This window comes from Salvia splendens, chromosome 13 (assembly GCF_004379255.2).
Source record: "Salvia splendens isolate huo1 chromosome 13, SspV2, whole genome shotgun sequence".
Lineage (NCBI taxonomy): Eukaryota > Viridiplantae > Streptophyta > Magnoliopsida > Lamiales > Lamiaceae > Salvia > Salvia splendens.
The window spans coordinates 5140734-5209274 of NC_056044.1; the positions used below are offsets into that span (position 1 = coordinate 5140734).

A 68541-nucleotide genomic window follows, 5' to 3' on the forward strand; every position below is an offset into this window, starting at 1 on the left:
TAAAATATTTGTTAATTTGGTCTTTTTTCTAATCATAAATAAATAGGATCACTAGTTAAGAAATACGACTAAGTTAAAATAACAATCAACTTTCATTAGTGAGCTGTGTAAAATATTCTAAGGGCTAGAAAAGTTCAAGTGGTACTTTTTTAAAGAACTATCAAATAATTGAAAGGTTGAAAATCAAATTTATATATTCAATTGTAAGAAAGATTGAAAATCAAAATTATCAACTATTCGTTTTAATTAAAATAATTTATTAATATTTAAAAATCTAAATTTTAAATTTAATTTTATAAAATTAAATCTAATATTGAAATAAAGAAACAAATTGAATGATTAAAAAATGGAAGAAAAAGATAGTTTTGAAATAATATCAAATTTAGAACATCATTAAAATAATATCAGATTGAAAATGTTAAAAATGTGAAAAGACAAAATTGCCCAGCAGCCCAAAAGGACATTTTCGGGTGGAAAATAGCTAAAAGGACCAATTTCGAAATAAACCCTTAGTTCATGGATGTCTGGTGATATTTTTAAAGTCCAGGGACTATGAGCAAAATAAAACCATAGTTCAAGGACCATTTTTGTAGTTCACTCTTTTATTATAAGTAGGGTAATGAAAGGTTTTGTAATAAGATCTTAATTCAATTTTTTGGACTATACATCTATTCGCTCACTAAGGTATGTTCTTCACTCGGGTGAAACTTTAATCTAGAATATCATATTCAGCTACTGTTATAATAGGTTTTATTGTGAGTATATTTCCGAGTTATATATGAGAGTATTCTTGTTGGTGCGTGTTTGCAATTTGTGTACATCTAAAAGGTTTTAATCAACATTTTATGGGCTATTTTGAATAAAGAGTTTTTTATTTTTTATTTATCATGTACTTATTTGAGATTATATACATTAAAATAAATACAATTAGCTAGTCGTGCAACGCAATATTGAAATACTATTCATTTAGGGTTCGATTGGTTGCCTTGAAACTATAGGTTAGTGGAATGTTTTCCTGCATTTTCCTCTGTTTGGTTCACTTTTGGGAAAAAGGTTGTTGACCCGGAAAATTATCCTGACCCGTCTCATTTTTGGGGATAGTTAACCAATTTTTTGAGCTATCTTTACCTCCCCTCCACCCCTGCGAGTAGTTGTATCTATGGTTGCACCCTCAGATCGGTGTTAGGAAGATGTTGACGCTTTATATTCTCAATCCGAGTAAGATAACCAGCCCTGAAACCGTTATCCGATTTCCATCCAGTAGCCACGAGATCCTTCATCGCCATAATAAGAGTGGCCTCCTTATCTGTCCAAACTCTTCTTGACCTATCACTTATAGTCGAATTGCTTCGACCAAATTCACACATTCCTGTTGAATATGAACAAGACATGATCAAAAATAATTTGAATGTCCACACAATGATATGGATCGAGTTGTTTACGGAGAACTAACCCTCTGTCTCCTGGCTTGACGCAACAGAGCTTGCACGTCTATGGAAGTTGGCCATTTGGGGAAAATGAATCTGCTTGTACGACAGTATGAACACATTGAACAATACAAGATGTTAAATTATACTTTATGCTTGTGTTCTACAATACTGTATAGCAACATAGAGGTGCTTATAATACCCAATTAAATATCTAGTGAACATAATCCAAACAATTTTAGAACAAAAGGCACCAAGCAATTTCTAATTCAACAAATACAAAATAAACTTAAAAAATATAAACACAATCCACACATTAGCATAAGGTTAGGGTTCAAGGGTAACATGGGGTTTACAAAATAATTCAAGGGATATAATAGTCTTTTTGGTTGCATATTCTATTATTTTGTTATTTAAACAAAATCTACAAAAATGTGGCAAAAGAATTCATAACCTGCAATCAAACAATGAAAAGGGTTACATATCTCTATCATGAAAAGTTGTAAAGTATTGGAGTATAAACTAGTGATAGTATTTGTTTTCCTACATTTTCCAACATAGGCAACCAATCGAACCCTTAAAAATCACGTAACCAACCATGCACAAGCAATTGAACATGAATTTAAAATCAATTAAATCATTACTCCAACAACAGTTACGAATTACTAAAAGTAATGAATTTTTATTTAATCATAAATCAATGTACAGATATTTTCAACTTCCAATGAAAGCGGGAAGAGTCAAAAGAGAGAGCTACGAGCCAAAAGAATTTAACAAGCCCTGCAGTGCACGTGGCATATTTCTATTGGCCAAGATTCAAAGCTGCGGATAGCAAAATGAACTTGAAGCATCCACCGTCGATCCAATTCCGCAGTCAACAATCCCCAAAAATTCAAACGTCCCCCAAAATCTTCCTCTCTCCCGCCCACTCTCCTCCCTACTTATATCCCCAACACCGCCCCTTCCAATCCATCACTCAAATCCATACATACAATCTCTGTCTCTACACCGCATTCCTTCATTTTCATCAATGGCTCGCACCAAGCAGACCGCTCGCAAGTCCACCGGCGGCAAGGCGCCGAGGAAGCAGCTCGCCACCAAGGCAGCCAGGAAGTCCGCTCCCGCCACCGGCGGCGTCAAGAAGCCCCACCGCTTCCGCCCCGGAACCGTCGCGCTTCGTGAGATCAGGAAGTACCAGAAGTCCACTGAGCTCCTCATCCGCAAGCTGCCGTTCCAGCGCCTGGTTCGTGAGATCGCACAGGACTTCAAGACGGATCTCAGGTTCCAGAGCTCCGCCGTGGCGGCGCTGCAGGAGGCGGCGGAGGCCTACCTGGTTGGGCTGTTCGAGGACACCAACCTCTGTGCCATTCATGCTAAGAGGGTGACCATTATGCCCAAGGACATTCAGCTCGCTAGGAGGATCAGAGGCGAGCGCGCTTAGGCTTAATTCACTCGGATTGGAATCATCTTCTGTTAGGGTTAGGGTTTGGGTTGTGTTGGATTTCGTTTTGGGGAATTAGTGTAAAAAAGTTGTTTCAGCGTTAGGGTTCCTAGTTTCTTATCAATTTCAATGAAATTCAATTTCAATTAATCTCGGCATTGGGTGATTTAGATATTTTCTGTGCTTTAAAGATCTAATTCTAAGTTTTGTTACAATTATTAGCAAATGCAACAATGAATAATCAAGCCGAATAGAACAGTATAAAATTTGCAAGTTTAAGTTTTTCATGACCATTACTCAGAAACACAGCCATTTTCCCCCAATTTTGGGATTTTTAATTATGTGAGTACTAAATATCCAATTTTTATATATATAAAATTAAGTTGATGTTCATGATTTTCGTAAAAATCATGAATGAAGTGTGATGGAGTTAGGAGAGAAGCACCAGAAGGCATCATCCTCTCCTGCAGGCTGCACTATATATATGCCAAGAGAGATGATCCCAAAGACAAAGGCAGCCACAATGAACACGAATATGAAGCTAGCTTGCTTGATGTTGGTGGTGGTGGTGATGGCGCAGGAAAGCACAGCCCATCCCTGTGGTAGCACTTTCTTCTCGGCTCTCGTTCAGCTCATCCCGTGCAGGTCAGCAGTTGCTCCCTTCAGCCCCATCCCCCCAACCGAGGCCTGCTGTGCTTCCATCAAAGCGCTAGGCCAACCTTGTCTCTGCGTGCTCGTTAACGGGCCTCCCATTTCTGGGGTTGATCGCACCATGGCTACTCAGCTCCCGGAGAAGTGCACTGCCAACTTTGAGCCATGTATACATATGCTGCCATCAATTGATCACTCTGCATTTTCTGTCTTGGGGTTGATTTTAAAGTGTTTTTTTTTCTTGTGCAGGTGAAACGTCCAAGTGAGAAGCTTTCTGTGGAGTGCTGCTATGAGATTGGATCAATGTCTGCATCTACTGTGTGAGGTCTAATAAGTGTGTGTGGCCAAATTGTAATAGGTTGTTAGTTACCTTGTTTTGAATTTTCTAGTAACTGTTGTCTTCTTGTTAATCTTGCTGCACAAATAGTTTCTCTATATTGTGGATTGAGCTCATAGTAGCAGATCCATTATTTCCTAGTTCATACACATAAATTCTAAGTTGCTTACCACTACTAGACATGATCAAATGATTCAACACTCAAGAGCAATCTCTATATAACTAAAGGCACAAGATAATCATAATCACAATAATTTATGTGGTGGGATCTAAATGGAACCTTCCATATTCAAAGAATTAGGTGGGTCCTGTCTGTGACTTTTCACTCATCTAGCATTACAAGAACGGATAGACAACACCAAAAAATGCATAAAATGCAGGAGCTTTCTTAACAAAAATTATTCATAAAAACATTTACCAGTTTAAATAATACTACAACATGGAGTTTAGTCTTTCCTCCTTTTTCTCCCCCCTCCTCTTCCTGGAGGGTTGGAACTTGCAACACGCATACATAGAACAATAGGGAAAAGGCCACATTAACGGGATTCGACACGTGGGTGGTGAGGTCGCAGGTGAATCAAGACTGAAGGATATACTCATCTACTGCACTTGGTTTTCGTCTTGCCAGAAGCATCTACTTGGAAGGACTTGTTTGGTGAGGTTTACCTAAACAAACGCATCTTGCTCTCGCATCGTTGAGCACCTATAAAGAAAGGAGGGAAAATAATTAGGGAAGATGAGGTTGGTGAGCATGTTCAATGTGAAAGAGATGATGTATCTGTTTCATTACCCTCATTTCTTTCTGCAGCTCTTTGATGTAATCAACTGCCAAGTCCAACATATCAGCTGTGTTCGTTTGCTGCATATATAAACGGAATCAGCAAATACACCAAACAAGATGAACACCATTCCAAATGTAAATACCCTTACAAAATCTACCTTATCCATATTGGGGAAAAGATCTTGCAACTTCTTCATGTTCTTACTAATCCGAGTTCGTCTATTCTGCAAATCATTGCAAGAGATGCTGTTATTCTCAATAACTCCTCTGTTTGAATGGGAGAAACTACGATTCCAAATCCTAGAAAATTTACCCTTTCAGCAATGCTTCTAGGATGAGTGGCGAAACCCCTTTTTGCTCGAACTTGACAAGGAGTGGTCGTTTCTTGTTGGAACTGCAGAAAGTTCTCAACTGCAGCCATCTCCGTGGAAGTCTTTGGCAAGCTAAAATGCGATACTAAACCAGAGGACTTTTTCCTGGCTTCTCCATTCTGAAGTAACAATGGATTTCAACAACAGAAGTAACTGACAATATGCAGCAACGTATAAAGAAATGTGGTTACCTCATTCTCCAATCCATTGAAATCGGAAAACATCTTCGCATCACCGTCTCTGTTTCTTTTCAAACTGTTGAAAGATGTTTCATTCCAAGAATCATGATGGAAGGCAGCCCCGTTTCTCAGACGACCATTTTCAGGGCTGAATGCGTTCTCATTTCCAGTTTCGGGTATGCTGGGCATGAATCTCGAGCTAGAAGATGCAGCCGATGACAAATTCATGGAACTACTCAAACCACAAGCTGATGAACTGTCTTCTGCAGGATTGTGAACTCTGTAGTTTCCTGCCTCTCCCATTAAACCAAAACCTGAGGCCCAAAACAAGTCTTAACCACTCCATATTTAATACTACTACTTGAACTCACAATCAACCATGCCAAGATTTATGCACAAACACTTAACAGCTAAAACAGGAAAATTTAGAATCCATCATTCAGTGAGGCACTTCAAAACCTAAAGTTTGCATTGAATTTTGTTTCTCCAATATCATTTTAATTTAATTCAATTGATACAGATAAAAAATATTGCAAGTAGGAAATATTTATGTAAGCCAGCTCAAAAGTCAACTCCACCCTTCATTGAAAAGCAACAAACTTTTCCAGCTAAATTAGAAAAGAAGAAGAAGAAGTAATTTACCATTGAAGAATCCAGCAGGAGAGCTGCTTTGGCGGAGCAGATTAGACCCATTCCCATTTTGATCTCTCAACCTGTGATGCTCCATCCCCACAGAGTAAGATCCATCATACCCGCCCGGGTACCCGTTTTGCGCGGATCGGGGCTCCGGATCCGCCTCATCTTCCTGCTTCATACTACTCTTGGGATTGAGATCGCGCGGCGGCGCTTCCATGAGCGCGGAGAAGAAAGCATCCGATTCATCGCCGCTGCTGCTGTTATTATCGGTGTTGGAATCGAGAAGCGCCGCGAGGAAGGAGCTCGGCGCCGACCGGTATCGAGCTAATCCGGAGCTCTGCTGCTGCTGGTGTTGATGTTGATCATGATTGGTGAAGAAATCGGTGTCATGCTTGAAATTGGCGGTGTGAGAGGGATTGGAGTGGAGGAAGTCTCTGGAAATGGCGTCTGAGCTGAACATAGTTGGAGAGAAGAGGTTTTAATTGGAAAACATTAATGGAAACTCGTATAGAATTTTAAATGGAAGAGGTAATGGGATTGAATGGTGGTGGAAAGCAGTGGGTGGATAGATTCGATCAATCGAATCCTTTTTTGGTGCAAAACAGATGTAGGTAGAGAGAGAGAGAGAGAGGAGGAGGTTGTGCGTTAAATTGAGGGAATTGCAAAGTCGAGGAAAGGAAGTGCGTGCGTGCGTGTGTGTGGAGCAGAAGAGTATATATAGAGCGGAAATAATTGGTGCGGATTTATCGGATTTACGAAATTGAACACGTGAAGTTGTCGAAATGGTGAGTTGCATCCGGACTAATCATGAACCCCCATTCTAGGCGTATATATCCATTGCCATGTCACTGCCTCCACGTCATCATTTCATTAATTTTTCAACCTAAAATTTATTGGTGAGTCGCTCTAGTTTAGCTCCTTCTACATTTTATTGGTTTAATTATTAAGATAATATTTTTTTTGTGAATTAATTTGGTGCAGACAATGTCTAGAAAGAATGGGTTTGCTATACTCATATTGAAAATATGTGTGTTTATAATAATCATACCCAAGTTCAGTATAGTATTGGATGCTAGAGAAACATTTACCGTCAAAGAAAATTAAAAAATCTCAAGAATTCGGGAGAAAATCAGAAAATATCAAAACTTTCCTATATTTACAAGCAATTTACCTTCTCATATTAAAAACAATATTGTTATTGCCACACCAACATTTTCGGCATAGCCATGGATTTTCAGTTTGAAGAAAATTAGTTTTGGGAGTAAAAGAAGAAAAATAATAAAAGTTTGTGTGTATAGCTTTAACAAATGTTCAGAAAAAACAGAAAATATTTAAATTTTTGTATTTACATATAAACAATTCATAAATTTACGATGCTTATTTTGTGTATGAAATGCATGTTAGTGTATTGAGCTGATCAAGATCAAAGCTTATGCGCACGGTAAAGTTGCAGACTACGGTGGGGCTGCAGCTTGATCAAGGAACAAAAGGAAGGCAGCTTGATCAAGGAGAAAAAAAGGGAAAACAATTTGATCAATGAGAAAGGAAGATGACCGTTGGATTGGCGATTGTAACAGAATTTGCGAAAAAGCTAGCGGTTGAGCTGAATTTATTGAGTTTAACTTCCTTTAAGTAGCGACGATGCTTCCTCTCATTCCACAACAACAGAATTCAAGAGAGATCGAAGAAAAGAAGAGAGTTTTCAACTGTGCATTTGTGCTCTCGAAGCAGGTCGACTTTGAGCCAGTTGAGAGCGTGCTTTACTTGTAATTCTCCGAGAGAATTGAGTGTTCTTGTAAAACCTTTCTTTGAGTGATCAATAAACACATACACTAGTTTTCTGCCTGTGGATGTAGGCCTAGAGCCGAACCACGTAATCGCTGCGTTTTCCTTTTCTCGTTGCGGTTCATTCAATCGATCAATCGGTCCTCACAACTTCTCGATCAAAATCTTCACAATGCATGCTCGTAAAATGCCCTACCCCCACTTATAATTTCACTATTTAAATATACATTATATTTTAAATATATTATCCACACACTTTTAAAATTTCCTTTATGAAAAACCTGTGCTTGCCCACACTTAAAGTGCACTTCACCCTACGCACCACTCCACTTATTGCGAGGCCCTTATCCACACAAAAAATATGTTTACCAATCATTTTATGAAACTACTTAGTTTCATAAACATTCACTAATTAAACAATTATATTTATATCAAATTGATTGTACTTAAGTTTTGATTTCACATAAATATCCATTCAAAATAAGATAAACAAAGAACACCTAATATGTAATTACCTTTTCTCCTTAAATATTTTATTGTCTTCTCTCCTTAATCTGAGGAGCAACTTTACAGCCCCATACAAATACATATACACACAACATACCTCTTCTAGAAATAATATTCACTCAAACAACAATAAATATATCCTGGTAAATTAAATAATTTATTTATTTTTCACAAACATAAGGATATGATAGAATTTAATTAAATTGAAACAAAGATAATTTTTTAATAAAAAAAAACTTTTGATGAGTCCATGGTTTTGAAAGGGTTTGGTGGTTTTGTAAACCATTTTTGAAATGTATCAAAACCATGAAAGTGATTGTAGAATGCTATCTTGTTCTTTCCTTCTTGTGAGGGATGGTATCTTTGACTAGTGAGAAGGGGCAATTAGGAGCTTATGCTAATTGTGATTAGCCGAGATCAGATTTAAGTAACATTGAATATATAAACTAGATTAATCTTTAGTCATTATCATAATCATATGCTTAGTCCTTTTTTATGGTCAAGGGGTGAGAGAAAGTAGGTGGGCGATACACTTGAAAAGTAGTAACAGAGACTCTAAACAAGGTTATTTGATTTACATATGAGATGCATGAATCCAGATATTAATTTCATTATTAATTATCCTTATCCCCACCACTCGAGAATGGTCCCGGGCTATTTAATTGTATTATATGCTAAAAGCATTTCATTATTTTAATGGATATATGGGATTGTAATTTTCGATAGAAATGATTAAACATGTGGTCCATGGACTAATAATTAGTTGAAAGGTCAAGAATAAATTTGTCTACGGCTTGTCGACTATATTACCATATGTAACTAGCTAATAATAAGGTGCTAGTTAATTAACGAACATGTAATATGGAGCATAGAAGAATTACCCTGCAGGTTTCGTGATTTTTGCACTATTTTCAAAAGCTCAATCTTTTCTATGTTGAAGATATACCTTATGCGATTCAATTCCTATTATATCTCAAATTTTTTTCAAGCATATAAACACACATTCCATTCATCAATTCATTCATCTTAGAGTCTCCAAAACATCTTTCGTACTCCATAAATTCATCCATCCTATATTTCACTCTCATCGTCCCATCATATTTCATCCTCCATAAATTCATCCATCTTTCAAAGGAGTTCTTAAGATCCGAGCAAGAAAAGACTTAAGACTTCAAGATTCAACCGATAAAACCACTAGTTATTTATTTCAAGTTCCGTATAATTATTGTTTTTATTATTTTGTCTATGAGTAGCTAAACAATATGAATTCTATGATTTTAAAAGCAACACTTATGTTTATTTAATTACAGAGTTTTGCTCACTTTCATCCCTCTCGTTCCATTTCTCCTTTGACATTTATATTATTATTTGCGAGTGATAATAATATGACCATTTCAACACGGCTCCTACAAGAAAGGAACCACACCGTGACGCGATTACTTTATGCAACTTATTTCCTAATTAATATACATTTGGTAGGAGACATTATCTACCTTAAATAAATTATTTGCCAACCTAAATAGCTCGAAAAGTTGAGAACATTTTAGTTTGTATAGCATATACTAACAAAGTCAACTATCTCATCTACGTTTCACAACTTTTTATGCCTTTTTGAAGCCATGTTTGATAATTATTTATTCGTTTGAACCTTGGACACCATGTGATAAGAATGATAACAATCAATACCACCTTATAATGTTTCAAAGACTCGTGACACAGACTACTATTTATAGTTACAATTGTAAATAGAAATACTTGACTTATAGCATGTAATATTGTAATCTTAGGTCGAGTACACACTATCAATTGTAATTCATCTTTTTATCTAACGGATTCACTTTATATTGAAAGAAATTGTGTGTTTGATTAAAAAGTAAAAAATATACAGCTGACTTTTATTTTGCTACGATTTTAATAACTACGAATGTCATCAACTCGGCTGACGCAACATAAAAAAATTATTTCGATCCAAAATTTTAGGGAAAAGATGAAATATGACATTTGGAGTTGATCAATGACAAAAGAATCAATGAGAAACTGAAAAAAGTATGACTTGAAGGTAGAGAATATAAGCATGATACCATTGTATAATTAAGAAATAACAAGGCTAATAACGCACCGGATACAAGTAGAAGACGACGAGAAACCAAGATTTTGTTCATCGGAAGGGATACGGATTCGATCTGGTGAGATTCTTTATTTGAAGATTAGGCTGTGTTGCAAACTTCTATCCATATAAAGTGGGACGTCCAATTCAAGAAATGCCCACAACATTGTGGTCACACACACACAGAATGATTGGTTCACAAAACACCAACTAGACATCATTCACCATGGGGCAAAATAATGGAAAATAAAGTGCGTACAGACCAGGAAAAATAAAATAATTAGGTACAGTACAAACAAATATAACACCAACTTGTAATGAATTTTGTAATGGTTCCAGAATACACAAAAACAAGCAGCTTCAAATATATGGAGAACTCTGGTTATTCTCAAGTGGGGATACTTACTGAAATGTTGTCAGTAATATGCTTTCCGTGGATTGTTCTGCAAATATTTTGAAATAGTGCAGCTTTAGATGATTAAACAATCACCTTGCTTGTGTATGAAAGGGTGTAATGAGAATAGGTGAAAACCATACCAAAGGATTTGGTCGGTGACGATAGCCTAGCATCATCCTCTTCTTATACTGCTCGTAGATGTCATCATCGGGATTGACTTCGCCTGGAGCTTGAGCACCGACACCCAAGTTATCCTTTTTAACATCCCCAGCCATAATAGGAGCTGCCATTCCACTTTTTGAGCTCCCCAGACCCTCACCTGCAATTATCTCCATTATGTTAGAACTATACAGACTGCAATCACTGCCGAGACAAACTAACGCTCACACTAAACCCATCTGTAGGAGTAAATACCAGTAAATTTTGCTGGTAGACTACACCATAGAATATCAGTAGCAGCTAACACGTCTCATATGCAACTACACCATAGAATATCATTTCCCGTAATTCTTTAATTTTCAAACAAAGCAAATAGCAATAATTAGAACATATACACATGGTTTCACATCAAGTGAAGATACTATTCTCAATTATGTATTTTGTCAATCACTGCAGAAAACTATCCAAGGAATAGAGTAACAAACACCTGAATTCATGCAGAAGTAAGTCGTAGGTATTCACATCAATAAAATAATATTATCCCAGAACACAGGATATTGCAGAAAGGACATAACTGAAACAAAAATCCAAGAATGAAAAGGAAGAATTCACATATAAGTAGGCTAGTATGACCAACTTTCATTACCTTCTTTCCAACCCATTTTAGATAGGAGCCTGTGACCAACATTATCAGCCTGAATTTTTGTCTTCTCTGCAGCCTCCTCTGCAACTTTCTGAGCAGATACATCATTGCAGGCAGCCATGAACTTCTCAAGCTCTTCGAGAGGAATATAATCACCCATGTGATGCCCTTTTTTACTAGAACCTGTTTATTGAATAATATGGACATTATCCATTACTACTGGTACTGGTGCTTTTCCAATTTGGCAAACTAGGGACTCCTAAAGAATGGATACAGAAACTTAACCTTGGAGGGAAGCAGGTGGAGGCATCTCGTCTTTTGACACTTTCAAAGGCCTCAGCTTCTCTTCTTGTTCAGCCTTCTTCATGTAGTATTCCATCATGGCAATAGGATCTGAACCAGGTGGCCCACTTGATTCACCTAAAAGTATTTGGCACAAGCAAACGCCAGATGTCAAATGCATGGCAAAAATCGTTAGGGACCAAAGCTATCAGAAGCTATCAGTTATTAGGTTCAGCAAGTTCCTATCAGGGAGATGTATTTTAAGAGGTCTCCCTGAAATATCATGTACGAGTGCAGAAGAAAGGAATACTGGACTGTGGAACCTCAATCCACATGTCATCTGCAGATCGGCAACACACACACAGACACACATAGAAATATATTTTTATATATATGTATATATTGTGTGTGTAATAAGCCTTACTTATGTCGCTCTACTCCTACATTTTTAAATCAAAACATAGCTACAATTTGTGAGCCTGGAAACCAATACTCAGTGTGCGTGTATAAAAACCTTGCTTATGTTGCTCCTATCATTTAATTCCAAAACCAGCTAGAATTTGTGAGCCTGGAAACCATGACTCGGTCAAAATGGCTGGATGAAATGCTTCTTCAGACCCTGAAGGGCGCAAAATTTAGTATCATGATAGCAAGGATAGCAACATTTGCACAAAAAATCCTTAGTTCCTACTTCCTTGTCTAAACAAAGAAGGAAAAACAGTTAGTTAGGTTTATGCTTAAGAGTTAATACAATAGTATAGTTTTTGGTGGGAAGATCTGATCAATTTTTATTGACTTGAGGTTATTATACCATGAATGTATCTTTTGCTAGTGTTTCTTTTTTAGTTGAGTTTCATTGAAAGATTGCAGGGCAGGGAATTATCACTGATGAATTTGATTACTAATTTCGATTCCTGGAAATAAACATCCTCCCTTTCCAATTTCAGTATCATAATTTTTTTTCTCTTTAGTCGTCTTGCTTAGGCATCTTACTGTCAGTTTCCAACAAATTTATTCAAACTGGGGAGAACCCTAAAATATTTCTTATACAGGAGCGTGTCAAATCAGTAAATATTGTAGGATCCTAAACAGAAGAAGAATTCAATTGCTGTAAACACTCCCCATTGATGCAAATGGAATCAGATGATTAAATAGAGAATGGGAGGCATAATTTGATCAAGGAAATTGAAGGAACATAGGTTGAATACAAGAAAGTACCATTCTTTCGGTTTGTTGTCTGATATGATGCATGGGAAGATCTTAGGTTCTCTGTGGCTTCATATAAAGCTGAAGCAGGCGTTTGATATTTAACTAGCTGCTGTGACCTCAGAGAATTGCCCACTGAATTAGGAACTGTACTGCCTAAACCACCAATAAAAATAATAGGCCACATTAACAAAGCAACCGATCAGACGATAATGGGTTACACATGCAAAATTTTGTTCATAGAAGCTTAATTGTGTGAGACATGCACTCATGCAGTAACAATGTAAACAAGAATGAAATTAGTTAGGACAAGAAAAGACGCACAATATATACAGATATGTTTATTCACATAAAACTTTTAGAATGAGTTAGGAGGCTATTCTAAAGCAAGTACGGGAATTGGTCTCTGGAAACTGTAAATAAAAAATTCATAGCATGTACTTATTGCAGTTTATCTATAATTCTGATTAAAAGAACTTCAGCTTATAATTGGAAGCAGAATGGCTGAAATCAATAGACGTTACTTTGTAATGTCTGGGAATCTTTTGATTGGGGCAAAGCCTTCTCCTCTTCACTAAGTCGATATTTATAGTACTTGTATTCTGAACAGTTCTCATCATATAAAAACCTGCAAATGAAACCAATTGAACTCGTTATAGTAATAACAAGCAATGCACAAACTTATGATTTTAGGAAAACATAGAGCACACTCCATCCTTGCATTTAAGGGTACTAAACAGAAATACAAGTAAAAGCAATAAAATCATCAGAGAACAGGACCAATGTATTTGTGATCCATAGATATCACAAACTAGTTATAGAACTATTGACAAGAGGTGATATATGTAAAGCTGCTTTGCTAATGAAACTACTTGCTCACCACAGTATACAACACAAGGGATTGTAAATCATAAATTGTATTTGAAGCAAATCATAAATATTCGGATGGAGGCTACTACTGTTCATAGGTCAAATCAAAGAAAACACTTTGCAAGATCAATTACTTCAAGAACGAGAAAGTAAGAAAAGGAAACATATTAACCGTATCATTATTTTCTAAACCAAACCATACATAATAGAAGAAGAGCAAAGAGAGAAAGGTATAACATTAAAAAATGAGAGAGAAAATGGTCCCTTTCTTTCAGAGAAATTGTTCACTGATAACAATATACATACAATTCTATCTGGATAACATGATGATCTAATAATACATAATGAAGCTAAGAGTAAGAAATAGACTTATCCGTAAAGAGCAGCCAGAAATTAAATCCAACGTACTTAAAAGGAGTATCTCCGGGATTCTTTTGTCTTGTCACGTGCTCAAACGGTCTCCCATTCTTAGCCACAAAACTTGCTAATTTATCAGCAACGTTCTTCACTATAGGATCACTAGGGAAAGGTGGTGGTGCTGCATTTTACTCAAAGAACTGATTAATACTTACACCCTGAAGAAGAGAATTTAAATTACTCTTCTAGCAGGCGAGTCACATATTCCAAATCGTTCACTGAACACCTCTTTCCACCAACGTCGATATGAATTTAAAATAAGCTGCATTCACCAAATAAAAGTAATTCACGAATATTTTGCTCTAATTATCTGATTGACTGTTACTCAGGCAATGAAAACCCAACACATGGTCTAAAATAGATGGACAAAATATCAGCCACATGCATTTGGAAATAGGTTTTAGGAGAATACTCAATACTCTAGCAAATAACTGTTCAGCTCATGAGCTCAGATAGGTCTTGGAGCATGTGAATCATTAATCAGCACAATCAATACTTAGACCAGCAGATACAGAAAAGTATAATGAAGAAAGAAAAGAACAGTCAGGTGTTGATGCAAAGCGAGCATGAGAACTAGTTATAAAACAAAATCACTAAATAATAGCAATACACTTAAGGAATCCTGGTGCAATATGAATGTGCATGTGCTTCTATCAGGGCAAACTAGCACCATTAGATATAAGGAACGGAATTAGAATATAAATTTGAGTTAACCAAATCTTGATCAACATGTTTTCGAAGTCTTTCCTATCTACAAAGAGTTCATACGACACTTTGAGCCAGAAAGAAGGCTGAAACCTGCTATTAGAACAGAACTCTTTTCCCCTAGTAATAGGAAAATGAAAATTTTGGAAAACTGCTGGTTACCATTACAAAAACTACAAGTGGGGAAAATTATATTTGAGAGCAAGACCATAGAATTTTCCAAAATCAAATAGTCAGGGACATATATGACAATAGACGTACTTGCCACTTGGTATGGATTTTACCCATAGTGATGCACAAAAAAATAGCAAAACAAGTAAATTACCAATATTAAATTGTTTTGATGACAGATCAGAGGAATAAAGTGGGGCCAATTTTGGGCGCTTTACTGGCCCATCATCTGAGGAATTTCCAGCATCTTCATTGTCTTCATCCAAATCTTCACCAAACTTAACAGGGGTTGCAATAAGTTTTGACTTTTGTTTCAAACTGAATGCTAGTTTCCCACTTGAAGGAGCTTGAGTCGTTCTACTAGAGATATTAGCCTTAGAATTGATAGTTGTTTTACTGACGACAGTCTTTGAGGTCTGAGTCACGCACGCGTTTGAACCTGACTTAGATTTCTCGAACTGTTCACCCTTCTCCTGTTGAAGTTGCTTGAACCTCTCCAGGAACGATCCATCATTAACAAATAATCCATGGCCTGTTGTCTTATCCATTGCCTAGCACTAGTTACGTTCACTGATTGCCTGTGCTCTATGAGACCTGCAAGTAGATGATAAAATTAGTCACAAAAGCAGCCAACACATATGCATCATTCTGTAACAGTGACAGGATTCAGAGCAAGTTTAAGTGTTATTACTTATAGTATCACTTAATTGTAAGAACTTCATGATAAATAAGAACTACATCAACCGGAAATAATCTGAGCATTGTTGGATTTTGCATAGAGGCATCATTGTCTCAATTTGTAAGCAGAGTATGATCCTCGAGATGTAAGAACAGCCACATAACTCATGAAAAGCAAATGTAATGAACTAATTCAAAGAGGAGACTTTAACCCAATTTATAACGCATAAATTCTTGTCGCACAAAGCCCCACTACATCTAAAGGCAGGCATTCAACAACACCAGATTCATCCCAAAGAATAAAACTTAATAACCAGAAACAAAGAGGGAATATAACACAAGCTCAATCAAATCCCTAAACCTAATTTATCGTTTCGATTCAATCCCATAAACGCAAAGGAAAACAGAAGCTCTTTGAAACCCCGGGAGGCAAGAGATACCACGCGCCAATAATGAAACTACACAGCACAAAAGGAAATCCCCATCCCAGCAAAAGGAGGGAACACAATATTTTTTGAGGAATCAAAATTAAAGAAAACTAAAACCAGCTGCTTACCTGATGAAGTCTGAACTGCAACGATCGATTTCAGAGGGATTAACAATTGCAATCCCTAATCGGTTAGTGAATTTGTGCTTTCGTCAACACGATTAAAATGAGTAATAAAAGATTTGCATATATTTCTCACCTTTTTCTACACTTCTCTTTGATGGAATTGAACGTCAATTTCTATATAGACTTAAAAACTGATAAATTGGTTAGTTATATCAATTTTCATATTAATATACTGTATTTATTTTTTCCTATTGTGAATATTACTAGAATTTTATATACTCTATGCAACAAATAGGAGCCCATATACATTTTTTCTTTGGAATAAATACATGGTCCATATTTCCACCAATGGAAATAGAAATCCAAATTTTACTATCTCATTTTAAAAATAAACACTCTTAATAATATCGAATTTTCAATAATGTCAAACACGACAAAAATTAAACAAAAAGTTTTGTCACCCCTTTTCTAATTTGATGTACTGATAACTTGTGCCATTCATAGTTATTCGATAAGTTTAAATTACTATTTATATTGTTACTAACTTACTATCATAATGAAGATTACTTTTTTTAATTATTATCAAACCATTAAGTTGTTCAAATGACAAATACCACGGTTTATCACTGGAACCAAATTCAAAACTTTGAAAATATGGTCTCTTGAAATACAAGAAGAAAAAATATCAAGTTCACAGAAAAACGTGTGTCTATAAAGCCTTGACCTTACCATTCAATTTTTAACTATTTCTTATAGTTAAGGTTAAGATTTATAGATTTTGAACCTGGGAAGTTATAAAGTATTTTTCTCTATAGAAAATGGAGGAGGTGGACTTCTATTTTTTTTATTATTATAAATACTCCTAAATGATATCTTGTAACTTAAAATTCACATGTTTTAATACTTTATTTTTTTTTAACATTCTTCATTGAACTTTCTGCATAAATCTAATCCGATTTTAGGTATTGTTCTGATTCTATATCAATGTTGTTTTAACATCAAATTAATTTTACACATAATGATTTTTTTTATTTATGTATTAATGGAGTAATATTTATCTTGCACCACCAATTCATTCTCTCAATTATTTTGCGACTGGGAATTGTTTTATTTGGCAACTTTAACTAAATTTCTTATTATAAATAATGTAATGTGTCGGATTGTTTTGCCATTTTTTTACTATATTCATATTACTCCATCCGTCCCTAAAAGTTTGTCTAATTTTTCTATTTTCGTTTGTCCCACAAAATTTGTCTAATTTCACTTTTTATCATTTTTTGGTAGTGGCCTCATATTTCCCTAACTTAGACATGCCAACGGTTCGCAAACCGGCGGTTCCGGTTCGGAACCGCCGGTTTCGAGAAATGTGGAACCGGAACCGAACCGCGAGACTATTTCACGGTTCCGGTTTCGGTTCGAAAACCGGCAGTTTCGGTTCCGAATCGCCGGTTTTCTGATCGTTTTTTACGGTTTTGAACCGCCAGTTTTCGACGGTTTTTTACAGTTCCGGCTAGATTTCACGATTTTCCGAAGGGTTTTCACGGTTCCGGTTTGGAACCGTCCAGAACTGGCTGTTCCGGCATGGTTTCGGTTCGTAAAATTTGGAACCAGAACTGGCCAACGGTTCAAAATACGGCGGTTCCGGTTCAAAAAAAAGTCACGGTTCTGGTTCGGAACCGGAACCGGCGGTTACGATTCCGCGGTTAACCGCCGGAACCGAAAACCTTGGGCATCTCTACACTAACTCGTTATTACCCAAATTTTATTATAAAACTAATATATAAAAGTTGAACTCACATTCCACTAACTTTTTCAACTCATTTTTCATTACATTTCTTAAAACCCGGTCAAAGTGGGACAATATTTAGGGGACGGAGGGAGTATTATTTTGTTGTACATTACGTACATTGTTCTTATATAGTAATATTTATTTTTGTTTTGCTTGGTGCAAATATAACTTTATTTTAATAAATTTAATTAATAGCAGTATACAAAAAATTAACATTTTTTGCATCGCACAAGGTTAAACTTAAATTAAAGCACAAATAAATCATACTTATATGTCATAAAGTAGAAAATACTATTTTCATGCTTTTAATCTCAACCATTCATTACTAATAAAAAGTCATTCGTTTATATATACGTAAATCAAATTAATTAAATTGGACTCATTTTTAAAAGAGCTCATTGTTAATTAGAAAGCCCACTACATATGCAAATCCAAGCCCAAATCCACTAACTATAATTAGGTTAAAAACTTGTTCACCTCTATCTTTCTTTCTCCATTTCTCCATGGCTCCGAAGCAGCAAAACAGTGGTATCTTTGTGGGGTTGAAGAAAGGTCATGTCGTTACCCCAAAGGAGCTAGCGCCGCGCCCCTCAGACAGGAAAGGGGTGAGTTTAATGCTTTTTTCTTATTGCAATTTCATACCAGTGCTATCTCTTTTAAGTAATTTTTTATCTAATTCCTGAATTTGAGTCATCTTCTTACTTGCTCCTTTTGTTTTTGAAATTCTTAATCTCTGATTTTATTTGGCTACTGAAAGATAATCTTTAAATATACACACATTATTGATTCATGATGCTCAAATTTAGTTATTCAAATTAGAAAGTTGTTTTGTGATGCCCTAATTCACTGATACATGAGCTCTTTGAACTCATAGCCACTAATTTAGGTAGGAATTTTGATTGCTAATGTTTTGGTTGTTCAAATTTGGAATTTGTGTTACTCTGTTGTTTAGTTATGCCTTAATTTGGTGATACATGAGCACTTTGAGCTGATTTAGAGAGTAGAGATATTTAAAGGAGTAACCGTTTTTAGATATATAAGCCTTGGAAAGTAGACATTTTGTATATAGTCACTGACAAATGTAGTTATATGATAACAAGAATTTTGATTCCTAATGTTTAGTTATTCAAATCTGAATGTTGCCTTACTCTGTTTTATAGTTACACACTAATTCAGTTATACACGAACTCTTTGAGCTGATTTAGAGATTTGAGATATTCTAAGGAGGAACCGATTTAGATGTGTGTGATAGTTGGCAATTTTTTATTTTGATTAAGTTTTGGAATGTAGACATTTTGTATGGAATGAATTTTTGATTGCGTAGAAAATCCATTTCCCCTGCTTTAGGTAGTCCCAGTTGGTTTTTCAACTTGTTTATGATCAAATCTATGTTTCACTTAATACAGAAAACAAGCAAGCGAGTACATTTTGTGAGGAGCCTTATCAGGGAAGTTGCTGGATTTGCACCATATGAGAAGAGGATCACTGAGCTTCTCAAAGTCGGGAAGGACAAGCGTGCTTTGAAGGTAGCCAAGAGGAAGTTGGGCACCCACAAGAGGGCAAAGAGGAAGAGAGAGGAGATGTCTGGCGCTCTCCGAAAGATGAGGTGAATTATCTTTAAAATAAATGGTGATATAATGTTTCTTTCTGTAGTAATAGTATCTCTTATTCTGCTTTGTTGTTGGAGCAGGGCTGCTGGTGGTGGTGAGAAGAAGAAATAGAGAGAACATGCTCTTGGATCTAAATTTTGTCAGAGTTGATTAGGACATCCTTTGATGTATTTTGCTAATGACTTGCACAAATGTGACACATTTTGGTTTTACTTTATCAGTACTTGGAAATGAAACTTTTGTATGGTTTTATACATTATTTTAGAAAATAACTTGGGACAAAATAAAAAATAAACAAAAAACGAATTGTCCATTATAAGGGTCTTGATAATCTTTTGGGTCGTCTATTATTGTCCAATTATAATAGGTTTAAGTTACTTCAAATATGTGAGCGTGAATCGTAACTAAAAAATAATAAAGCTCCAGTTTCTTAGCTAGTCAACACATTTTTGAAATTTTGACATTTCTAAACTTCAATGGGTAGCAATAAAACATACTACTATTATAAAAGATTTTATCATATGGAGTATTAGTAATAAACAGTGGTGTAAACCATTTCTTATGAAAAACAAAACAAATTTTACTTCTAAAAAATACCAAAAACGCTCGAGAGTCGAAATAAGATTAAACTTGGTAGCAAGTCACTACGATAGCAATTCAATCCCTGTATGAAATGAACACATCCAAATTACACAATACACATATGAGAAAACAAGACAAAAACAATGAAAATGCATTATCTAATTGATTAACATCCTTTGTTACGAATTTCCAACACAAGGGACCTCATGTGCATAACTTTAGTAAATTGAAACCTATCAAAAGAAAATTTGAATTTTCACTCTTCTTCATCAATGACTTGGGTTCCCAATCCCTTCAACCCTCCTTCTGGAATTTCTGCAACAGTGACCAATGAGTAGAGCTCTTCCTTTGCATCTTCATCATCATTTCTCTTGCGTGCAATGCGAACACGGATCCTTCTTGGCACACTCCGGATTCCACGGCTCCATATGTGCTTGTTCAACTTGACATCTACCCTTACATCATTAGTTCCCATTGCCTTCTGGGTAAACTTCCGGATCTCCTTGATGGCATTCGGTGCCTTCTTCTTGAAGGTACTGAGTACATTTCAATATACCAGTCATAAGTACAATCCAACGCACCAATTAAATTCAAAACAAGCGAACAACATATATCTAGCTTAACTATAGCATTGAATTCTAATATTTTCAGTATGTATATATATGACATCAGTTATAACATCATAGCTATTCTAAAATCAATACGTATAACACATCGAACAATAAGACTAAAGTTCAATCCAATTTTACAAAGATGGTAGCAAGGACTGTTTTTTCATAGAATAAGAGTAAAATTCACTATAGTGTTGTACTAATAAATACTCTCACATGCATATAACTCTAAATATAGCTCAACAAAAACTAATAAAAACAATTATACAGTATAAGCAGATGCAGGGCTAGTATTTAGTCGAACAAGTATATTCCCCAGGTAGCAAAAAAGTGCTGCTAATATATGGAATCTACCATAACTAATTATCAGATTTCATTTGAAAGACAATTACTTAAAATAAATGAATTAATTCATTCTAATATTCTATTAATTCATGTGCTTCTGCTGCACTTCTATACTTTGAATTACTGATTTTGAACCACCATTCAGAATAGAAAACTCATACATCACTCAAGCAGAAATTAGTATCTACAGAACAGCAACATTTCATCTATCATTTTCAGACATATTGGATCGCAAATAAATATTGAGAATCTGATAACATAGCAGCAATTAAAGCCTAGAGATTGAAAAGATAATGAAATAAGGTAGCAAATAGCTCAGATACGGAGAGAATAGTGTGTATCTCGTAGAGAGAAGCGTTTCATACCATCCGTGGAGACGTTTGTGCAAATTGATGGTGTATTCTCTGGAGACAACCTCCTCTTTCCTTGGCTTGTTGACCTTCTCCACCATTGTTGCTGCTTCAAGGTTTTTCGCCTCTTTCCTTTTGTCTGCGGAGGAAAACAAACCCTAGCGATTTATGTGTGATTTTATTTGGGCTTCAGCGTTAAAAGGCCTACTTCTATGGGCTATTTTATTCATAAAGCGGGCCTTGATAATAAATCTATTGTAAGGTAACGAATGCATTATTAATGACTTTACTATTCTCATTTTCGTTTTTCATTTCAAATTATGGGATTTATTTTTCAGTTATTAAATTTTAATATTACCCCAAAATAAACTTTCAAAATTTCATAAATTTTAATGCATAATTGATAAAGTAAAAAAATAAGAGTAAAGGTTAATTTTGGTTCTAATTATATGGCTAAAATACGAATTTGGTCCAAAACATTCACTTTTTGAAAAACGGGTGCATAACAAATGAAAATCGTGTTGATCCGATCCTTTTTTTGATGGTGCCGTCAATTTCCGACAGTCAACCATCAATTAGTGTTTTGTTGATTAATCAGGCCTAATTATTTTGTTAAAAAAAATTCTTATTTCAAATTTCATTAAAAAATCTAACAAACAAAAAGAACAAATCGCGAAACTTTTGGTCTCCACCAAATCAAACCAACCGTTTTCTCTTCTCTCTAGTTGTTCTCGATGACAAACCCTAAAATATTTCGTTTGATTCCGACCAAAATCGAATAACTGTTGTTGGAGATGGGTTGGAACTCGCCGAATCCTTACTTCCGGACTAGCGGCGGACTTTTCGGAGCCTGATTCTGACGGTTTTATTTCTCCTCCTCCGAAGCAAATGGAAGAAGCCCCGTCGCTGAATCCTAGTTTCGACCCCGCAGAAGTGGAAGCAACGATGACAGTTACCGGCGGTGAGGTCCCGTGGGAAGAAGATGAAGTAAGGATGACGACGACAAACCCTAGTTCATATTACTCTAAATACTTGTTTTTGTTGTTGGCAATTTTTTTCTTTATGGTAGGTATTGGGTTTTTGGATGGTGAGTACCTGTTTTTAGATGGTTGGTACTTATTTGTTATAGATTTTTAGACATCAATCGGCACTAGCCATGCTTAGAATTACAAATGTCCAGGACGTATTTGATATTGATAATTAATATGTTGGACTAGTTTGACTGTATTTTGTTTTATTTTACTGCTTCAACTTCGACGAAATTGTAGTCCATAATGCTATGTGGATGTTTCAAATCCAGTTTTAGAACCTTAATATGGATTTCAACACTGTCGGAATTCATGGACATAGATTCAATGACTTATATTCAAGATTCAAAATTTGGACCAAGTTGCAAAGAAAGAAAATTAGGTTTTTTATGGTGTGGGGAAGAAGAAATGAAAGAGAGGGAGAATAATTTTTTTTTATTCATGTTATTCATGTTTTTATTCAAGGGTTTTCTATTTTACTAGTATTTCAGAAATTTAAAAAAAACTAGCCATAGTAATAAAAAATGGCTAATCCGGTCAACAAATACTAATTAACGATTGACCATCGGAAATTGACGGCACCGTTAAAAAAGGACCGGATCGACACGAATTTTATTTGTTATGGATCTGTTTTTCAAAAAGTGAATATTTTGGACAAAATTCTTATTTCGGTCATATGTTTAGGACCAATATTGACCTTTACTCTAGAAATAAAGGAAAAATAACTAAAGTATTGCCAGTGCATTATAAATCTCACATCAGAGAGGGGTAGGGGCTTAAGCCTCTTCCGACGAGATATTTTTCCTTTTTATTCTACTTTTAAATTATTTGAAAATTTTAAAAAGAAGACTCCCAAAATAAGTAATATGAGTAATATTATTATATTATGAAAATTTATTTTTTAAGAGTGAGCAAATATTTTTAAAGAAGTGTATTGTCCATTGACTTTTACTTATAAAGTTAATTTTAAAATTAATATGTTCTCTAATTATATAGGCGTTAATTAATGATTTGAAACTATAAAGTACTCCTTCCGTCCCACTTTAGGAGTTCCAGCAGCCACTTTTCTGCACTCGTTTTATAAAAATGATAATAAATTGTTAAAATAGAGAAATGATAAAATAAAAGAGAGAATAATGTTGAGAAGATACAGTATAAATTTTGTAGCAAATAAATCGCTAATCCTAGTTTCAATTATATTTTTTTCCAAAAAAATCTACTTATATTCTACAACTCAATCATTGCAGTGGCTTCAATGTGTAAGTTTAAAAAAAAAATCCTTTCCAATTCAATAATGTATAAACTTATTTCTTATATTCCATCCATCTCTTAAAAATAGAGATAGAGAAAATATATGGAGTATATAGGACTATAATTAATGTTGAACTAATTTTGAACCATCTAACCCTTCACTTTTTAATTTATTTTAGTATGTTTTAATTCATTTCAATGTATTTTTAGTTTGTTTTAATTCATTTTATATGGAGTTCATTTAGGACCGTTTTATTTCATTCATTCTGAAATGAAACAAAACAATTTAAAAAGATCTAATAATAATCTATTAAATCTATGTATGAAATGAATACATCCAAATTCCAGTATCACGGCCTTTAAATTTATGTTTATTTAATCATAAAAAAATAAAAATAAAAATAAAAATAAATATGAAAACAGAATATGAAAAAACGAAAATGCATTATCTAATTGCGTAATATCATTTGTTCTGAATTTCCAATACGAGGAGCCCCCAAGTGCAAAACTGAAGTTAATAAAAACCTATCAAAAGAAAATATGGATTTTCACTCTTCTTCTTCAATGACTTGGGTTCCCAATCCCTTCAACCCTCCCTCTGGAATTTCTGCAACGGTGACCAATGAGTAGAGCTCTTCCTTTGCATCTTCATCGTCATTTCTCTTGCGTGCAATGCGGACACGGATCCTTCTTGGAACACTCCGGATTCCACGGCTCCATATGTGCTTGTTCAGCTTGACATCAACCCTTACATCATTTGTTCCCATTGCCTTCTGGGCAAACTTCCGGATTTCCTTGATAGCATTTGGTGCCTTCTTCTTGAAGGTACTGAGTCCAATTCAGCACACCAGTCAAGTTCAAAACATGCCAACAACATAGCTAGCTTAACTATAGCATTGATATTATCAGTATGTTTACATCAATTATAACATCATAGCTATGCTAGATCAATATAACACATTGAACAATAACCCTAAAGTTCAATCCAATTTTACAGAGATGGAACTGCATGCTAGTAGCAAGGGCTGTTTTTTATAGAATAAGACTAAAGTACACTATAGCATTGGAGTAATAAATACTATCACATGCATATAACTAAATGAAACCCAACAAAAACTAATAAAAACAATTATACAGCACAAGCAGATGCAGAGACAGTATTTAGTTATACGAGTATATTCACCAGGGAGCAAAGAAGCATACCATATGGAGAAGGCTAATGATCAGTTTACATTTTGAAAGACAATTACTTGAAATAATTTGAATTAAATATTTATCAAGCAATAAATTCGTTCTCATACTCTTTTAATTCATGTGCTTCCTCTTCCCTTACATACTTTTAATTACTGATTTTAATTAACCAAGAACATCAAATCATCCAGAATAGAAAAATCATACATCACTCAAGCAGAAATTAGTGTCTGAAACAGCAACATTTCATCTATCATTTTCAGACATACTGGATCGCAAATAAATATTGAGAATCTGATAACATAATAGCAATTAAGCGTCAAACACCTAGAGATTGTAAAAATAATGAAAGAAGGTAGCAAATAGCTCAGATACGGAGAGCATAGTGTGTATCTCGTAGAGAGAAGTGTTTTATACCATCCGTGGAGACGTTTGTGCAAATTGATGGTGTATTCTCTGGAGACAACCTCCTCTTTTCTTGGCTTGTTGACCTTCTCCACCATTGTTGCTGCTTCAAGGTTTTTCGCCTCTTTCCTTTTGTCTGCTGAGGAAAACAAACCCTAGCGATTTATGTGTAATTTTATTTGTGCTTCAGCGTAAAAAGGCCTATTTCTGTGGGCTATTATATTCATAAAGTGGGCCATGATAATAAATTTATTAGCCTAATGTGAGGTAACGAATGCATTATTGATCACTTAACTATTCTACTTTTAATTCTGATAAATAAAATATTTATATTTTTCTGTACTTTTTGGAAATTGTTGCTGTTTTTTTTCTAGCCTTTAAATTATGTGAGCAAATTTTGTTTTTTAAACGTTTTAAAGTGTGGCATTTTCGTTTTTCATTTTAAATAATGTGATTTATTTTTAAGTTATTGAAGTTCAATATTACCCCATTAATTACAAAATAAACTTTCAAATATCACAGATTTTAATGCATAATTGACAAAGTAAAAAAAAAAAGAAAAAAAATTATTAAAGTATTACTCTCTCCGTCCCAGTTTAGGAGTGCAATTTAGTTAGAGCACGAGTTTTAAGGAATTATTGGAATGTGTAATAATTGAAGTGAGATGTGGTTGTTGGAGTGTGTAATAATTGAAGTGAGGTAGTGGAAAGTGGAATCATTTTGACTTTTTGTATGTTTATGATTTTGTTTTGTTTTATTTTTATGAAAATAATGACATTTGAGTGTAAATTTCATCAACAATGAGGTTAAATTTTAAGTTCAAATATGGTAAATTCTAAATGGGATTCTTAAATTGAGACGGACGAAAATGACAAAACATGACTCTTAAACTGGGACGGAGGGAGTATTATTACAGTATAAATCTCACATCAAAGAGGGGTAGGGGATTAAACCCCTCCCAACTAGATATTTTTCAATTTTTAAAAAGAAGACTCCCCAAATAAGTAATAGGAGTAATATTATTATATTAAGAAAATTTATTTTTTAAGAGTGAGCAAATATTTTGAAAGAAGTGTATTGTCCATTGACTTTTACTTATAATGTTAATTTTAAAATTAATATATTCTCTAATTATATAAACATGAATTTATAACTAGAAACTATAAAGTATAAATTTTATAGCAAATAAATCACTAATCCCACTTTCAAAATTATTTTCCACAAAATTCCACTTATATTCTACAACTCAATCATCGTAGCGGCTTCAATGCGTAAATTTAAAGTTTCTTTTTTCTTCTTTCCAATTCAATATTGTATATACTCATTTCTTATATTCCATCCATCTAATAAAAATAAATAAAAATGAAAACAGAATATGAAAAAACGAAAATCCAGAAGCTCCAGGAGAAGTATGGCATCTCCACCCCCAAAGATAAGTAGTATAGTTCGTTTCATCTTCTTATCTGCAAAATAGAAACAGCTTGGGAATGTTGAATATCTGACTTTGTAATGCTAATCGATGCTGATTTTGCTTTCTTGTGTTAATGATGATATGGATTTCGGATACTCGCATTGATGAATCGGAGATTATTGTTGAATTTCGATATAATCTGTGGAATGATTAAAATTGTTTCGATGATTAATTTATCCATTACTGGTCAAACTGATAGATAGTGAATCACTCTCTCTTTATTCTTGATAAATAGGCAGCTCCATTACAGTTTCTATAGTTAAAAACACCATGATTTCTCCATTGCTCTCTTCAAGGAATGCCTTAGTGAGAGCGAGAGTGTTTCCAGAGCAAAAATCCAGCTTTGGAGATGAATTATTTACTCAAACGAAGCAACAACAACAACAATGGACAAAATCCAAAACGACCAATGCCGGAAACAAAATATACGAAGGTAGAATTGCTTGAATGCGCAATGTAAAGATCGAAAAATCAATATTAAGGCATTGGTTGAGGGAAGTCTTGGGGTTTCTTCTTCTTCTTCTTCTTCCTGATAACCAAGATCAGTTGCTGATTTGAGTGCTATCTGGCAAGCCAGTTTACTCTAAGTCTAGTAAAACTTCCTTTGCATAAACATCTCTATATTGATTTCTATAGTCGAAAATAAAGATATGATGACCTGTTGACACTGCTAGAACTCTAACCTTCTGCTGAAGTGGATCTACACTCTTGTCTCTCTTATTATTAAGTCGAATCAATACTCTTGCCTCTCTTATTATTATGTCCATTTATGGAGATGACTTCTCGTTTAGTTTTTTATTTTTTAAAAATTAAATGGGTGGGATCGGTAAGATGATGTTTCTTTTAGTTTTTTTAAAGAGATCAATCTGTTGATATGAAACAAGAACAACAACGAAAATGAAGAACGCAAGTGAAAAAATTGGAAGGTAGAAATGTACCGGAATGCGAATAAGAGCACCCGCAACGCGGGCATTCCGCGTTTCGTTCCTTCGGAACGAAACCGTAGCGGAACGCGTTGCGGCGCTGCGTTTCGTCGCGGTTCCGTTCCCATGCCGTCCCGGGTGCCGTCGGCACGAGACGCGGCACGGTCCGTGCCGCCACGCGCTTCGGCGACGTGGCTCGCCCTGCGTCGTGCGTGACGCCCACTCGCCGGCCCGCGAGTGGGCGTCGTCACGCTGACGCAATAAATTCATTTTTTTAAAAAAATGAATTTTTTAAAAAAATATTTTTTATTTATAAAAATTGTTTTTTTATATTTAAAAACAATTTTTACAAATAAATGAATACTAGAAATTCGTATTAGCCCATATATATTTGATGGGCTTGCGAATTTATGAAACTCATTCTTGGTTGTCTCTCTTTTATAGAGACATCCTTGAATGTTTCATGTTCCACTTTCGATGTGAGACAAACTCATTCTTGGTTATCTCTATTTTATAGAGACATCCTTGAATGTTTTATGTTCCACTTTCGATGTGGGACAAACTCATTCTTGGTTATCTCTATTTTATAGAGACATCCTTGAATGTTTTATATTCTACTTTCGATGTGGGACAAACTCATTTTTGGTTATCTCTATTTTATAGAGACATCTTTGAATGTTTTATGTTCCACTTTCGATGTGGGACAAACTCATTCTTGGTTATTTCTATTTTATAGAGACATCCTTGAATGTTTTATGTTCCACTTTCGATGTGGGACAAACTCATTCTTGGTTATCTCTATTTTATAGAGACATCCTTGAATGTTTTATATTCCACTTTCGATGTGGGACAAACTCATTCTTGGTTATCTCTATTTTATAGAGACATCCTTGAATGTTTTATGTTCCACTTTCGATGTGGGACAAACTCATTCTTGGTTGTCTCTATAAAATTGTATTTTAAATTATGTCATTTTTTATTTTTTTAGGATTTTAATTATGTCATTTTCTATTTTTTTGAATTTTAAGTTGTAATGTTATTTTAATTTTAATGAAGTGTGTTTATTTAAATTGAATTGGGTTGGAAATAAAAAAAAATGAAATTGAATGAATAGTAATTTAAGGAACGGTTAAGGAACGGAGGGTTGCAGGTTCCGTTCCTTAGTTAAGGAATGGAGTAAAAAAGTACAGTGGAGCCCTCAAATAGTGGTTTAAGGAACGGTATAGGAACGGTTTAGGAACAGCGTTGTGGATGGCCTAATGTACCTGCACAATCACAGACCAAGGAGGCATAGCAAATAAAGATACTCCACTCCCACATTTTGTAATAACAACATGGAGTACTACAATTTTCGCAATCTATTATCTTAATCTCAACTATTTTTCATCGCCATAATAAATTGAATTTGTCATCCAAAGTGGTACCAATGACAATTTCTGGACTACAAGTTGGCCACCTCGTTGGAACATTGTTCTCTAAGGATTGTGAAAATGATTTGTCAATCAACAAGTTAACCAAGTAACATGTTGTAGACTTGGTGGTAGCTAAGCCATCAAGATGCACGTGTTATTTATCATTTTACAAATTAAATCTACTCTATTTAGCATTTTGGGAATTAACTATGGAGAAAGTATACTTTTTTCAACAAATTAAATCTTATCGTACAAACATTTGGCAGTGAATATAAGTCTTCTATGATAGGTATACCGTATACACCATACATTAATTTTGGGTGTAAGTCTTGTAGATCAATTTAATTTCGGGACAATATCATGCATTATCATTTTCGCCGCCATAGTTGGATCCTTGAATATAAGGAGGCACTGCATTCTGCTGCTTCATTCTGCTCAATCACTCTTCTTACAGAGTCTCATGCATCGGTTACCATTTTAAAGGAATGAGAGAACAAGACAATGATTAGGGAAGAAGAAAAAAGGCGGAGCGCATTTTGGAGTTTCAAATATTAATAAGAGTGAACTATCTTAATAGTCCATGATCTTGTCGAAAAATGCATAAATGGTCTTTTAAATTTTTTTTATAGTATTTTTGGTACGATGAGACTAAAATAACTCTAGGCACCCAAAATGTGGATTTTTAATGTTTGAGGGCATTTTGGACCGTAAATACTAGTATATATTTTTGTAGTTTTAGTTACTTAAAATAGTTTATTGTCATTATGTGTTTAAAAATGAATACAGCCTTAAAATAATTTAATTATACATTATTTATTTTAAAAAATAAATATTATCCATTATAAAACTCAGTCTACATGAAAAAAAATCTAATAGTAACTTTTTTTCATAAAAATATTAAAGTGAATTGTAGAAAATTCTTTTTGCATGTGAGATTTATTTTTACTTAAAAAATTTAATAAATTTTTAAATTTGAAAAGGAAAAATATTATAATGAACTATAGTAATTTTTTACTTAAAAAATGTTTTTTAAATATTTAAATGTTACTATACTTAAGTGAAAAATAATTATTTTAATTACGTTAATTAAAATATGGTATGATGAATAAATATTTTGAAGTATAATAATTAAAATTTAAGTGAAATTATATCTCACGTACATTAAATCGAACTCTTGCAAGTAAAATTTTTAATAAAAATATTAAAGTAAACTAAAGTAATTTTTTATTATAAAGTTCAATTTATACGTTATTCAAGTAATTATTGAAAAAAGTTTAAGTGAATTATAATTCAAAAGAAAATATTTTATGTTGTAAAAATATAAATTAACTAGTACTAGAAATGTAAATTTTTTATGTCCGTAAATGTACTTTTATATATGTCCAAAAAAAATTGCAAGACTGAAGAGATACCAAAACTGTGATTTTCAAATACCAAAAATGCCCTCCATGGCATTTAGGGGATTTTTCAAATACAGAGAGGTATAAAAGACTGACAGGTACCAAAAATGTATTTTTTAGGGACCAAAAAGGCTATAAATTTTTTTAGGGATCATTGGTGCATTTTTCGATAAAATCAGAGACTATTAGCATTTAGGATTTAAATTTAACATATTAGGATTTAAAATATTACTATTGTTAGCTTTTAGGGTTTCACACGTCATGTTTATATCCTCTTTTATTGTTGTTGCGGTGTTCAAATATAATAAAAATACACCGATTAAGCTTACTGTGTTTTCCTTTTTTTTAATCTTTTTTTCATATCTTCGTTATTGTACATTTATTGAAAAACATATTAATAGTTAAATAAACAAATTTAGAAAAATATAATATAATACTCCATCCATCCCAAGAGTATGCATTTTTTGTTGGACACGAATTTTAATACATAATTAGTAAAACAAAGAGGTAGAATATCTAGATACTTGTATTATCTGGAATTATTAATTATAAAATTTTCTAAATATAGATATCAAATAAAACATCTAGATTGTAGATTGAGAAAATTCTAAATATATAGAATATAAAAGAATAGATTAGAGAACTTTAAAATATGTGAATACTTATATATAGAGTGAACTGCACCAAAGGGCCCTGACTTTTCGCCTTGTAACATCAGAGGCCCCTAACTTTTAAAAATACCACCACAGGGATCTGACAAAACATATAATCACAAATCGTGTTTTTTCGGACCATTAGACCCTCAGGGCATGTAAGGGCAAAATCGGGCTTTTGCATGGCCGTCAGTGTTGTGTCAGCTGCAGCACTGTTGACGGGACATCGAATTGCAATTGGTGTGACAGGTTGCATTGCTTGTTGTCCCATATTATTTTCACACGCATGAATTGCAATCGGACCTGCATTGAAATTTCACAAAATTTTACCATTCCAAAACATTTCGCCAGGCTTCTCTATATTTTTTCCCTCCAATTCCACCTTCACTTCATCAATTTGCCATTTCGCCAAAATAATTAGCCTCTGCTTATCGCCTCTGCCTTTCACGCCATTTTAATCCTTTTCATCAATGGCTCCAAAACGGAGACGAAGTGCTGCTGGAGCGTCCTCCGCTCGTAGTTCTTCTAGGCGAAAAAAGAAGCCGGCAACGCCATCGTCTTCGTCATAATCACCTCCGGCATCACCTAGACACAGTAGAAGGGGTCGGGGACCGGAGATAATCGACGTAGACCCAGAAACGTGGAGCATTCGCGATCCTCTGCTTGATTTCTTCTATCCGGAAGAAGAATATAGTAAGTTCAAATTTAAAATTGGTTTCAAGGTTTTTGATTGTGATTTAGGGCTCCGAAAATTGGTTGATTTGTGAAACTGTTTTGATGTCCTCGTTTGGGAAATTGTTTGGACTGTGATTTAGGACTTTATATGTGAAAAAAGTTGGTTTAAATTTGGACGTTTGCTAACTCTGTACAAACCATAACAGGGGACCATCCCGGGATGTTTTCCGTCGGTTTTCATCACGGAGGATCAATCTTCGAAATCAATGGAAAGAAGAAGTATGTTGGGGGGCAATTGACATTCTTTGACTATTGCTGGATTCGTCAGTTCGATTTCATAGATCTGGCAGGCATGGTAGTGCGGTTGGGTTACAATAGGAACCTCATATGTGAGTTCTATTACGTTCATCCAACGTACAGTGCTGGTTGTAGTGGCGTAGAAATAGGAGGCCCATTGCTGCCCATAATTGACGATGCACATCTGGGTCCTTTTCTCAAAGTCGCGGCTACTAGCACAAAGCTAGTTCACATATATGTTGTCGAGATAACACAGGCGGCCGCCTTGCTGAAGAAGCGAAAAGAAGAAGCGGAGGAGTTGCTAAAATTTGTGAATGCTAGTAAAAAACCCACTGTGGTCATTGAAGAACTTGACGAACCCAATTGTGCCGAAGAGTAAACCGAAAAGGAAGAAACAACACCAGGAGGAGCAGAGGAAACTATCGGCACCATTACTGTTGCTTGAGTGGTACCCTAGGGATCTTGAGTTTGAAGAGTATTTGACCACGAGTTTAGAAGACAAACATCGCGAATGGAAGAGGCAAGAGGAGGCTGCCCGTAAGAATATGATGGATGCATTTGCATCATGTAGTGCAGAGCAAGCAGAAGTTGTTGTGTTTGATGTTGAAGGGAATGAACCAGTGGTTGGTGTTGTTGGACAAGGAGATGTCCATGAATGCGAATGTGGAGTTGAGGTTGAGGTAGAAGACGTTAATGAACAAGTTAGCCATGGTGAACACGGTGTACAACATGAGGTTGAGGTTGAAGACGTTAATGAACAGGTTAGCCATGGTGAACACGGTGTACAACATGAGGTTGAGGTTGAAGACGTTAATGAACAGGTTAGCCATGGTGAACACGGTATACAACCTGAGGCTGAGGTTGAAGACACTTGTGAACAGGTTAGCCATGCAGAGGTTAGTACACGACGGTGGTACATGTTTGTGATTTGTTGTTTATGTTTGGTATTCATATGTGATTTCATAATTTGTTCAGATTGGGCATCATGAAACCGATGCAATTGTAGACCCTGTTGATAGCGTGGCTGAGGTTAGTGCATACCTAACCTATTGTAATTGAGTTGTGATTTATGATTGTATGCATGGTGTTAATTTGTGAATTTATGTTAAAGCAGATGGGACAATCTTCTCATAGTGAAGATGTTCAACATGTTGACGATAATGTGTACAAACCGACCCTGGATTTTTCAACTGAAGCTCAACGTCAAGTGCAGTTGGAAGCACCCATTATCGAGGAGATTCTGGATGAATTGATAATGTCCGGACTTGAACCTCTATCCATGGAACACGGTGGACAGGAAGTGCATGATGGTCCCGAAGTGCATGTTGTGCCTGAAGTGCATGGTGGACCGGAAGTACATGATGGTCTTGGAGTAGAACCTCAGGAGCCGCCGTTTGAGTACATTCTGGATGGCTGCCATCTACATAATGAGGGACCGCCGACTGATAATGAAGATGATGAGTTGGACCATTTTATCTCTTTGGCAAACATGTGCCGAGATGAGCAGCTTTTCACCTCATATTACGAATCCATTTTCCAACAACAAGAAGCGGGTGATGGCGAAGTCTATCCTGAAGGCGAAACCCAACCGGGTAAGCATGGGTCAGGGGGGTCAGCGGGGTCAGGGGGTCAGGGGAAAAACGACGGAGGAAGTTTTCGCATTATGTGGACAAGAGGACCATGACAAACAACCCACTTTTCGAGGAAGAACTTGCGGATGAGCTACAAGATGTTGATGACCTTCAGGATTTGGAGGGTTTGGAGGCATTGAAGAAGAATGGCATAAAGTTTACCCCGTTCAAGTTCGTCAGAAATGAGCTTCCCGTGTGGAAGCCTGGTGATGTTTTTAAGCACAGAGATTTCTTTTATGACGTGTTGAGGCAGTACGCAATAATGTCAAGAAGGCGGGTGCACGTGAAAAGAACGACGGCGACAAAATTCGTGCGATTTGTAAAGGGCAAGGATGTGATTGGTATGTGTACTTGAGGAAGCACGAAATACACAATGGTTATGATTATGTAGTGTTGAATATGCAACGCGATCACGCGCATACATGCTCTCAAGTATTGGATTCGAAGTGGCTGACGGCCAAGTGGCTAGGGGAGCGTTGAAGTGTGTTGGGCCTGCCTCTCGACTCTAATGTCGAATGACTAGACTCAGGAGTAAGCAAGTGTGCACGTATGAGAATTAATGCAAGGCTCGGTCCAGACACAATGCTCCTTAAATCCACTGGATCACTGGGTCCAGGAACTCAAGAGAACTACAGTGTTTTTGTCGTTGGACATACTCGACTCCCCTTCAAAAAATAAATCCCTCAACCCGAATACTATGAATTAGTATAGGGAAGTGGGGTCGATCCCACAGAGATGGATTCGCAGGGTAGCGCTAAGAGATTATGGAAACAAACGGCTGCTGCCACGCAAAGGGGTTGAGATTTTAACTACCACTAGATCTAGGCAAGAAATGTAAACGCTAGACCTAGGACACAGAAAACTTACTGGAATCAGACATCAATTCCGAAAGACACAATCACTTCCTTGACTGAGTAAATAACTAACTGATTGAGACTAGGCAGAAAGAATAAAACAGCGGGGAACATGATTCCAAATATAGCAAGTACGGTAAAAAGCTGCAGATAACAGAACAGCTCCAGCTAGCTTCGCATGCAAAGTTCCTAATAGATTCAGAAACGCAAATGCAAAAAACAGAGCATACTCCTAGATTCGAACAGAATATAGAAATTGAGATGCCGGAAACTTGCTACGAATCGGAAATAAACCAGATCTACGTAAACTAGGCGGAATGAAATGAAAACACGTAAGCTAGGCATGAAATTTAAACACTCCTGCTCAGAATCACGTCGGACGCTTAATCCACTCCGGATCCAAGCAATCCAAACTCAACAATCAACTAAATCAACTCCATAACTCCGATTCTAACAGATCTACTCCGATCACCGCCAAATTCAATCAATCAAGAACAATCTGCAAACAAATCACAAACTCCAGCAAAACCCAACCTCCGATTCATCCAAAAACAGAACCATTCTTCAGATCCAAACGAAAAATATCAGCAAATAATCAGAAACCATCTGCAAGAAAAATAAACAACTCCGACAATCCAACTCGAAATCAAGCGAACTCAACCAGCAAACCAGAAATGAACACAATAGACATAAGCGAAAGTAAAATCTGGAATAAGACAGGAAATATTGGTTAACAAAAGAAAACCGAGCTTCGAACAGCGAAGCTCGGTGGAATCAGTGTAAATAGCAACGGAAATGTAAATTGTTTCTTCGCCCTTGAACTAGGACGGTGTTACAACCCTCGAACCACTCTCGGAAAGCTAAAATGTGAACCCCAGCCAAGTGCTAACTGGAATCTCTCGCGAATTTGGAGTCAAGTGTGTGGAAAGGTGAATCGAGCAAGGGGCTGTTAGTGAGGCCTCCACCCGAGAAGGTCCCTCCAGCCTGCATGCTTCTCCCTTTTATAGATGCGGACATAGCCTTCTAGAGTTTTCGTAGAAATCCCTATTCTACCCTTCAACTCCGAGGCTTCCTCCGTCTAGCAATTTTCTTCCAATTGTTCACCCTTTCGCCAGTTTCCTAGGACCATGCAAGCGTCCTCTTCTTTTCCTGGATCTGGCGAAAAACTTCACATACCTGACTTAATTCAATGCGTTAGACCCAGTAATTTCATGAAATGAACCCCTAGACCGATGCATGAAATTAGCCTTATCAAGCGTTATATGGAGAAGATCAAAGCTAACCCTCATATTCCGCTTGCAGCTATACGGCAATGCGTCGATGAAGATTTTGGCCTGAAGATAGGTAGGATGAAGGCATATCGGGCCAGAGAGCACGCAGTGGACGGTATTTTTGGCTCTGCGGCGTCCCAATACAGACACTTGTTCTACTATAAAGCCGAATTGGAGCGGACGCACCCTGAATCCAGCATTCATATACATTATGAGAATATGAGGGAATCTGGTGCCGTTGGACCGAGATTCATGAGGTTTTACTGCTGTCTAGGGCCGCTGAAAAAAGGATGGAAGGAGTTATGTCGCCCGATTATCTTCTTCGACGCTTGTTTCTTGCGAGGGATGTACAAAGCCAGCTAATGACAACAATGGGGATTGATCCCAACAATGGCTGGTGGCCGATTGCTTGGGCGGTGACTGAGGCCGAGAGTTATGTCCAATGGAAGTGGTTCGTGGAGTACTTGGCCGATGACCTAAACTTGCATGCAAATGGGCCACGTTATGTGTTTATGTCTGACCAACAAAAGGTAGGCCATCCGTTATTCCAATATTTATCATGTACGTGATATGTGATTTACTTTTATTTGTAATTTGTTTAATAAATTATGTACTGAACTGTGATTTTGTGGTAATGTATTGTTGTGTTGCATCAGGGCCTTGCAAAGTTGCTTGCTGAGGAATTCCCACAAAGCGAGCATCGCTTTTGTGTTCAGCACATATACAACAATTTTAAGAAGAGATTTGTTGGTGAAGATTTCAAAGACCGGTTGTGGGAGATTGCCTCGAGTATTACCCTCGAACAGTATGTGGCTTTGATGGATGCTTTGCAAACCGAATATCCCAGTGCACACCAGTGGCTTTCTGGAGTAGCTCCCAAAGAAAAGTGGGTCAAGGCCTTTTTCTCTCCACACACTTGTTGTGATGTGATCCTGAACAACATCTGTGAGACATTCAATTCGAAGATTGCATTGGCTCGCGAGGAAGCAATTATCAGCATGTTGGAGGACATTCGAACAAGTCAAATGGAAAGAATTCAGATCAGAGGCCAATGGATCAAAAGCTACGATCACGCAGTCCCGTCTGTTATCAAGGAGCTTGTTGATAAGTGGTTCGCGAGGGCTTCATCGTGGAGGGCTACATGGAACGGACAGTCTTCGTACCAAGTGTTTGGGCCGTCTGGCCAATATGTTGTCAACATGCGCGATTTTACTTGTTCTTGCAGATTGTGGCAGCTAACCGGAATCCCGTGCACGCATGCTATCGCAACTATCAACAAGAATGGCGACGACATGACGCGATTCGTTTCCCGATACTATTTGAAGTCAACAATGATCATGCTGTACGAGAATGTCCTCTACCCCATCAATGGGGTAGCCAGTTGGCCGAAGAGTACTGCGGATGGTTCAGTGGAAATGGTGCCCCCGAGGTCAAAGAGACAGCGTGGTAGGCCGAAGAAACTGAGACGTGAGGAGCCCCAGATTCGTCTTCATGCAGATGGAGGTGAGTCATTGCGTCGCACCTTCGTGATGAAATATCGTTGGTGCGGTCTAGAAGGTCATAATAGGAGGACATGCAGCAATGATCCTCGGACAGATGCCCGTTCTCAGGTTAGGGAGACTTCGCGTGAACATGGTGACAGTACTTTACCTGAATCGTCAAACAATCCCCAACGACAAGAGGTACTATGCAGTAAGTATATGCAACTATATTATGTAATTGTACACAGTGCTTAAGCATGTATACTTACTATACTATTAATTGTTGCAGCCTAATGTTTCGAATCTGAGACCAAGCAGTCGGACAAGGACTCATCCTCAGAGATGCGGCCGCCGCGGTGATCAAGATTGATGGCCTTTACTTATTAACGTTGGTTTGTTTCGGATGGGTTGAACAATTTGTGTCAGTGATGATATGAATAATATGATTTGTATGGTACAGACTATTTTGTAACAGACTAGTATTTTGGTGGAAGTAAAGTTCTGTGGAAAAATTTTGGTGGTGGTATTTTTATGGATAGCGTACGTCGCTTTGTGATTTCAATCATATTTGAGTAACTTCATTTGTAATTTCAGTGATAGTTTGGTAGTATTCATTTGTGTACATGGTCTGTGATTTCAATCATATTTGAGTAACTTCATTTGTGATTTCAGTTTGGTAGTATTCATTTGTGTGCATGGTTTGTGATTTCAATCATATTTGAGTAACTTCATTTGTGATTTCAGTTTGGTAGTATTCATTTGTGTACATGGTTTGTGATTTCAGTCATAGTTGTGTAACCTCATTCGTGCTTTCAGACATAAATGAATAGCAACAAAGCAAAGCATAGTCGATCAGGATTTCAGTTTGTGATTTCAGAAATGAACCACGGAGTGAACACGACATAGCATTGTTATAACAGTAGAAAAATTACAATACATAAGAACAAGATTGTGATTTTTAAGCGTCGGAAAGTTGTTGCCATCTGACCAATTTTCACCGCCAATGCGTCACACTCTTCAGTTTTCATACCCAGTTGTAGCTTCAAGTCTTCAAACTCCACGGTTTTCAAGCGCAATTTCTCATGCAGCACACCTTCGAGTGGAGATTTGCTTCGAAGTTCAGCTTCAAATTGGTCTCGCTCAAGTTTCACTCTCTGAAAATAACTGTCTTGACTTGGGGATAGACTCGCATCAAACCATCGAAAAAACTTGCAGTCATCGTCCTGCATAATAATTTCTCATTAATCATTATGCCAACAAAATTAATGGGCAACATGATCAAAATACATGGTTTTAACCTTCCATATAGGGCAGCGATAGTAACGTCTACCCGGGTTAGCAGCCGTCCTTGATGTAACGAGCTCGGCCTCAAGATCGTGATTACACTTCACAATTTCTGGACGAGGCCAATTCCAATTGAAGCTTGAGCCGAACGATTGAGAAGAAGAAGAAGAAGACATTGCGTAACGACCTGAATTCAGTTCGACAATACAAAAATCAAATCGACCAAGAATTGCAAAAATAATTTTCAAATGCCCGACAGTAACCATACAACCAAAAAAAATCAACCAACAATTGCAAAATAAAATTCCAACGGAAATCGCCTAAAACCCTCTTTGATACACTAAATTCAGCAAAATCCAGATGAAATCCACTAAATTCGAGATCCCGAACGGCTGGCGAAGATATGAAATCCCCTAAATTGCCCGATGCCGAAGAAGGTAAAATCGCGTATACTGTTTTGAGAGGGAAATCAGAATTTGAGTAGAACTTGAAAGGGGTAGATGAAACGAAAATGGAGGGAAGAAATAATGAAACAGAATTGAAAAATATAAATGGAATTATGATTACACAGGTGCTTGACAAGACCGCACCTGCAAATGCAGTCATAGGGGTGCAGCCTAATGCAATCAAAAGGTCTAAACTGCCCTTCACCCCATTTGGGCATTTTCGTCCGAAAAATGGCAAAATATACACGATTTGTGATTATATGTTTTGTCAGATCCCTGTGGTGGTATTTTTAAAAGTTAGGGGCCTCTGATGTTACAAGGCGAAAAGTCAGGGCCTTTTGGTGCAGTTCACTCCTTATATATATGGGTGTGTTGTATCGCATACTTATATATATGGGTGTGTTGTATTGTTATGCATAAATTGATAGAGCTGAAAACTAAAATGTTTCTTAGTTTGTTCATATGTGCTTTTCTATCCACTCGTAGTCTTAAATATTTCCTTCGAACAACTTAGCAATATGATGATGTTGTAAAGCAAAAATCATGCATATTTCATTCACGAATTCACGGTTCGGAAGAAAGCTGCTTCACAACAATGATGATTACCCTATTCACCGATTCCATTTGATTTTATTTAAGCAAAAATCATGCATATTTCATTCACGAATTCACGGTTCGGAAGAAAGCTACTTCACAAAATGATGATTACGCAGTTTACTGGTTCCATTGCATTTTATTTTTATTTCTTGTTTATAATCAACAATTATAATGGTATTTTTAATCATGCATATTAGCAAAAAACATGCATATTTGAATGATATTTTTAATATTTTTTTCAAAATTTTCTTTTTATATATGTATAAATGAATAGATTTTGAAAAGTCTAAAAATATTAAATTAAGGGTATTTTGATTGCTTCGTAAGTTTTAATTTATTATAGACAAAGTTGTAAGTAATACGAGTTTTAATGCGTAATTAATAAAATAAGAGAGGGAGAGGGATGATGAGATGGAAGTAGTGTTAGTGGATTGTATATTTGTATGGTCCACATTTAGAATGATTATTTGTTTAAAACTTTCAATATTTAGTGTTAGTCTAATATTTAGTGAACGGCCCAAAGTGATAAAATTAGTCTATATTTTGTCGCCGGAGGTAGTACTCCATCCGTCCCTCTGTAGTAGAGTAGTTTATTTTCGGCACGAGATTTAAGAAAAAATGTTTTAATTAAATTAAGTAAAGGAGAATAAAGTAGAAAGTAAAAATGTAGAAATATAGAGAAAGATTATAAAGTAAGAGAGAAGACATGTTATTGCTTTTGCCAACAAAGGAAACGATAGCCCAAAAAGGAATCCGACTCAGCTACATATAAATGTGTCAAGTGGGCCGGGCCCGATGAGGCCCGGTGACATTTAGGCCCAGTCAGCCACAGGGCCAGGCCCATGTCTGGAGTGGTCCAGGCCTGGCTTGGGTTTTGGTATATATATAATGTGCCCAGCCCGAGCTCGGGCCCAAATGGTAAGTGGGATGGGTCGGGCTGGGCCTGGCCAGGCCAAGTTTGCTAAATAATGGAAAGGCTAAATAGAATTATACTACACATATTGCATGCATAATCAATTATGGAACTATGAAAAAAAAACAATTATAGAACTATGATACGGTATGAAGAGTACGTGATCAATTGCTAATTAATTAATAATCTAAAATTAAGACCAATTTTTAACCATTAGATTAGGAGATCTAGTGGTTGATATATTACCAGGTGGATTATATTTAAATTTAAATAATTATTAAATAAAATTAAAAAGTATTAATGTCAATAATATCTTATTAAAATCATGGCAAAACTTTAAATTAACGTAACTCTCTCGATTTAAATTATTTTTTCGCAAAATATATATCAAATTAAAGATAATTTTATAAGGATTCCAACGAGATATCAATTGAATATGTTCCGATGATGTTCGGGTGATGAAATTTGATGATTTATATTTCAATTTTCGTACGTGTTGATAAGCAGATTTGATCAACAAATGCAAAAAGAAATCGCAATATAGTGTATGTAAAATCTCAATATAGTGTATGTAAAATATCAATAAAATTGTGTTGATATTTTCTTGTAATCGTGTTGATATACTCATGTCATATTGTTGATATTTGTAATACACTATGTTGATATATAAAAAAACCACGAAAATTATAATATGATAACATAATGACGATATTACTCTTTTGTTGATATTTTGTCTACTATTTATTGAAATTTGTAAGCTTTAATCTCATCAACTCATTTCAAAATCTAAGGGTGTAAGACTTAGTTTTGGGTTATGGTTTTATAAACATTATAAGAGGACCCTGGTATGAAGTACTATAATTAAGGAACTACTAACAAACAAATTACACGCATTATGTATAAATCAGTTTTACCCTTCCCAGATTATATAATCCCACGGTTCCCATACACGCATTATGTATAAATCAGTTTTACCCTTCCCAGATTATATAATCCCACGGTTCCCACAAAATTAGAAGTTATGATATACTACTATAATTATGGAACTATATTAAATAGAAATAAATCAATTTAACTATCTATAATTATGCAAATCAATTAAGGATTAATATCTACTATAAAAATCAAATGTAATTGGAAACAAATTTGTTACTCCCTCCGTCCGGCATTAGGAGTCCCGATTGACTATTTTCATCTGTCCGGTATTAGGAGTCCCAGTTTGACATTTCCACAAAAAGTGAAATAAAAATATTATAAAATAAAACACTAAAAAGCTCAAGTAAAAACACATCCAAAGAATAATACAAATGGGTCACACATTACATTATCACACACTCCAATTATTACACACTCCAATTATTACACACTCAAACATTTCTTAAAACCCGCACCCAACTCAACCGGGACTCTTAATGCCGGACGGAGGGAGTATGAGTTTTGATTTTGGTTAAATAATTGAATTAATTGATTAATTTTGCATAATATTATTAATAAAATCTATAAATATCTATATACAAATATAAAATAACATGCAATCTAATATTCTCTTCATCCCGCAGTAAGAGTCCTATTTAGTTATGGCACAGGTTTTAAGAAATGCGGGTTAAATAAGTTAGTGGAATATGTGTCCCACTTGTATATATTAGTTTTATAATAAAATGTGAGCGGAATAAGTAGATGGAATGTGAGACCTACTTACCATTTATGATAAAAGTGAAATAGAACTATTATTGTGGAACGAATTAAAATGGTAAAATAAGACTCTTATTGTAGGACGGAGGGAGTGATAAATTAATTGAAAAGATATGAATATCTAGAAATAATATCGAATCTTCTTACTCATGTCCATATGCATGTACACATAAGACAATAAAAGGCATAATACATATGTATACATATTATATACACATAAATAACTAATCAATCACTTTATTTATCGAGCTATTTTTGATAGAGATAGATCATTAAGAACTAATCTCTACAATAATGCAAATAATGCAAATCAAAGTAATTAATTCTAAGATATACTATTTTCAAAAGAGAAAAGTAGTTAACAACTAATCTCAACATGAAAATCAAATTTGATAATAATATAAATTTTGATTTAGATTGGTTAACTTAATTCATCTAATAATAAATAAAATCAAAGCATCTTTATACATAATATGCAAAAAATAAATATATTTAAAGAACTAATAATATTTAGTATAAAATTGAGATATTGTTGGGCTTGTGCTGAGCTTTGAGTGGGCTTAGGCCCGGGCCGGTCCTGGGTTTGTAAAAGGGCCCAATTGGAGCATGTTTAGGGCTCGTTCGATGTTTGCTAAAGGGACATATTTGAGGAGAAAACTGGGCAATAATGGCAGTTTGGTGTTCCATATATATTTATGCATGGCCCTCGATATGACCAAAGGCCCACACTATTCCTTTTGACTTTTGGCATAAATAATTATTGCAACTTACTTGATTTTGTAAATCTGGTCCGATACGGTGGCAGCAAAATTGCATGCAAAATTACCAATTTGCCCCGTGACTTTTTCATTTCCCCCATCCCCAATTTACTGTCATTTTGTAGGTACACACTTCCAACACACTTTTTCTCTCAAGTCCAAAAACTTCAGATCTGGTGTGGAGTGTGAAGCACCGTTCTAGTTCAACGGCGCGCTCTAGCGATATCTCCGGCGTGCTTCAGCGCCTCGCTAGTGTACCGGATCCGGCTATTGACGAAGTCACGAGCTCTGAGCATGAGCAGGAGCCTTGTTACGGGTGTCTACATAGAGACGTTTTCGACGGAGAATCATTTTCAAGAGATAAATTAATGCCATCTCTGAATGGAATCACCCCTAAATCCCCAAAATGAAAATCATTTTCATCTTTGAGGAGCATTTCTTTTTCTCTCTAGACTCTTACCATGAGGAAATTTGATCCGAGGCCAGTGTTCTTCAAGAGAGAATGGAACCGCTGCTGGACATTCCTAGTCGGATTCAGAGTCACTGCCATCATTGCCACTAAGATGTCCCTCAGTCTCACAGAGGAGGAGGCAGCGAAATCTCCATTCGTGCATAGGCCAGAAAGACTAGTCACTAGTTTTGATGAATGAAAAAGTCCGTTCATCATGGAAATGTATATACCATCTATGATTTTTATCCTTTTAAATCAATTACAAGACTCCAATGACAGATTTTGAGCATTGTTTGTCCAAACTTGAGCTTGTCTGTGTTCCCCGATTGGGCTGTGCAAATAACAAGAATGATCTTTTACTGATTAAAGAAGATGTCATTATTGGCCCATTTGTATAAAAAAAACATCCTAGTTGCGTTCTCTCTCCCTCTCTCTCTCTCTCTCTCTCTGCTATTGGTGGATGTGTTTGCTGCTGATAGGTTTGTCGACTCCGAGCTTTGGCCAGAGTCTTGAGCTCGCCGGTAGCGCCGTCGGATTGAGGCGGCAGCGGGGTGCGAGGTGTTGAGTGGCAGGGGCGTAGAGTTGAGCTGAGAGAGAAAGAATCGATAGATGTTTTACTCTCAGATGCTGCCGTCAAAGAAGTGGGCGTTAGGCGTCATTTGGATGGCCGCTCATTGCCATAAACGCCTTAAGAAGGATCAAGCCCACCACACCCACATTCCTTTTTTTGTCGGTCTCTCTCTGTTCAAAAAGTCCCACAAAAATGAAGAAGAGTAAACGATGATATTTGACAAATTTTATGGGGGTATAGTTGGAAAATTAGGTGAAATATTAATGGTGATAGCATCGATGACACTCATTTCGGGGGTGCAAGCTTAGACATTATTGTATAAGGTGACGAGTTCGAGCCCTCTTGACGTCAGTTGTAATTTCCTCATTTCTATAAGAGTTTATTTGTAATTTTCTCCTTCATATAGGAGTTTTTTTAAAAAAACAACACATTTTATATCAATTATGTGGGACCCACAACAAATAAATCTTCCCATATTTATATTTGCCCAACTTATTTAGGACGAACCGAACACGCCCTTAATCTACTAAGCTCAGCCTAAGCCCGCGCCATTTCATTGGTGGTCCTGGCCTGTGCCTAGTCGGCCGGGCCTGTGCCGGGTCGGCTCAGCCCGTTTGACATCTCTAGCTACATAGGTACAGAGAGAGTATTATTTATTTATTTATTTATTTATACGTAGGACATGTTAAAATTCCATATATTTATAGAAAATATTTATTTATGTAAGTCAGATTCTACGCAACCTAAATAAACGAGAGCAGGGGAACTGCGGAAGTAAGTATATCCGAAGGCGGGAAGACGAAACTAGGGCATAGTTCTCAGTTTCCCAAATTGAATTCCATTTCAAAATCGTAAGTCCTCCTTCACCCGTCATCATATCCAGGCAATAATGTTACATTTTCTCTACGATTGTCACAATTTTCCTGATTTTATTCCGATAATTTTACTTCAATCTATTCGCAGAACTGAACTGCAGTCTGCAATTCATTCAGCTACAAACGCAGTCGATCGAAGCTCAAAATGGTATGTGATGCAATTTATTGTGTTTAAGCGCAAACTTAATTGATTGATGGCCATCAGTTGCAAAAAGTTCGGTTATTGTGGTCTTCTAAAAAATTTGTTTATTTGTATCACTCAGTGTTTTCTTCGTTTCAGTCTGGCAGAAAAGAAACTGTTCTGGACTTAGCGAAATTCGTTGACAAGGGTGTTCAAGTCAAACTAACTGGTGGAAGGCTGGGTATGTGGTTTCTGTTTTCTGGATTATAATTTTTGTAATCCCACTTTGTGTGTAACGTGATGTTGTTAGGAAAAAGGATAAAAATAATTGAAGTGTAAAGTAGTGATTTAGATCTTCCACTTAACTGGATCAGATGAACGGTAGTAGTGTTGTTTGCACTCAATATGTGGGCAGTAATGTTGGCTTACTCTGTTCAAGTTCATTATTGGTTTAAGACTAATTGGTTGTGATCATTCATTTTGTGTGTTTTTTAAAGGTGCTTGAACTTACTAATAATAGCTTCCTGTCATTTTCACTATGAAGACAGTTCATTGTTATTTCTCTTACTCTCTTATTCTACCGCCAACTTCCTTTGGTTTGGGATTTCAGAGGCTTTTCACCGCCCTTGTCGACATATGTTTACTTAATTAGTGACAATAATTGTAAGACTGAGTCACTGACTATGTTTTAGTGACTTGATAAGTAGTTTCCTGTTTTTCTAGTTGGGCATATTGTAGATCTGAGACTTTTCCTTGATTCCTTACGAGGTTCAATTATTTCCTGGAGTTGGCTAGTGTTTATGGATATGTATCTCTATGAATTTGCCTTCATTGATTTTAGCTTTTGTCATCGTGCGGGAAGCAATTGTTTCTGCTTTTTGACTAATCTGTAGAAATAAAGCTGAAATTCCTAAGTCCAAAACATCTTACATGGCACTTGCAGCATAATTTGATTTCTAAGTATTTGGTAGGTCATACTTCGGTTCAGTGAAATATGTCAGTCAATTATACAACTTCTGCAGCTTGTGTTTCACATCCAACTATTTTTTTATGCTCAGTAGTAGAACCTCATGAATTTGAAAGATAATGTTTTTCTCACTTTCATTGATTTCTTTTGGCAAAGCTAGATGCTATATTCCGTATAAGCTTAACTCCAGCTATTCCTTTCAGTGACTGGAACTTTAAAAGGCTATGACCAGTTGCTCAATCTTGTTTTGGATGAAGCAGTAGAATTTCTTAGAGGTAAGTTCATTATTTGTTGGCAGTTTCTGCAAACATACATGGCATGATTCTGCATATTTATCTTGTGTGCATCATTGGTATGACCAGTTTTGCTGACATATGATGAGAACCAAGGTCATCCAGACCTCTATGCATATGACTTGTGATATTTACCCATATACTTCCTCCCAAAATCATGGTATCTAAATGTAAAAAGATAGCTGCTCATAATTGCTGAGGAGTGGAATCTAAGTATACACCATGTTACATGAATTGGTCATATTTAGAAGCTGCTACCGTATTTACCTTAAACATCCAACTTATTGCTGATATAATCTTTATTTTTGGCTTGATGTTATTGATAATTAACTCCCCAACCATGGGTCTTTTATACTCCACATAGCCATATTTGTCCCTCTAGGCACTTAGTAGCAATGCCTATTGATTTCATGTATTACTATATTCTGTGCTAATAATTTGATGATAATCATGATATGCAAGGACCTTATGGATCTTTGAATCAGTGAAGTCACATGATGAAACTCATCTGTGATGCTATCACATAAACTATTCCTACATGACAAACATTGTCCTTCCCATGGGGAAGATATTAAGTGCTATGGATTTTATTTTCCTATACTAGTAGGAGTCATTGCTGCATAAAAACTATCAATTATTCACATACACATTTATTCACTCTCTGCAGATCCAGAAGATCCCCTAAAGACAACTGATCAGACCCGCCGCATTGGCTTAATAGTATGTCTCATCAATGTGCATGGATAATTTTTATTGTGTTCTATACTTCTATGTCCCACTGCACTGCAGATTCACATTAACCTTCAATTACAGTTTGATACAGCTAGAAGTTTTACATTAGCGGAAAATCCTCCATACATATCAGAGATTCAGAAGATGCTTGCATCCTCATGGAAGTTTGATTTTCTTTTTTCAAAAGAATTATAGCCAAAACAACTTTTAGGTCCCTATACTTTAAAATTTTTAATGTATGTTTTGCTAAGTCCTTGTACTGTTTTTTTTCGGTTACAAGATCCCTGCTGTTATACTTTTTTGCATTTCCAATTGAGATTCATTTTTGAGATCGCATTAACACAAACATCACTGCATGTTTATTTAATAACTAGCAGAAGGCTTAGAGAATGCAAAATAGCTATTACCTGTTCCTGTACATGTAATGTTCGGTTTCTTCAACTTCAGGTTTGCCGAGGAACTGCTGTTATGCTCGTTTCTCCAACAGATGGAACAGATGAGATTTCCAATCCATTCGTTCAGCCTGATGGGGCATAGATGCTGCATCCCTACGTGAGATCCTACATTTATAGGAGACTTCAAGAAATGGGCTTTACTTTGCAACTTCTGGAATATGTTTCCCCTACTTCTCTTCTATCATAAGTTAACCTTTGTCAGATTTAATAGTTGTGCCATGGCAGTGATGAGAAATATACTTAAATGTGTTAATCTTTGTCAGATTTAGACAATATTTGGATATTTCACAGTGAACACTAGTAGTTCTGCTGCACTGACCCTTATCTTGATTCTATGATCTGTTATACATTCGCAATAGACATTGGTAAACCGGAAACTATTTGTCCAAACTTCTTTGGTTTTTTTGCCCTTTGTATGCTTGCCTTTTTTTTGGATGTTGGAAATATTTTATTTATCATCTTTGTTAAATCTATGTAATTTAGGTGAAATCATGTGTATGTATGTTTTCACAGCCCCGAATTATTGAAGTGATTTTGGAAAAGCAAACATTTGCTATAGGTGTACTAACATGCTGCTTGCTGAGGGAAAATTCAATGCTATGACCAATTCTAGGTTCATCTCATAAAATTAATCTCTAGAAAAGAATTGTGTAGCTATTTTGGTATAAAACTAGTAGTAGTACATTCTTATTTTTGAAATTTTCTTCATTATACATTACACTATAAATAATGTGGATTTTATCATCTGCAAACATCACTTTGACTACTTTATATATATAGAGAGTAGTGATATAGGGCAAGTGCCTACTAACTACATAATTAGAAAACAAATCACAGCCACAAGATTAAGAAAAACAAGGGCTAGTATTAATACATGTAATTTTAGAATTTAAAGGAGAAATTAGTTTCCTCTCTCACAAATTTACTCCACAATAACAAAGCGGTTCACAATAACAAAGCGGGGGTATAATGGTCATTGACAGCCAAAATTAGGTTACGTCATTGCAAATTCAATCCAAAATCCGTTGGTCTTCTTCACCTCGACGCAGCTGCTGGCGCTCCGCAGCAGGAATATGACCTGCTCCGATCTCTCCTCTCGCGCATGCTTGGGAGGCTGATCGGTCTGGTCGTTCTCGATTAAAAACGAGACTCTCCCGACGCTGCCGACCTCCATGGTGCTGCAGGAGTTGCGGTGCGAGGAGGAGACGTCGGAGCAGGCGTTGCAAGCATTTTCTCTCTCTACATCATCTCTGCGAAACCATGGAAGCCGCGCACAAACATTTTCTTGCAATATTTAAAATTGTTTTGAGGAGGAATATCATATCTGATTAATATGATATTCCACATATCTTTCTTCGGAACATACTGATTGCAGAAGTTGTTGTGAATATTTAGACTAGTATGTTCTTGCTGCGTGTCCTTACTCTAATGAACGGTCATCGAGATCTCAAGAATTACTTCACATGTTAAAAGCCTATGCTCATGCTGTGGTAGTGGAATTCTCAAGCATATGTTTTTCTTGTCTGTCATGTGCTTTAATATAGAACTACTGTACTAAATTGTTGTAATTGATATGGAAAGTGTACACAGTTTTTTGTACTTGTATATCTTTCTCACTAAGTGCAAAATGTATTAAGATAGATCTAATGTAAAAAACATCTCGTTTTTTCCTAATTTTATAGGTATTTGTTAACAACAGTGAAGTAAAAACATGCTAATAGTGATGTGTTTTGTTAACAACAGTGAAGTAAAATCATGCTAATAGTGATGTGTCTTGTTAACAACAGTGAAGTAAAATCATGCTAATAGTGATGTGTCTTGTTAATAATAGTGAAGTAAAATCATGCTAATAGTGATATGTTTTGTTAACAACAGTCAAATAAAATCATGTTATTTGTTAATACAAAGATCGTAGGTTCATCCACTTTTATGGTATGTGGATCTTCAATAACTGCACCTGCTGGCTGCTGACACTAGTTTTAATTTAGCAATGGATGTGCTTCCTATTTTTCCTATCACCCATGCACATCCAGAATATTGAATTTTGAATATAACCAACAAATAATTTAAATCAGCTAATTCAATAAAAAAGGAGCTACGGAGTACCAGAAGCTTAAAATTATAAAATTCATGTATTTCAAAGAACTGTATTAATTATTATAAATAAAATTTATTGGTCTTCTAAGTAAAGTCGAATTTTCTTATAAATTACGATAACAACAGTTTGGTGCGATTACTCCTAGTTCCAATAATTAATTCGTATAAATTTATCAGCATAGTGACCGCACTCCGCCTTGCTGCAATTTGTGGTGGCGCCACCAGGATCGGCAAGTTGTATCCTTTCACGAGGCTCAGGTCGTAGACGTCCATCCCGTTGAAGCTGTCGAGTGCGATCTCAGCCAGAGTAACCGGAATCGCCGCCGTGACGGAGTCGGCGCATTCGACCTTTCCGGATCCGCAGTCGCCGGTCACGCAGGAGAAATTTCCGGACGGATCTTCGGAGCAGTGCATGCACCACCAAAATCGGAGACTACGGTGGCGGAGGTGGCGGTGGCACAGATAGAGGAGGAAGAAGATCCGGTGAAATTGGATGAATTTCTCAATTCCAGCTTATGAATTTAATAAAGTAATTTTTAAAAATACCCTTGGTCTATTTTATATTATTAAAATAAATAATATGTGTTACCTTTATTGTGTGGCTAAGATTTGTTCTCTAGTTATACACTTAATATTAGTTATACTTTGATCACTTCCCTATATATATATATATATATATTTATATTTACTATCTTTGTAGTAAAACTTGTATTGTGCATGGAGTTTCTACTATTACTATCGACATTAATCGGTAGCTTCGATGTAGAGAGCACAATTTTGGGTATGATAGCAACGTCGTTCCTATCTAAACGTGGCATAAGTCGATTAGAGACAATTTACCCAATTCAATTTCCAAATAATACATCGCTTTCCAATTCCATAAATCACATCATGATGAGTAGCTTTTTTGTTCATGTATGTATGCCTTTTATTTCATCCTCATATAATGTGATAGTACTATTTTCTATGCTTTCTAGTTTCTACCTATTGACTTTGGCAGAATGCGAATGTCCATTCCTTTTAATGATTTAATCTAACCATTTTCTTCATTGGGTGGATCAAGTTACCACCTACAAATAATATTCAAATATACGTTTGAGTATTTTTATTTCATCGTAACATTTCTTATAATTTAGATAAGTCAACGAATTAAAGTATCGAAATTTTCAATTCATCGTAGTAAAAAGCGGATCAACAGATATTATTTCTTCCTATCGATCTACCTTCGTGGTAAATGTTCCCTTATCAAATAAATTGAACTGAAAGAAAAGCCAATTGCAGGATAAAAATTGTTTTTTGCATCCACAGATCCACTCCATTTAGAATTAGGATTAATCAGTTCCGAATCATGCTTGATCAATTCTAATTAAAATTTATTAATCACATTTAGAATGTACTCCCTCTTGCATAAAAGTTTGTCACTTATTTTCATCTTCTTCTCTCCTACAAAGTTTGTCACGTACACCATTTTTTGTAGTGGACCTCATATTCCACTAACTTATTCTCACTCGCATTTATCTATGAAACTAATACTAGTGTTTCAACTCACTTTTCGTTATATTTTTAAAACCCGTGGCGGATAAAAATATGACAAATTTTGTGAAACAGAGTAATTAAGACAAGATGCAATGTGCACCAAATTCGGGCGCATGATTTTTGCAAGTGTTATTTATTTCACTAATACCTACCTTCATCCATTAAATATAAAAACTATTTTCATTTTGTTACGTCCTTTAAAAATAGAAACTTTTAAAACTGACTAGATTAGAAAGTGGACCTTAGAATCCACTAATATTACTTTCACTATTTTTTCTCTTTCTCTCATTACTTTATCCATTTTTATCTTCATCTCTCTTACTTTATTAATTCATTTATCTTACTTTACTAATTGTGCATTAAAATTGTGTCGTTTCAAAAGTTTATACTCTCTTCGTCCCGTCATAAGCAAGCCACTTTTTTTGAACTCAGGATTTAAGGAATTGATATTTAGGAAGTGTTTGATAAGATAGTAATACCATGATAGAGAATTATGTGTGGACATTTCTAATTGTTTGATATATCATATTTAAGGTTAACTCAGAGCCCTAAATAAGACAATGGCCCGCCTCAATCTTGCCAAAATTATAACTTAACCATATTTATGTAACCAACCAATTTGTCAAGTTAAGCCATTGTTATTTAATACTGCTATACAAATTTAGATAATTCCTTTTCTATCAAACACCAAAGAAAAAATCTTATCTCTGCATATCTTGACACGAAGCTCGTATTTCTTATCTTGTTTTTACATACCTTCTCATATCCCACCTTTTTAGCAAACAAGTCCTTAAAGAGTTAAAGTGGAGAGGGTTAAAGTATGAGAAAGTAAAAAGTAGAGGAATAAAAAGAATAAAAATAGGTGGGAAAATAAAGTAAGAGATACTCCCTCCGTCCAGCATTAAAAGTCTCATTTCTCCATGGCACGGGTTTTAAGAAAGTTGTTAGAGTGTGTAATAAATGGTGTGTGATAGTGGAATTTGGGACCCACTTCAAGTTTGTTAATTTTTTGGCTCTCAAAATTTTGAAAATTGCTGTCTTCATATATGCATTAAATATGCTTCTTCAATTCAATTCAATTGCATTACTTATGCTTCCAAAATTCGATTTTTGCTCCCAAAGTCACAATTTAAAACTGAATTTAAATCAACATAATAAAAAAACCCTTCAAACTGAATTTAAAATTACACTCAACATAATAAAAAAACCCTTCAAATCATAATTCATCAAATTAGCTTGAAATATGTTCACCATACACAATTCAGTCACTGCTATTGATTCAAAGTACAAAGAGGGAAAGCTAAAAATCAAATTTCCCTTTACAAAAAAAATGAGGGAAATTTGAACTCCTAAAAGTACAACTTCAAAGCCGCTATTAATACCTCACCTACACTCATTTACTCCACTTCTAACCACCTCAATCTGAAAAACTCCCAAAAAAAGCTCCCAACAGTTTTGTTGATGTAAATCCCTCAGAAAAAATTCATCATAGGGATGGATATTGGGCAGCGGCCAACAAAACACTTGAATAGCAGCATCAAGAACAACATGGTGCAGTTTCTACTCAAGCACAGCCATGATGGAGTGCTCGCAAGAGGGGCTGTTATGGAAGCAGCAGATGCATTTGAAGTTAGTAGGAAAATCGTGTACAGGGTATGGAAGGCAGCCAAGGAGCTGATGCAAAGGGGAGAACCTGCAATTATGCAAGGAAAGATTAAAGGATACCATCATGCTGATCAATTAAAAATTGATGAAGAAAAGGTTAGAAACTTATCTACTCTTGAGAGAGCTTCACTGAGAAAAATGGCTGTCAAATTAAATGTTAGCAAGAGCACATTAGGTCAGTGGGTAAAGCATGGTAAACTAAGGCCACATACAAATGCAATCAAACCTGCACTCACCAATGTCAATAAGATAGCAAGGGTTAGATGAAGTCTTAGTCAACTTCAGCCACAAATTACTCAAGGTAGAGTTCCATATCAAAGCATGCACAATGTAGTGCATATAGATGAAAAATGGTTCTATATGACCAAGGCCTCAGACAGATACTACCTCTTGCCGGATGAGGATGAGCCATATAGGGCATGCAAATCCAAGAGATTCATAACCAAAGTTATGTTTATGTGTGCTGTCAGTAGACCACATTTTGGTATGGATGGGCAGCCAACATATGATGGTAAGGTGGGAATATTTCCCTTCACTGAAGTAATGCCAGCACAGAGGAGATCAAAGAACAGGCCCAGAGGGACCATGGAAACCAAGGCAGTCCATTCAGTAACAAAGGAAGTGATGAGGGACTGCCTGATCAACAAGGTATATCCAACTTTTTCATGCTATCAGATCTTAACAACTCATGAAAGATCATCATTTAGCTAACCATATTGTTCTCCATGACAGATTATACCTGCAATAAAGGCCAGGCGGCATGTTTGGGCAAGTAAAGACATCTACATTCAGCAAGATAATGCAACCCCATACATAACAGCCATGGATCCAGAGTTTCAAGCTGTTGCCAATTCAGATGGATTTAGAATCCAACTGATTTGTCAACCAGCTAATTCCCCTGACACTAACATCTTAGACTTGGGTTTTTTTAGAGCAATTCAGTCACTGCAGTATGAGAAACCATGCAAGACTGTGGATGAACTTGTGGGGAATGTGTGTAGCTCTTTTGCAGAGCTTTCACCACAAACACTCAACAGAGTATTCCTAAGTTTGCAGGCTTGCCTCACTGAAATCCTCAGGTGCAGGGGTGGAAATGGATACAAAGTTCCACACATCAACAAAGATAGGCTACAAAGAACAGTGGGACTGCCCAATCAGCTTGAGGTGGAGGAGGATGTTGTGAGAGAGGTGCTACAATGGCTACAAATGCCAGAGAACAATTATGGGTCAGTGTATGATATAGGCCACCTGTCAAGTGCATTTGGCATCTAAGTAAGCCAAAGTGATGTTTTTGGAATAGGGTAGTCTGATTTTTTTGGTGTGTTGGTCAGCCCCTATTATTTTTGGGTTAGGGTCTGCTGTTTTTGTTTTTTTGGTGTATAGACATAGTGCAAACCTAATGTAATGCACATAGGATGATGATACAAGACCTTCAGAAAAATTTCATCATAGGGTATGGACACAAGCCTCCAAACCTATTAAAGGGGTGGCTTTTAACTTAACCATATTGAACACATACAAACCCCATCATCACAGAGACTACAAACAGCATATTCCACCAAGTATAGCCACAATTCCAATCAGATTAGCAACTCAGAATAATTTCATCATATTGCAGCAAGTAAAGCCTCCAAACCTATTAAAGGGGCGGCTTTTAACTTAACCATATTGAACACATACAAACCCCATCATCACAGATACTACAAACAGCATATTCCACCAAGTATAGCCACAATTCACCATCATATTAGCAACTCAGAATAATTTCATCATATTTCAGCAAGTAAAGCCTCCAAACCTAACCAAGGGGTGGCTTTTCACTCACAATAACCAACACATACATCATCATAAAAGCAGCAGAGACTAATTTTCGAAATTCCATCACATATCAGTAGATTCAGCCTCCTAACCCAAACTGGGGGTGGCTTAAACAGAATACAATAGCCACAGAACAGCCCAATGCACAAATTCCACCAACAAACCTAATTTCAGCACATAGGGCAAGATCAAACCTCCTAACCCAAAATGGGGGTGGCTTAAACAGCAACAACTCAAAATAACCCTATAGAAACCCCCAAAATCAGACCAAACGAGAATCTCCAAACCCTAGATAGGGGTGATTCTTAAAAACTCACAACATTAGAGGAGGTCTTTCATGCCAGGCAAGAGAATCAAGAGGATCTCCTTGAACCACTCCTCTTCCTCAACAGGCCGTCGTCGCCTCTTCACCCGCGGTGTTTCAGGCACCACGGTGGAGTCATCAACACCATAACCCGGCGTATCAGGGACTATGAGCTCTGAATCGAGCCAAGCATCGGGCGTATCAGGGACGTATAGCTCCGAATCGAGCATGGTCTCCGGCGTATCAGTGACGACTAGCTCCGAATCGAGCTTACATTCCAGATCTGGGGTTTCAACGGACATAGATGGCTTAGAATCGGTCGAATCGACCTTCGATTCCACCATCGGAGTTTCATCAACCACAGTGGACATCGAATCGAACGAATCGAACCCATTGATGGGGGATAGGGTTTCAGAGGGTACATAGTCCATTTAGGCTAGAGTGAAGAGGATGAGGAGGCGGCGAGTGTGAGGAGGAGGAGACGGCGAGTAGATCTAGGGTTTTGGAATAGAGAGAGGGTGAGAGACCGACCGAGCGAGCGAGAGAGAGAGAGATAAAATGAGGTTGAATGAGAGTGAGAGTGAGAGTGAGAGAGAGTGAGGGAAAAAATTAGATTTTGGGTGGGTGTGTTAATTAATGGCATATAGTGTAATTTGTTGAGAAGGGTGAGGGTAATTAAATTGTCCAAATATGGTAAGTAGAACCGGGACTCCTATTGCCGGACAGACAAAAATGGAAAAAACGGGACTTATATTCGCGGACGGAGGGAGTAAGATTTTTTTGCTTAAAAGAGAAATGACACACTTTTAGTTGGATATCCCAAAAGGAAAAGTGGCTTGCTTATAATAGAACGGAGGAATATTTTAGAAAGACCGAGGTAGTTGGATATCCGAACCGGAACCGCCGATTCCGGTTTTGTCGAAGGTGGAACCGGAACCGAACCGTGAGGCTATTTCACGGTTCCGGTTCCGGTTCGGAACCGCCGGTTTTTCCGGTGGTTTAGGCGGTTTCGGTTCGGAACCGGCGGTTTCGCGGTTCGGTTTTTTTTTTTTGTTTTTTTTTGTTTTAATTTGAAATTTGGATTTATATAACAAATTGGAACAAGACAATGTATAATTCACATAGAAATACGGCGAATAAGAAGAAAATGATATCAATTTTATTGAGTTTGAGTTGTAACGGACAACGATACATTACAAATTACAATACATATACATAATACATCTACAGCAAGCGGGTATCAAAATCAAATCAGAAGGAACATGAGGACAACTTCTAAATGTAAATGAGAGATAGAGGGGGGTATTTATAGATAAAAATGGGGGTAAATGGAAGAATTTGAATTTGAAATCTGAAATTAAAAAAAATATTTGAATTTCGGAAAACCGGCGGTTTCGGCGGAAAACCGCCGGAACCGCCGGTTTCCGGGCGAAAACCGCCAGTTTCCGGGAAAAAAACCGCCGGTTCGGTCAACAAACCGTCTGCCAAAAGCTGCGCCATGTCGCCTCGTGTCCCGCGCCGCCTCCGACAGCCCCTGAACCGGCGGTTTAACCGCCCAAAAACCGCCGGAACCGGCCGGTTTTTCCGCTGAAAAGTTGCCGCCTCCACCCATCCCCCTGCTGCCTTGATTTGAGTGCCCGAACCGGTGGTTCCGCCGGTTAACCGGCAGTTCTGAACCGTCCCGAACCGCCGGTTCGGTGATGGTTCCGGTTCGAAAAAACTTGAACCTGAACCGGACCGTGACCCGATTTGTAACGGTTCCGGTTCGGGAAATTTGCCACGGTTCCGGTTTGCCGGTTAACCGCCGGAACCGGAACCGGTGGGCATCTCTAAGTAAATTGTTGTACTGTTTACATATGAAAACCATATAATAGTAATAATATAAGTATCTTATTTACTTCTATGTCTGCAATTAAATCTTTCATATTTCTTTTTTTTTTATTCATTGTTAAATGTTTCGTTTCATTTTTATTATTTTTGATGGACTTTCATATTCTACAATTTATTTTTAATTTATAATAAAATTATTACAATTTAAAAGTTTAACTTACATTTCACTAATTTCCCTCTATTTTGTTTAATAATAAGGAGTAGTACTAGTATTTCTTAAAATTAATATAGAACTAAAGTGAAATAGTTAATAATCGACGGAAATCCCCAATGGACATCCGAGTAATCAAAGTCTATCTATAAGTAGCAACGCCATGAATTCATATCCTACCACCAAAGTAAGAAAATCTTAAAAATAAAGAAACCAATCTTTATTGCATGATATTAAACCAAGTCATCTCTATGGTTGATGGAGTGAACACGTACAATATATCCACTCAACATAACTTATCATTTATCAGATAAGATATTTATAAGAATTTCCGCTAAATAATAATGACATCTGCCTTTATTTGATGGAAATATGCATTGCATTTTGTTGGGTTTTGGTGTGGCTGGACCAACCATCGGCCCAAGTCATTATTGAGGGCCGAGCTCGATTAAGCTCGGCTAACACCGAGCTCGATTAAGCTCGGCTAACACCGAACTCGATTAAGCTTCTCCAACACCGAGCTCGATTAAGCTCGGCTAACAACCGTTGTATTTGAACAGCTCGTTCAGTTACAACAATAAGTTTCTTCAGTTTTCAGTTTCACATCTGTTTTTTCTCCATATTCGTGTGATTCAAGAAACTAGATAGAGAAGTGAATACACTTTGTGATTCTTGAGCTAGCTAGGTGAGTGATCCACAATCGAGTTGTATTCTCCGATTGAGTAGCGAGCTAAGTGATAGTGTGTTGTAATCACCTTCGTTTGTTTTGTATTCGTAATAATATCGTCTCACATTTGTTCGCGTCGATTCTGTATTTGATTCTTCAAATTGGCGCCGTCTGTGGGAAAGAAATCGGCGCGATGTCTACGGCGAAATTCGAATTGGAGAAGTTTACGGGCAAGAATGACTTCGGTCTATGGAGATTGAAGATGAAGGCCGTGATGATGCAACAAGGGCTTTGGGAAATCGTCAAAAATGGGGAGGCCGACACCGCCAATGGTGCGGATGAGAAGGTCGATCCAAAGGCTCAAGAACTTCAACAAAAGGCGTATAGCACTCTGATCCTGAGTCTCAGCGATCGAGTCCTGAGGGAGGTTTCGAAGGAGGAGACCGCTGCGGCAGTGTGGAGGAAGCTTGAGTCCATCTATATGACGAAGTCTCTTGCAAATCGCCTTCATCTGAAACAGAAGCTTTTCACCTTCCAGATATCAGAGGCGAAGAGCATCTTGGAGCAGCTCGAAGATTTTGGTAAATGCGTGGATGATCTGGAGAACATCGATGAGCAGATCAAGGATGAAGATAAAGCACTTATGCTTCTCAATTCATTACCGAAGAGCTTCGAACAATTCAAGGACGCTATACTCCTTGGAAGAGACTCCAAGATCACCTATGAAGAGGTGTATTCGGCCCTGAAATTGAAGGATTTTCAGAGTTCTTCAACAAGACTGCGTGATCAGGCTGGGGAAAGCTTGAACGTGAAAGCCAATATCAAGAAACCTGAAAAATGGAAGAGGCAGGGTTCTGAAAAATGGAAAGGAAAAGGCCAAAGGGAGTGGGATCAGAAGGAGTCCAGGTCTTGCAACTATTGCAAGAAACCTGGGCACATCAAGAAAAATTGCTGGGCCTTAAAGAAGAAGCAAGCTAATGGCGACTCTGATCAGAACACTGCTGACTGTGCAGTAGATTTGGAGCCGGCTCAGGTCATGAATGTGACTGAGAAGCCCATTGCAGACTCTTGGATCGTGGACTCCGGGTGCTCTTTCCACATATGCAGCCACAAGAAATGGTTTGAGAACCTGACTGAAGCACAGGGATCAGTCTTGCTCGGCAACAACCAGGTGTGTGTTGTTAAAGGCATTGGTAATATTCGTTTTAAGGTGCATGATGGTTCTATTAAATTGCTGACTGAAGTAAGGTATATACCTACTATTAAGAGGAACCTTGTATCTGTTGGTGTGCTTGAAATGAAAGGATTTTCTTGTGTATTTTCTGGTGGGAGTATGAGGATTATGAATGGTGGTGCTATTGTTATGTCAGCCTCTAGGATAAATAGATTATATTATCTGGAGGCTGAGGTCATTGTGGGAGATTCCTATGTTGCTGAGGAACAGAATCTGGTGTTGTGGCACAAGAGATTAGGCCATGTGGGTGATAAAGGGCTTAAAGAATTGATCAAGAAGGGCGTTTTTGCATGTGATGATAGGGAGAGTGTAAAAATGTGTGAGTCTTGTTTGCTGGGAAAAGGAAAGAAATTGCCTTTTGGCTCAGGAAAGCACAACTCCACAAGACCTCTGGATTATTGTCACAGTGATCTATGGGGTCCTAGCCCGGTTAATTCCATAGGTGGTGGAAGGTACTTCTTGAGTGTAGTAGATGACTACAGCAGGAAGGTTTGGGTATGGATCCTCAAGGAGAAATCAGACACATTCAGCAAGTTCAGTGTATGGTACAAGGCAGTTGAAGTTGAGAAAGGGTATGGCTTGAAGTGTCTGAGGACAGACAACGGGCTTGAGTTCCTATCAAGGGAATTTGATAACTTCTGTGTGCAAAGGGGAGTGAAGAGGCATAGGACAGCTCCGGGGAATCCACAACAAAATGGAACCGCGGAGAGAATGAATAGGACTCTCCTTGAGAGAGTAAGATGCATGATTTTTGAATCTGGAGTGCCTAAGAAATTCTGGGCAGAAGCTGTCTCCACAGCAGCCAAATTGATCAATAAATGTCCATGCTCAGCCATTGGTTTTGATACTCCAGATGGCAGATGGTATGGAAGCCTAGGAGGTTATGAGAAGCTTAGGATTTTTGGTTGTAGAACCTTTGCTCACACAAGGCAAGGAAAGCTAGAACCTAGAGCACTAAAATGCATTTTCCTTGGCTACCAAGATGGTGCTAAGGCATATAGACTTTGGTGCACATAAGAAGGAAATCAAAAGGTCATCATCAGTCGAGATGTCATTTTTGATGAGTCAACTATGCCATTCAAGCCTACTCTGCAGACAGAGACAACTCCAGAACCTGCTGGGGTCAGTTTTGATCAACTTGAACCAGAACATAGAGCCTCAGATGCTGCTGATTTCCAAGAGCCAATGATGTCCTCAGATGAGGAGAATGAGTAGCCTACTGATAATACTCCAGATATCTCTGATCCAGAGCCACAAGTTCAGCAATATGCTCTGGCCAGAGACAGAACCAGAAGGGAAATCAGACCACCAGCAAGGTTCAGAGATGCAGATTTTGTATACTATGCCTTGTGTGTTGCAGAGGAGTTGGAGATCTCAGAACCAAGCACCTATAAGGAAGCTATTGGCAGCAAAGACAAAGAGAAATGGAAAATGGCTATGAAGGATGAGATAGACTCTCTCATCAAAAACAAAACTTGGATCCTAGTTCTCAGATCACAGATTCAACAAAGACCTATCTCTTGCAAATGGATTTACAAGAAAAAGGTGGAGGCCTCTGAGAATGATAGTATCAGATACAAGGCTCGCTTGGTTGCAAGGGGTTTCACACAGGAGGAGGGGATAGATTACACCGAGGTCTTCTCTCCTGTGGTGAAACACAGCTCAATAAGGATACTCTTGGCAATTGTGGCTCGGAGAGATTGGGAATTGCAACAACTTGATGTAAAAACAGCTTTTTTGCATGGTGAGTTGGAGGAGACAATCTATATGGAGCAGCCACAAGGATTCATAAGGCCGGGAGATGAGGATAAGGTCTGTTGTTTGAAGAGAAGCCTCTATGGACTGAAACAAAGCAGCCGGCAGTGGTACCTGACTTTTGACAGGCAGATGGAGAGACTTGGCTTCAAGAAATCTGCCTTTGATAGCTGTGTTTACATAAGGTACAAGGGAGGTAAAGCTGTTGCTTACTTGTTACTTTATGTGGATGATATGCTTGTGGCAGGCCCTAGTAAGGCAGATGTGAAGCAAGTGAAGGAGGATTTGGAGGAAGCTTTTGAAATGAAGGACTTGGGAAATGCAAAGAGAATTCTTGGCATGGATATCATAAGAGAGAGAGCTGCTAGGAAGTTATGGTTGATGCAGCATAGCTACATCAAGAAGATGTTAATCAAATTTCAGATGATTGACTCTAGAAAGGTATCAACTCCAACAAGTCCACACTTCAAGCTCTCTGTCAGTCAGAAACCAGCTAATGATCAGGAAATGAAGTTGATGTCTAAGGTGCCTTATGCAAGTATTGTTGGGAGTATTATGTACATGATGTTGTATACTCGGCCTGATCTGTCACACGCCATAAGCCTGACCAGCAGATACATGGCAGACCCGGGTAGCACACATTGGCAAGCCTTGAAGTGGATAATGAAGTATTTGGTGGGCACGCAAGATTTGGGATTGTTGTTCTGCACAGCAGACGGTGAGGATGAGCTCATAGGCTACTGTGATGCAGACTATGCTGCAAATATTGATAGCAGAAAATCCCAATCTGCCTATATCTTCAAGCTCTTTGGTACAGCAATCAGTTGGAAGTCTAATCTCCAATCTGTGGTTGCGCTCTCTACAACGGAGGCAGAGTATATATCCTTAGCAGAAGCGGTTAAAGAAGCTAAATGGCTAAAGGGAATATTGGGGGATTTTGGTGTGGTGCAAGAGGCTGTAACTATCTTGTGTGACAGCAACAGCGCCATTAGCTTGGCCAAGCACCAGACTTTCCATGAGAGAAGTAAGCACATCGACATCAAACTTCATTTTGTAAGAGATGAGATAAGCAAAGGCGTGGTGGCAGTCAAGAAGGTCCACACCTCTGAAAATGCAGCTGACATGATGACTAAACCCCTACCAAGTGCTAAGTTCGAGCATTGTTTAGACTTGGTTAACTTGACTGCAAGAAGATGAGGGAATTTTGGTGAAGGTGGAGTTTTGGCTGGCCGGATGGTGGATGCAGCCAAGGTGGAGATTTGTTGGGTTTTGGTGTGGCTGGACCAACCATCGGCCCAAGTCATTATTGAGGGCCGAGCTCGATTAAGCTCGGCTAACACCGAGCTCGATTAAGCTCGGCTAACACCGAACTCGATTAAGCTTCTCCAACACCGAGCTCGATTAAGCTCGGCTAACAACCGTTGTATTTGAACAGCTCGTTCAGTTACAACAATAAGTTTCTTCAGTTTTCAGTTTCACATCTTGTTTTTTCTCCATATTCGTGTGATTCAAGAAACTAGATAGAGAAGTGAATACACTTTGTGATTCTTGAGCTAGCTAGGTGAGTGATCCACAATCGAGTTGTATTCTCCGATTGAGTAGCGAGCTAAGTGATAGTGTGTTGTAATCACCTTCGTTTGTTTTGTATTCGTAATAATATCGTCTCATATTTGTTCGTGAATCTCGCGTCGATTCTGTTTTTGACTCTTCACATTTTGACATGAATAAAGAAAATGAATCACTATCTTGGAAGCGACAACAAATACGAGACCGCGTTATTAGCACCTATTCTTGAAAAAAAATAATGAAATAAGCATAATAGCACATAAATTTGTTTATCTCAAATTTATTCCTAAGTGATGGATGCCCTGAAATGCGTAAAAATTAGATTCTTATTTCAGTGATTTTTCTTTCTTTTAAAAAATTAAATTTAAGAAATATTTCAAAATTAGTTAAGTAATTAAATAATAACTTAGTCAAGAATACTTTTAAAAAATCGTGTGTTATAGTTATTCTCAAAAGTATTACCCTTACCCAACTTCTTACACACGAACATTCTTGATATATTTAAACTAAGAATTATGCTCCATCTAAATTTTTTTATCCGCGACAAAAAATAGTTCATATTCAATTTTAAAAAAAATCTTTAAAATAGTTCATATTTATTTATACAAAAATTCTTCTTTTTTGATTTATCATTTATTTATTCAACTATTCAATATTTTCAACTACTATTTTCTATCTTTCTCTCACTATATCAATTGATCATTAAAAATCCTTATCATCCTCAAATGATATATTTTTAAAAAACTGATGGAATATACTCTCGTGTGTCAAATTATTTAAGTCATACATATTTCATTTTTAATTGTCCTAGTCATTTCTTTTTAAAGTACTTTATTTCCCCTACTTTGAATATTATTATTCCCTCACTTTTTTAAATTTATCAAAAACTCTCTATTTAATTTTTAAATGCTCCACTACACTCACTTTTTTAAATATTGTAGTCAAAAGATAAACTTAATTAATGTGAGATGGATGAAGCATATAAAATGAGACTGATTTCACTAACTTATTGATACTACTTCAATTTAATATGCTTATGTTTATGTAGGTCCAGATTCCAAACCGATTATTATAATTGTTGATATTAAATAATCAATCATCAATACCAATAATAATTCTGCCATCTTTATCTCGACAGCCGAAAATGACTAGTTCGCCCACCCAATGTCACTATCAAAATGACATTTCCACCCTCTTCCAGATTTCCAGATAATTCATGAAAACTCTCAAATCGCTAATCAAATTTATCAAAAACCGAACAGATTATAGTAAAAAAATCCATCTCATAATACAAAAAAATCAAGAAAAAATCACACATTAAACTAGTAAAAATCTAGCAATATTGCCACACTAATTAAAACTCTATTGTATATCGTCACAATTGAGAAAAAAAATACAAAAAGAAAAGTAACAGAAGCGGTTGTCTCATCCTCTCTTCCACAGTTCCGTCCCTGGGCCACGAGACGGCGTCGTCTCAGCTCGAAGAGAAGTGCAGCAATAATTTCATTTCCGATATCTCATAACACGAAGAATCCCCGATTCTTGATTGCGTATGTATTCGGCGCAAGCGTTCCTTCGTCCAATCCTTCTCAGAGGTTTTTAGCCTCAAATTTTGACTATCTTCGCGGCTTTGACCACCGGATTCTCCCTCGCGATCGCCTCCCGGCCGGCGGTCTTGTAATCGTAGCTGCAGTCGTGGCGATCCGAGTACCGATGATCGGCACAGAACAGATCGCCGCACCGGCACCTGAATCCGGTCAATCCGACCCTCCGGCTGCAGCCGGAGCACCGGTTGACTTCTCTCTTCGCCGGAGGCGCCGCCGCCGATAAATCCGCCGCCGCGCGATCGACCTTCAGATCTGCGCTCGTCTCGAGGAGCTTTGGCATCCTCGGCGGCGAGGATCTGACGGACGAGCTGGATCTGAAGGATTTCTCTCCGAACACGTGGATTTTCGGCTTCGTCACGCCGGAAACCGCGGGAACGGCGGAGGCGGAGACCTCCGGCGGCGTGGTGAAGCATTTCTGGCACAAATTATTCGCGGCGGAATTCCCTGGTACGCCGCATTTGACGCAGAGCGAGATGTTCTCAGGAGCGACCTTGAACTCGGTCTCCTCCTGCTCTGTCTTGTGCGCCATCGGCGTTAAATTTGTGTAATTCGCGTTTTCAGAGAGAGAAGTGCGAGTATAGAGAGAGGGTGATTGGAAATTGGGGGCGTTTGGAGAGAGAAAAAAGGGGCGAGGAGGCTGCAATTTAGAGCATCTCCAGTTGCTTTAACTCCGTAATAGCCCAGCCACAAACTCCTCCTGCCACATCATCAGTAAAAAAAATCCTCCTATCACATCATCAAGACAAGCAAATAGTCCAGCAATAGCCTAGCTATATCACCCATAATTATATAAAACAAATAATTGACAATTACACAAAATACGGAATTAAATGTACGACACAAATACAAGAAAATTCAATAATATTATTTAAATTAAAAAATACAATAAAAAATATATTAATTTAAAAAAAATACATTAATTTAAAAAATATATATATTATTAAAAAACACGTCATCCGCCTTACTCCTCGTCTCCGTCGCCCCCCTCGCCACCGTCTCCGTCGCCTCCGTATCCGCCGGAACCCCGGGGGAGTTTGAGACCCGCTCATCACTGGAATACCTTCGTTGTTGTTCTTCATTTCGCGTTATTGATCTTGTACAGAAATTAAGATTGAGAGAGTACTCATTAAAACAAGTGGTGTGAATGAAAATGACGTGCAAATCGCGTATATATAGTGTTTCGAAAAAAAAAATTCGATCGCCGACCGCTCGCCGGTCCGCCGCCTGCAATGGCGGCGAGCGGACCGGCTAGCGCTCGCTGATCCGCCGCCTGCAATGGCGGCGAGCGGACCGGCGAGCGCTCGCTGATCGGCCAACGCTAGCCGATTTTTTCGCCGAAATGGCGCTCGCCGGTTCCAATGATTCGGCGAGCGGACCGACGAGCGCCGAAAATCGGCTAGCCGACCCGCTCGTCTCCATTGGAGAGGCTCTTAAAGTCGGTCGCGACTCGCAATGACGGGATATAATAAATGGCCTCATAGGGAGGGACGCGTATTCGACAAGTTGGTGACGGAAATACCCCTCGTGCTTTCTCTAAATAGCACTAAGGCCATCTACAATAGGAATAGCCCAACAATAGACCAACAATAGCCCTTGTGCTTTCTCTAAATGGCGCTAATGGGGAGGTTCTAGATCTCTCTGACGTGGCATTACGTCCATTTTGGGATATTTTATTGTATTCAAAGTATGATTTTATGCTCCTACCATTTTTTATTTCCATGAAAATTAGTTTATGCAGTTGTATTTTTTGTGATTCGTTCACTTAAATTATTTATAATTCTATTTATGATAAAATCTCATACTATATTTTTTCTGTTTTTCATATTTGAATAATAATAAAATATCTTGAAATAAGACTATTTTTTATATAAAAATTAAGTACTATTATTTTCTGGAAAAAATGTTTGGTCGTCGTATATAATATAGCTAGCCAACTTGCCTCGTATTCATAAAGTTAGATTAGGGGGGCTCTATTAAATTTATTATGGTAATAATTATTGGGTGGCTATTGCATGAAATATGAAATTAATTTGCATTTTGATTCACGTATTTTATTCAAATAAATGATAGCCGTTTACATTAAATACTTTAGCTGTCGAATTGGTTACCAATTATAGTATTGAAAAAATGTACATTTGACTCCTTCAAAATACTTGCGAGTTGCGACTCATCTTTTTAACTTCAATCAAATTCAATTTTTTTATATTAATTTAAGTGAATTTGATAGTAGTATAAGTTCATGCAATATGGATTGTGGTCCAAGTTAATGCTAGCTTGATTGCCTTAATATTTAAGTTGACCAAGTCGCCAATGTTATTTGCGCTGGGCCACCGCGGCACGCCTCTCGGGCGTTTCTCTTTCTTTCTCTCGGCTAGGCAGACGCAATAGGTGCCCAGCCAACCGCCGAATCGCACGGCGGTGGCTAAGCTTGATAGGGCTGTATATTGCTAATGCTCTTATCATATTTGCTAAAACTGTATGATTAGTTGACATAGATTTGAATATAAATATCTATATTATCAAAATTAGTATTTAATTAAAAGTTCAATGTTCAATATCATTTTGACAAATTTTAGAATTGATATTAATTAATGATTCATTTAATTAATAAAAACATTTCTTTGTAAAACAATACAACTTTGAGATTATATTAGGGTCAATAGTCATTAGTATAAAAATTTGATAAAATTCTGTTTATTCCATGGCTTTCGATTCTGGAATATTAAATCGCATAATTTCATTTTCCCCCTTAATTGTCTCATTCATACACAATATATCTCGTTTTTCTATAACACTAGAATGATGCATTTGATTAAAATAAGTATTTTTTATTTTGTATTCCTTTAACTTCTTGTTTCTTTTCTTCTTTTAATTTAAATAATACTATCATTTTAAGCATGAATAAAATACATCGATCTGTATATGAATGAGACAATTAAGAAAAACTTGAACTTTGTGATTTGATATTTCAATTTCGAATGTCATGAAATTGACGGTTATTTGATCAAACTTCTTGATTCGAATGACTATCATATTTATATCGAATTAGCATTAGGAGTCGCAATGGAGTTCTACTTAACAAATACTCACACAATATGTTATTTTTTAAATATATAATTAAAAGTAATTAATATCATTTCAGTTTGATACGTATATTATTTTTTTTATCATGTATAGCTAAGGGTCAAGATAAAAAATTTCAAGCACAAAACAAATAAAGTTCGATTGACCTAAATCGAAAATAGCCCGAGATTGATAGAGTTGACTCGATAACTAATTAAGTTAGCTCAATTAACTGAAATTTTCCCTATCATGAAAAATGTGTTTTGATTTTCTAAAAATTACAATAAAAATTAATGAAATAGGAGTCCGTACATGTTAATTTTGTGTCAAAGCATGTTTGATAGGGTAAATAACTCATCTATATTTGGAATTTTATGACCAAAAATATCATTTTTAGTCAATGAATTTCAAACATAGATAAATTATCTTCCCTACCAAATATGCTTATTACTAATAGGAGTATATAAATAATCAACAACCAACACATGTTTTATACATTTGTTGTTTTTGTGTTGACGTACAAGAAAATGGAAAAAATTCAAATTAATCGATTATTTGTTTTGATGGGCCACTTAATTTTGAACTTATGTAACATTTATATTTCAAATAGGTAATAAACCATTTTATCAGTCGAGCCTCTTGCCCATTGGGCCCAAACCAAAGTGAACTTCACTTATTTCTCTCCATTTACATGATTTTACAAAACTGCAAGGGAAATGAAATGTTAAAATAAAGTTCGGCAGTTTGCAATTGCGTAGGGTTTCGTCCTTGTCATCACTACCCACAACTCCTCTTCATTTGCCGGAAAGCATCGGGCTGTGTATCTCCACAATTATTGTCTCCACTTCCATCAACTTCTCTCCACAATTCCACGTTAATCAATATAGAAATTGGATTAATTTTTGTCTCTGTTTCCTGAAAATATTCCCCAAATCAATTCCATTCAATACATTTATATACTCTCTTTAAAATCTTCATTCATCTTCATTCTATTTCTATTAGGTTCACACTCCAAATACATTTCTTGATTTAGCTAAAATAGACAAATTACTCCTTTTCCCTTCATTTCTCTGCTTCTTGGAAGGCCCGATTGAGCACTGTAGCGACTTGTCAGCGAATTGGTATTAGGGTTTAGGGGTGAAGTTTTACGGAATCGGGGAGTGCAGTGATGGGGGGAGATGATCAGACATTTAGGGCAAATTTCTCAAGTGAAGGAGTTTCTAGGCTTCGTGGTGTCGTCGAGGAGAAACTCAAAGACTTCATGGGTGATTACACCGATGACACTCTCGTGGTAGGAATTTAAGTTTATTGGATGATTTAATTGACAGTTGTTATCGGAACTATGCGTGTTTGGGGATTATAGATGCAAACTCTGTACTTGGCTTGTTTCTAAATGTATATGGAATGCGGAAGAAATCATGTAATGCTTGTGGTTGTTTATATAAAATGAGTCACGGGCTGGTACCATGATCATGTAAATAAGGGTTATTTGAATGAGTT

At 36.7% G+C, this 68541-nt stretch overlaps 13 protein-coding genes across 15 annotated transcripts in view; 7 read left to right on the forward strand and 6 right to left on the reverse strand.

The window, feature by feature from the left end:
• The first annotated feature begins 2389 nt into the window (after window positions 1-2389).
• Window positions 2390-3018, forward strand: LOC121761670 (histone H3.2). Its single transcript, XM_042157305.1, has one exon. The coding sequence runs from the start codon at window positions 2458-2460 to the stop codon at window positions 2866-2868; it is 411 nt and encodes a 136-aa protein (XP_042013239.1). The 5' UTR covers window positions 2390-2457; the 3' UTR covers window positions 2869-3018.
• A 259-nt stretch (window positions 3019-3277) lies between these two features.
• On the forward strand, window positions 3278-4031 carry LOC121761669 (non-specific lipid-transfer protein 3-like). Its single transcript, XM_042157304.1, has 2 exons — window positions 3278-3686; window positions 3769-4031. Exons 1-2 carry the CDS (start codon window positions 3293-3295, stop codon window positions 3783-3785), a joined length of 411 nt encoding a protein of 136 aa, XP_042013238.1. The 5' UTR covers window positions 3278-3292; the 3' UTR covers window positions 3786-4031.
• Window positions 4032-4222: 191 nt separating this feature from the next.
• LOC121761668 (transcription factor bHLH130-like) lies at window positions 4223-6521 on the reverse strand. Its single transcript, XM_042157302.1, has 6 exons — window positions 5830-6521; window positions 5200-5501; window positions 4951-5127; window positions 4796-4861; window positions 4647-4715; window positions 4223-4559 (listed from the first exon to the last, which is right to left on the reverse strand). Exons 1-6 carry the CDS (start codon window positions 6281-6283, stop codon window positions 4491-4493), a joined length of 1137 nt encoding a protein of 378 aa, XP_042013236.1. The 5' UTR covers window positions 6284-6521; the 3' UTR covers window positions 4223-4490.
• Window positions 6522-10413: 3892 nt separating this feature from the next.
• On the reverse strand, window positions 10414-16528 carry LOC121762423 (SURP and G-patch domain-containing protein 1-like protein). Of its 2 annotated transcripts, none has more exons than XM_042158301.1 (9): window positions 16437-16528; window positions 15227-15666; window positions 14188-14317; window positions 13434-13537; window positions 12922-13065; window positions 11707-11841; window positions 11425-11604; window positions 10760-10938; window positions 10414-10665 (listed from the first exon to the last, which is right to left on the reverse strand). In XM_042158301.1, the coding sequence occupies exons 2-9, from the start codon at window positions 15618-15620 to the stop codon at window positions 10639-10641; spliced, it is 1293 nt and encodes a 430-aa protein (XP_042014235.1). In that variant the 5' UTR covers window positions 15621-15666; window positions 16437-16528; the 3' UTR covers window positions 10414-10638. The 2 variants fall into 2 exon arrangements, with proteins under 2 accessions (XP_042014235.1, XP_042014234.1); XM_042158300.1 differs by having other exon boundaries at window positions 16307-16443.
• A 2031-nt stretch (window positions 16529-18559) lies between these two features.
• On the forward strand, window positions 18560-19956 carry LOC121761011 (60S ribosomal protein L36-2-like). The gene is made up of 3 exons (XM_042156593.1): window positions 18560-18697; window positions 19499-19698; window positions 19783-19956. The coding sequence occupies exons 1-3, from the start codon at window positions 18596-18598 to the stop codon at window positions 19811-19813; spliced, it is 333 nt and encodes a 110-aa protein (XP_042012527.1). The 5' UTR covers window positions 18560-18595; the 3' UTR covers window positions 19814-19956.
• A 365-nt stretch (window positions 19957-20321) lies between these two features.
• On the reverse strand, window positions 20322-21751 carry LOC121760005 (60S ribosomal protein L31-like). Its single transcript, XM_042155605.1, has 2 exons — window positions 21606-21751; window positions 20322-20820 (listed from the first exon to the last, which is right to left on the reverse strand). Exons 1-2 carry the CDS (start codon window positions 21689-21691, stop codon window positions 20541-20543), a joined length of 366 nt encoding a protein of 121 aa, XP_042011539.1. The 5' UTR covers window positions 21692-21751; the 3' UTR covers window positions 20322-20540.
• A 2545-nt stretch (window positions 21752-24296) lies between these two features.
• Window positions 24297-25638, reverse strand: LOC121760095 (60S ribosomal protein L31-like). Its single transcript, XM_042155704.1, has 2 exons — window positions 25478-25638; window positions 24297-24697 (listed from the first exon to the last, which is right to left on the reverse strand). Exons 1-2 carry the CDS (start codon window positions 25561-25563, stop codon window positions 24418-24420), a joined length of 366 nt encoding a protein of 121 aa, XP_042011638.1. The 5' UTR covers window positions 25564-25638; the 3' UTR covers window positions 24297-24417.
• A 10785-nt stretch (window positions 25639-36423) lies between these two features.
• LOC121760373 lies at window positions 36424-37903 on the forward strand. Its single transcript, XM_042156054.1, has 3 exons — window positions 36424-36582; window positions 36709-37734; window positions 37823-37903. The coding sequence occupies exons 1-3, from the start codon at window positions 36424-36426 to the stop codon at window positions 37901-37903; spliced, it is 1266 nt and encodes a 421-aa protein (XP_042011988.1).
• A 7048-nt stretch (window positions 37904-44951) lies between these two features.
• LOC121760026 (sm-like protein LSM7) lies at window positions 44952-48078 on the forward strand. 2 transcript variants are annotated; one of them, XM_042155624.1, is made up of 6 exons: window positions 44952-45096; window positions 45209-45268; window positions 45401-45482; window positions 46412-46483; window positions 47169-47238; window positions 47681-48078. In XM_042155624.1, exons 2-6 carry the CDS (start codon window positions 45266-45268, stop codon window positions 47787-47789), a joined length of 336 nt encoding a protein of 111 aa, XP_042011558.1. In that variant the 5' UTR covers window positions 44952-45096; window positions 45209-45265; the 3' UTR covers window positions 47790-48078. The 2 variants fall into 2 exon arrangements, with proteins under 2 accessions (XP_042011558.1, XP_042011559.1); XM_042155625.1 differs by having other exon boundaries at window positions 47169-47221.
• Window positions 48079-48682: 604 nt separating this feature from the next.
• LOC121760374 (pathogenesis-related thaumatin-like protein 3.2) lies at window positions 48683-50199 on the reverse strand. Its single transcript, XM_042156055.1, has 3 exons — window positions 49972-50199; window positions 49055-49113; window positions 48683-48938 (listed from the first exon to the last, which is right to left on the reverse strand). Exons 1-3 carry the CDS (start codon window positions 50197-50199, stop codon window positions 48683-48685), a joined length of 543 nt encoding a protein of 180 aa, XP_042011989.1.
• Window positions 50200-52815: 2616 nt separating this feature from the next.
• On the forward strand, window positions 52816-54258 carry LOC121760375. The gene is made up of 3 exons (XM_042156056.1): window positions 52816-53244; window positions 53356-53634; window positions 53719-54258. The coding sequence occupies exons 1-3, from the start codon at window positions 52816-52818 to the stop codon at window positions 54256-54258; spliced, it is 1248 nt and encodes a 415-aa protein (XP_042011990.1).
• A 9356-nt stretch (window positions 54259-63614) lies between these two features.
• LOC121759896 (zinc finger A20 and AN1 domain-containing stress-associated protein 5-like) lies at window positions 63615-64628 on the reverse strand. Its single transcript, XM_042155466.1, has one exon. The coding sequence runs from the start codon at window positions 64505-64507 to the stop codon at window positions 63977-63979; it is 531 nt and encodes a 176-aa protein (XP_042011400.1). The 5' UTR covers window positions 64508-64628; the 3' UTR covers window positions 63615-63976.
• Window positions 64629-67770: 3142 nt separating this feature from the next.
• Window positions 67771-68541, forward strand: part of LOC121762159 — a 7010-nt gene continuing 6239 nt past the window's right edge. The window contains exon 1 of the mRNA XM_042157958.1: window positions 67771-68332. Within this exon, the coding sequence (XP_042013892.1) occupies window positions 68210-68332 (123 nt within the window). The 5' untranslated portion in view covers window positions 67771-68209. The remainder of the gene's footprint in view (window positions 68333-68541) is intronic.

Excerpts from the sequence above, each read along its gene's own strand:
- LOC121760095 (XM_042155704.1), bottom strand. The coding sequence starts at position 25,563 with ATGGTGGAGAAGGTCAACAAGCCAAGAAAAGAGGAGGTTGTCTCCAGA. Across the intron at positions 24,698-25,477 it reads CACAAACGTCTCCACGGATG|TACCTTCAAGAAGAAGGCAC; the intron begins GTATAAAACACT and ends AATTGGACTCAG.
- LOC121760373 (XM_042156054.1), top strand. The coding sequence starts at position 36,424 with ATGGGGATTGATCCCAACAATGGCTGGTGGCCGATTGCTTGGGCGGTG. Across the intron at positions 36,583-36,708 it reads TTATGTCTGACCAACAAAAG|GGCCTTGCAAAGTTGCTTGC; the intron begins GTAGGCCATCCG and ends GTGTTGCATCAG. Across the intron at positions 37,735-37,822 it reads ACAATCCCCAACGACAAGAG|CCTAATGTTTCGAATCTGAG; the intron begins GTACTATGCAGT and ends TAATTGTTGCAG.
- LOC121760026 (XM_042155624.1), top strand. Across the intron at positions 46,484-47,168 it reads AGCAGTAGAATTTCTTAGAG|ATCCAGAAGATCCCCTAAAG; the intron begins GTAAGTTCATTA and ends CACTCTCTGCAG. Across the intron at positions 47,239-47,680 it reads ATAGTATGTCTCATCAATGT|GTTTGCCGAGGAACTGCTGT; the intron begins GCATGGATAATT and ends CTTCAACTTCAG.
- LOC121761670 (XM_042157305.1), top strand. The coding sequence starts at position 2,458 with ATGGCTCGCACCAAGCAGACCGCTCGCAAGTCCACCGGCGGCAAGGCG.
- LOC121760005 (XM_042155605.1), bottom strand. The coding sequence starts at position 21,691 with ATGGTGGAGAAGGTCAACAAGCCAAGGAAAGAGGAGGTTGTCTCCAGA. Across the intron at positions 20,821-21,605 it reads CACAAACGTCTCCACGGATG|TACCTTCAAGAAGAAGGCAC; the intron begins GTATGAAACGCT and ends AAATGTACTCAG.
- LOC121760374 (XM_042156055.1), bottom strand. The coding sequence starts at position 50,199 with ATGCACTGCTCCGAAGATCCGTCCGGAAATTTCTCCTGCGTGACCGGC. Across the intron at positions 49,114-49,971 it reads TTGCAGCAAGGCGGAGTGCG|AGTAAGGACACGCAGCAAGA; the intron begins GTCACTATGCTG and ends ACCGTTCATTAG. Across the intron at positions 48,939-49,054 it reads CACAACAACTTCTGCAATCA|AGATGATGTAGAGAGAGAAA; the intron begins GTATGTTCCGAA and ends ATGGTTTCGCAG.
- LOC121761011 (XM_042156593.1), top strand. The coding sequence starts at position 18,596 with ATGGCTCCGAAGCAGCAAAACAGTGGTATCTTTGTGGGGTTGAAGAAA. Across the intron at positions 18,698-19,498 it reads GCCCCTCAGACAGGAAAGGG|AAAACAAGCAAGCGAGTACA; the intron begins GTGAGTTTAATG and ends CACTTAATACAG. Across the intron at positions 19,699-19,782 it reads GGCGCTCTCCGAAAGATGAG|GGCTGCTGGTGGTGGTGAGA; the intron begins GTGAATTATCTT and ends TTGTTGGAGCAG.
- LOC121761668 (XM_042157302.1), bottom strand. The coding sequence starts at position 6,283 with ATGTTCAGCTCAGACGCCATTTCCAGAGACTTCCTCCACTCCAATCCC. Across the intron at positions 5,128-5,199 it reads TCAATGGATTGGAGAATGAG|AATGGAGAAGCCAGGAAAAA; the intron begins GTAACCACATTT and ends TTGTTACTTCAG. Across the intron at positions 4,862-4,950 it reads CTAGAAGCATTGCTGAAAGG|AATAGACGAACTCGGATTAG; the intron begins GTAAATTTTCTA and ends AATGATTTGCAG.
- LOC121761669 (XM_042157304.1), top strand. The coding sequence starts at position 3,293 with ATGGAGTTAGGAGAGAAGCACCAGAAGGCATCATCCTCTCCTGCAGGC.
- LOC121762423 (XM_042158301.1), bottom strand. The coding sequence starts at position 15,620 with ATGGATAAGACAACAGGCCATGGATTATTTGTTAATGATGGATCGTTC. Across the intron at positions 10,939-11,424 it reads TAAAATGGGTTGGAAAGAAG|GTGAGGGTCTGGGGAGCTCA; the intron begins GTAATGAAAGTT and ends AGATAATTGCAG. Across the intron at positions 10,666-10,759 it reads GTCACCGACCAAATCCTTTG|AACAATCCACGGAAAGCATA; the intron begins GTATGGTTTTCA and ends AAATATTTGCAG.
- LOC121759896 (XM_042155466.1), bottom strand. The coding sequence starts at position 64,507 with ATGGCGCACAAGACAGAGCAGGAGGAGACCGAGTTCAAGGTCGCTCCT.
- LOC121760375 (XM_042156056.1), top strand. The coding sequence starts at position 52,816 with ATGGATATTGGGCAGCGGCCAACAAAACACTTGAATAGCAGCATCAAG. Across the intron at positions 53,245-53,355 it reads ATGTCAATAAGATAGCAAGG|GCCTCAGACAGATACTACCT; the intron begins GTTAGATGAAGT and ends TATATGACCAAG. Across the intron at positions 53,635-53,718 it reads GGGACTGCCTGATCAACAAG|ATTATACCTGCAATAAAGGC; the intron begins GTATATCCAACT and ends TCTCCATGACAG.